General features: G+C 44.7%; 4 protein-coding genes across 5 annotated transcripts; 3 read left to right on the top strand and 1 right to left on the bottom strand.

The window, feature by feature from the left end:
* Positions 1–13,031: 13,031 nt before the first annotated feature.
* On the bottom strand, positions 13,032–18,508 carry LOC119292530. The gene is made up of 8 exons (XM_037571341.1): positions 18,498–18,508; positions 17,253–17,345; positions 16,644–17,135; positions 16,392–16,502; positions 15,755–15,916; positions 15,379–15,477; positions 14,424–15,239; positions 13,032–13,974 (listed from the first exon to the last, which is right to left on the bottom strand). The coding sequence occupies exons 3-7, from the start codon at positions 17,040–17,042 to the stop codon at positions 14,862–14,864; spliced, it is 1,149 nt and encodes a 382-aa protein (XP_037427238.1). The 5' UTR covers positions 17,043–17,135; positions 17,253–17,345; positions 18,498–18,508; the 3' UTR covers positions 13,032–13,974; positions 14,424–14,861.
* Positions 18,509–18,782: 274 nt separating this feature from the next.
* Positions 18,783–21,785, top strand: LOC119295129 (transcription termination factor MTERF15, mitochondrial-like). Its single transcript, XM_037573467.1, has 2 exons — positions 18,783–20,523; positions 20,777–21,785. Exon 1 carries the CDS (start codon positions 19,209–19,211, stop codon positions 20,178–20,180), a length of 972 nt encoding a protein of 323 aa, XP_037429364.1. The 5' UTR covers positions 18,783–19,208; the 3' UTR covers positions 20,181–20,523; positions 20,777–21,785.
* Positions 21,786–24,921: 3,136 nt separating this feature from the next.
* On the top strand, positions 24,922–29,249 carry LOC119295128 (probable N-acetyl-gamma-glutamyl-phosphate reductase, chloroplastic). Its single transcript, XM_037573466.1, has 15 exons — positions 24,922–25,081; positions 25,165–25,264; positions 25,694–25,756; positions 25,844–25,984; positions 26,282–26,389; positions 26,527–26,613; positions 26,765–26,815; positions 26,903–26,974; positions 27,236–27,355; positions 27,791–27,851; positions 27,943–28,023; positions 28,123–28,202; positions 28,328–28,417; positions 28,539–28,667; positions 28,766–29,249. Exons 2-15 carry the CDS (start codon positions 25,208–25,210, stop codon positions 28,871–28,873), a joined length of 1,248 nt encoding a protein of 415 aa, XP_037429363.1. The 5' UTR covers positions 24,922–25,081; positions 25,165–25,207; the 3' UTR covers positions 28,874–29,249.
* A 2,907-nt stretch (positions 29,250–32,156) lies between these two features.
* On the top strand, positions 32,157–35,767 carry LOC119295127 (transcription factor RSL3-like). Of its 2 annotated transcripts, XM_037573464.1 has the most exons (8): positions 32,157–32,346; positions 32,445–32,897; positions 32,979–33,065; positions 33,809–34,360; positions 34,452–34,673; positions 34,769–34,834; positions 34,934–34,999; positions 35,099–35,767. In XM_037573464.1, exons 2-8 carry the CDS (start codon positions 32,895–32,897, stop codon positions 35,186–35,188), a joined length of 1,086 nt encoding a protein of 361 aa, XP_037429361.1. In that variant the 5' UTR covers positions 32,157–32,346; positions 32,445–32,894; the 3' UTR covers positions 35,189–35,767. The 2 variants fall into 2 exon arrangements, with proteins under 2 accessions (XP_037429361.1, XP_037429362.1); XM_037573465.1 differs by lacking the exons at positions 32,157–32,346; positions 32,445–32,897; positions 32,979–33,065 and adding an exon at positions 33,072–33,710.
* Positions 35,768–71,350: the final 35,583 nt, after the last annotated feature.

Genomic DNA, 71,350 nt, shown 5'->3' with positions numbered 1-71,350 from the left:
TTATTATCCAATGATGTGTTGCCATCCTATGATGTCTGAGTAGATTTCTATTGTCCTACCGGTGATTGATGAATTGCTATGATTGGTTTGAGTTGCATGTTTTATTATTGGTGCTCTCCGTGTCGCGCAAGAGTGAGGGATTCCCGTTGTAGGGTTTGCAATATGTTTATGATTTGCTTATGGTGGGTAGCGTGAGTGACAGAAGCACAGACCCGACTAAGTAGGTTGTTTGCGTATGGGATAAAAGGGGACTTGATACTTTAATGCTATGGTTGGGTTCTACCTTAATGAATCTTTAGTAGTTGCGGATGCTTGCTAGAGTTCCAATCATAAGTGCATATGATCCAAGTAGAGAAAGTATGTTAGCTTATGCCTCTCCCTCAAATAGAATTGCAATAGTGATTACCGGTCTAGTAACATAGTCAGTTGCCTAGGAATAATTCCACAACTCCTACCACCACTTTTCCGCACTCGCTATATTTACTTTATTTGCATCTTTATCTAAACAACCCCTAGTTATTTTTACATGTTCTTTATTGTCTTGCAAACCTAGCCTTTCACACCTACAAAGTACTTCTAGTTTCATACTTGTTCTAGGTAAAGCGAACGTCAAGCGTGCGTAGAGTTGTATCGGTGGTCGATAGAACTTGAGGGAATATTTATTCTACCTTTAGCTCCTCGTTGGGTTCGACACTCTTACTTATTGAAAACTGTTGCGATCCCCTATACTTGTGGGTTATCAGCTTCCCACTCGAGCCGGACATAGTTCGGCCAAGAGTCTCCTGACAAAGAGAGAGATTTTAACGAGTTTAGCGTGTCACCAAAGGGCGAGTGCTGGAAGATATCCGCAGCGGTGAACTCCATTACCGGAGCCCAACCAGGTTCGGCAGGCTCGGAGGTGTGCGGACTGGAACCTATAGCCGGATACGAGTCCGGGGGTCCGGTGTCACAGGCTTCCTTGGGGGTGAAGTCTGTGTTCGGCTCTACCGCCGATGGGTGTGCGGCCTCCGGGGCGGGGTCCATCCACCCGTCCTCGGGCGATGCAAACTGCCCTGGATTTAGGTCTGGGGCTCCTGCAGGGGCGATATCCCGAGCGTTGTCCGTCAGCAGGTCTAAGCCATGCCCATCGTGACTGTCCGGCGCTCCTGGCATAGGCCCGAATTCGTTGAAGATCAAGTCTTTGCGGATATCGGACGTGTAGTTTAGGTTTCTGAACCTGACCTGATGGATAGGGGCGTAGCTGTCGATCTGCTCCAGATGGCCAAGCGAATTGGCCCGCAGTGCGAAGCCGCCAAACATGAAGATCTGTCTGGGGGAAAAAGTCTCACCCTGGACCACATTATTGTTGATGATTGAAGGAGCCATCAAGCCTTGCATCGACGACACAGAGGAACTCTCAATGAAAGCACCAATGTCGGTGTCAAAACCGGCGGATCTCGGGTAGGGGGTCCCGATCTGTGCGTCTAAGGCTAATGGTAACAGGAGGCAAGGGACACAATGTTTACCCAGGTTCGGGCCCTCTCGATGGAGGTAAAACCCTACTTCCTGCTTGATTGATATTGATTATATGAGTGTTACAAGAGTTGATCTACCATGAGATCGTAGAGGCTAAACCCTAGAAGCTAGCCTATGATGATTATGAATGTTGTGATCATCCTCACACGGACTAAACTCTCCGGTTTATATAGACACCGGAGAGAGCTAGGGTTTGCATGGAGTCGGTTACAAGGAAGGAAATATAATATCCGAATCGCCAAGCTTGTCTTCCACGCAAAGGAGAGTCTCATCCGGACACGGGACGAAGTCTTGAGTCTTGTATCTTCACGGTCCAACAGTTCGGCCAAAGTATATAGTCTGGCTGTCCGGATACCCCCTAATCTAGGACTCCCTCACCTGCCTTGTGGCGGATGAATGTGCTAGGGATGTAATATTTGAATGAATGTACTCATGTCATCTTGTAATATGAAAAACAAGTTCATGTGCGCTATATAACGCATGTTGATTTAAAATATTACCTTCTGTGCGGTCGTTTACAAAATCTGAGAGTTGGCCAGTCGTCAGCTTTTGCCCCCATGTAGCTAGTACCGGGGTATTCGGGATAAATCTAAACACTCTTTATCCAAATTTTTGGTCCTTTAAGGAGGTGTTTAGCGCAGCGAACAAGGCAATCAGACTATACAGCTTTATCACTCTCACTTAGCCATAGAAGTCTACAATTTTAAATTTTGGTGAAGCCCCTAGTATTCGGAAGGCTGAACTTGGGGCGCTATGCACGCCTAAATCGGACAAGGCCGATTCCTCGCCCGAAGCAGAAAAAATCTTTAAGGATTTGAGACCTCTCGAACAGCAACCAGCTCTCGCCGCATCATGACAGTCAGTTTTCGGCTTTCTCTACTGAGGTGCTCGTCCGGAAGAATCGGGACACAATCGCAGTACTTCTCCCTGCGCTACCTTAGCCGATATAGCGGAATGTAAGGCACCAAAACATGGGAGCCGGGCAAACCCAACTATTGAACCAAGACATGATTCGGAGCTGATGCATATAATGCTATAAGATCGGGGTGCTGCACTGTCGAAAGTGTTCGGAGTTTTCTTGCCGTGTTATGGGGTACACTGAAGCCCCTGGCTAACTGAACGTACCAAAGTGTACAGGTGCAATTTGTAGTAAATAAGCAGTCAAGGAAAAAGATGAAGAAAATGTAATAATAAGCTGACGTTGTATATTTTTCCATTGTTATTTAAATAATATGTCAAAGCGTATGTATACAAGTAGTGCAATGAGCAAAATAGGACTATTTAACATGTCCTAGCCAAGGGTAAGCTGCGTGTGGGTATATAAAACAGGTATAACGATCGTTATCAGAGACCACCTGGGTATTCCCTTATACGTCAAAGCTTCTTACCTCCTTGGTTTTTCCCTCCCATGATGAGTCTGATAATTTGGCTATCTGAAAGGGCTTCCAGAAAGTTGGGTCCTGAAAGAAAGAAAATGATGAAGGAATACGGGTCCTGGGGCGGTTGAGCCGTATTGCGGACTGCGTCGTAACCGTGCCTCCGCCTATGCCCATGGTATTTTTAGTGCGTAATTATGTACGCGTGGCACAAATTTCGCCGCTTGACTGGGACTAGGAGGGAGGCCGAATTGCTAGTCGAGCTCTAGACGTGCCGGATGATCCTGTTGTGGGGTACTCCGAACTCGCTTGATGGTGTCTAGGTTCTTCATCGCCGAATTGGTTGTTTGCCTAAGAAGGTTGTTTTGTACTTCTGCCGCGAGGGCCGCAGTGTGCTCCTTCATACGGAGCGAGCGCTCTGTGTTTCCATTAACTGTTATAACCCCGCGAGGTCCTGGCATTTTGAGCTTGAGGTATGCATAATGTGGTACCGCATTGAATCTGGCGAATGCGGTTCGTCCGAGCAGTGCATGATAGCCACTGCGGAAGGGGACGATGTCGAAGATTAACTCCTACTTCGGAAATTGTCCGGAGATCTGAAGACCACTTCCAGTGTGATTGAGCCCGTGCAACAGGCCTCCACACCTGGTATGACACCTTTGAAGGTGGTTTTTGTGTGCTTGATACTTGAGGGGTCGATGCCCATTTTACGCACTGTATCCTGATAGAGCAGGTTCAGGCTGCTGTCACCGTCCATAAGGACTCGCGTGAGATGGAAACCGTCGATGATGGGGTCGAGGACCAATGCGGCCGAACCTCCATGACGGATACTGGTAGGATGGTCCCTGTGATCGAAAGTGATCGGACAAGAGGACCATGGGTTGAACTTTGGGGCGACTGGCTCCATCGCATAGACGTCCCTTAGTGCACGCTTCCATTCCTGCTTGGGAATATGGGTTGCGTATATCATATTCACCGTTCTTACCTGGGGAGGGAATTTCTTCTGTCCTCCTGTGTTCAGCGGTCGGGGCTCCTCGTCGTCATCGCTATGCAGCCCCTTTTCCTTATTTTTAGCATTCAACTTGCCGGCCTATTTAAACACGTGATGTCTACTACACAACCTTCTTATTGTAGACGTTGTTGGGCCTGCAAGTGCACAGGTTTGTAGGACAGTAGCAAATTTCCCTCAAGTGGATGACCTAAGGTTTATCAATCCGTGGGAGGCGTAGGATGAATATGGTCTCTCTCAAGCAACCCTACAACTAAATAACAAAGAGTCTCTTGTGTCCCCAACACACCCAATACAATGGTAAATTGTATAGGTGCACTAGTTCGGCGAAGAGATGGTGATACAAGTGCAATATGGATGGTAGATAAAGGTATTTGTAATCTGAAATTATAAAACAGCAAGGTAACTAATGATAAAAGTGAGCGTAAACGGTATTGCAATGGTAGGAAACAAGGCCTAGGGTTCATACTTTCACTAGTGTAAGTTCTCTCAACAATAATAACATAGATAGATCATATAACAATCCATCAACATGCAACAAAGAGTCACTCCAAGGCCACTAATAGCGGAGAACAAACGAAGAGATTATGGTAGGGTACGAAACCACCTCAAAGTTATTCTTTCGGATCAATCTATTCAAGAGTTGGTACTAGAATAACACCTTAAGACACAAATCAACCAAAACCCTAATATCACCTAGATACTCCATTGTCACCTCAAGTATCCGTGGGCATGATTATACGATATGCATCACACAATCTCAGATTCATCAATTCAACCAACACAAAGTACTTCAAAGAGTGCCCAAAGTTTCTACCGGAGAGTCAAGACGAAAATGTGTGACAACCCCTATGCATAGATTCCCAAGGTCACGGAACCCGCAAGTTGATCACCAAAACATACATCAAGTGGATCACGTTAATATCCCATTGTCACCACAGATAAGCAAGGAAAGACATACATCAAGTGTTCTCAAATCCTTAAAGACTCAATCCGATAAGATAACTTCAAAGGGAAAACTCAATTCATCACAAGAGAGTAGAGGGGGGAGAAACATCATAAGATCCAACTATAATAGCAAAGCTCGAGATACATCAAGATCGTGCCATAGAGAGAACACAAGAGAGAGAGAGAGAGATCAAATACATAGCTACTGGTACATACCCTCAACCCCGAGGGTGAACTACTCCCTCCTCGTCATGGATAGCATCGGGATGATGAAGCTGGCCACCGGTGATGGGTTCCCCCTCCGGTAGGGCGCCCGAACGGGCTCCCGAGAGGTTTTTGGTGGCTACAGAGGCTTGCGGTGGTGGAACTCCTGATCTATATTCATATTCGATGTTTTTAGGGTACGTAGGCTTATATAGGCGAAAGAAGTCGGTCGGGGGAGCCTCGAGGGGCCCACGAGAGGGTAGGGCACGCCTAGGGGGGTGGGCGCGCCCCCCTATCTTCTGGCTTCCTCGATGCTCTTCTGACGTGAACTCCAAGTCTCCCGGATCATATTCTTCCTAAAAATCACGCTCCCGAAGGTTTCATTCCGTTTGGACTCCGTTTGATATTCCTTTTCTTTGAAATACTGAAACATGCAATAAAACAGCAATATTGGCTGGGCCTCCGGTTAATAGGTTAGTCCAATAAGTAATATAAAAGTGTATAATAAAGCCCATAATCATTCAAAATAGATAATAAAATAGCATGAATGCTTCATAAATTATAGATACGTTGGAGACGTATCAGCATTCCCAAGCTTAATTCCTGCTCGTCCTCGAGTAGGTAAATGATAAAGAAAGAATTTATGAAGTGAGAATGCTAGAAGGTGCACAAGTTTGATCAATGATAATTTCAATCACCTTTTCTAGCATGATTATATGTCATAACAGTAGTTCATCTCATAAAACTTGTCAAGATCAAGTAACAAGCAATTCACATGTTAAAGCATAGACCAGAAACTTTCTTGAAAACTAGCAAACTTCATTCTTAGTCATCAAACAATTACAATTCATCTTATTTTCAGGAATAGCAAACTCCACATACTCAACTATTATATAGTCTTCTACAATTGCTAACACTCACGCAATACTACTGGTTTATGGAGTTTTAATCGGACATTGAGAAAGATAGGGGCTTATAGTGTTGCCTCCCAACGTATTCACCTTTGGGTGATGTCAACAATAATAGTTCATGCTAACTTACATCCAATTGGATATATATATCAGGATCACCCCAACACAAAGTGCTTGCCAAAGGATAAAATGAAAAAGGGAAAGGTGAAGATCACCTTGACTCTTGCATAAAGTAAAAGACATAAGGTAAAAGATAGGCCCTTCACAGAGGGAAGCAGAGGTTGTCATGCGCTTTTAGGGTTGGATACACAAAATCTTAATGCGATAGAATGTCACTTTATATTGCCACTTGTATATGGACCTTTATTATGCAGTTCGTCGCTTTTATTGCTTCCATAACAAGATCATACAAAGCTTATTTTCTCCGCACTAATAAGTCATGCATATTTAGAGAGCAATTTTTATTGCTTGCACCGATGACAACTTACTTGAAGGATCTTACTCAATCCATAGGTAGGTATGGTGGACTCTCATAGCAAAAACTGGGTTTAAGGATATTTGGAAGCACAAGTAGTATCTCTACTTGGTGCAAGGAATTTGGCTAGAATGAGGTGGAAAGGCAAGCTCAACATGTTTGAATGATCCATGACAATATACTTTAACTGAGATGTGAAAAAACATAACCCATTACGTTGTCTTCCTTGTCCAACATCAACTCTTTAGCATGTCATACTTAATGAGTTCTCACAATTATAAAAGATGTCTAGGATAGTATATTTATATGTGGAATCTCTCTTCCTTCAATATTATTTCATGAATTGTTCAAATGACCAATACAATGCTTGCTAACCTTCAGTAAAATTTCCAACCTCTACTTCTTAGATGTGAAGTCATTACTCCCCATGGGATAAGCAAATGAGACATATATAATTTCAGATTTATGACATTCAACTCATTCAACAATTTACTCATAGGATATAAGTGAAGCACACGAGTAAATGACAAACTACTCCAACAAGATATAAGTAAAGATCAATGAGTAGCTAAATAATTACGTAACTATGCAAAGACTCTCTCTCATTTAAGAATTTAAGATCTTGGTATTTTATTCAAACAGCAAGCAAAGCCAAATAAAATGACATTGCAAGGATAGCATAACTCATGTGAAGAAGCAAAAACTTAGGCTCAACCGATACTAACCGATAGTTGTTGAAGAAAAAAGGTGGGATGCCTATCGGGGCATCCCCAAGCTTAGATGCTTGAGACTTCTTGAAATATTATCTTGGGGTGCCTTGGGCATCCCCAAGCTTGAACTTTTGTGTCTCCTTAATTCCTCTCATATCATGGTTTCTCTTTTTATCAAAAGCTTCATCCACACCAAACTCAACAAGAACTCGTGAGATAGGTTAGTATAAACCAATGCAAAACCTTATCAATTTCTACTGTAACAAATCACTAAAATTATTATTCAACATTGCATACAAAATGTCCTTGCATATTTAACACTCCTCTCCTCAAATAGAATCATTAAACAAGCAAACATATGCAAATAATGCAACCATAACAGCAATCTGCAGTATACTAGCAAAATAAGCATGGTAAAGGCTATCCTTGAAATTTTTATTGAAAATAGAGATGCAAAACATTATTCTAAATAGCACCAAGCAAATACTAACAAAATAAATTGACACTCCAAGCAAAACACATATCATGTGGTAAATAAAAATATAGCTCCATGTAAAGTTACCGATGAACGAAGACGAAAGAGGGAATGCCTTCCGGGGAATCCCCAAGCTTAGGCTCTTGGTTGTCCTTGAATATTACCTTGGGGTGCCTTGGTAATCCCCAAGCTTAGGCTCTTTCCACTCCTTATTCCATAGTCCATCGAATCCTTACCCAAAACTTGAAAACTTCAACCACACAAAACTCAACACAAAACTCGTAAGCTCCGTTAGTATAGGAAAAATAAAACCACCACTTAGGTACTGTAATTAACTCATTATAAATGCATATTGGTGTTATACCTACTGTACTCTAACTTATCTATGGTTCATACCCTCCGATACTACTCATAGATTCATCAAAATAAGTAAACAACACATAGAAAACAGAATCTATCAAAAACAGAACAGTCTGTAGTAATCTGTATCAAACATATACTTCTGGAACTCAAAAAATTCTGAAATAAATTGGTGGACCTGAGGAATTTGTCTATTAATCATCTGCAAAAAGAATCAACCTAAAATCACTCTTCAGTACAAAAATGGCAGCTAATCTCGTGAGCTCTAAAGTTTATGTTTTTTACAGCAAGATCACATAAACTTCACCCAAGTCTTCCCAAAGGTTCTACTTGGCACAAACACTAATTAAAACATGAAACCACATCTAACCAGAGGCTAGATAAATTATTTATTACTAAACACGAACAAAAAGCAAGGAACAAAAATAAATTGGGTTGCCTCCCAACAAGCGCTATCGTTTAAAGCCCCTAGCTAGGCATGATGATGGCAATGATGCTCACATAAAAGATAAGAATTGAAACATAACGGGAGCATCATGAAGCATATGACTAGCACATTTAAGCCTAACCCACTTCCTATGCATAGGGATTTTGTGAGCAAACAACTTATGGGAACAATAATCAACTAGCATGGGAAGGTAAAACAAGCATAACTTCAAGATTTTAAGCACATAGAGAAGAAACTTGATATTATTGCAATTCCTACAAGCATATATTCCTCCTTCATAATAATTTTCAGTAGCAGAATGAATGAATTCAACAATATAACCAGCACCTAAAGCATTCTTTTCATGATCTACAAGCATAGAAAATTTACTACTTTCCACATAAGTAAAATTCTCCTCATTCAGAATAGTGGGAGTATCATAAGAGACTTGAACACTAAAAATTGTTTCCACATTAAAAGAGTAATGTTTAGAAAAAGGGTAATCATAATCATGACAAATTTTATAAATATAATCATCACTACTTTTTATAGCATAAGTTTCATCAGAATAATCATCATAAGTAGCAACTTTGTTCTCATCATAATCGATGGAAACCTCTTCCAAGATAGTGGAATCATCACTAAATAAAGTTGACACACTTCCAAATCCACTTTCATATTCATCACAATAAGATTCAACATCCTCCAAAATAGTGGGATAACTACTTCCTAAAGTTGACACTCTTCCAAACCCACTTTCATCAATATAATCATCATAGGTAAGAGGCATGCTATCATCATAACAACTTTGCATATCAAAACTTAGGATGCTAAAAATATCATCTTCATTAAACATAGCATCCCCAAGCTTGGGACAAATATTAATTTCAGCAAATATATTCTCAAATATTTCATCCTCATCAAACATAGCTTCCCCAAGCTTGGGCCCTTTCATATCATAAGCATAATCACTCTCATCATTGAAAATATGGATAGCACCAATAGTATAGCAATTATTATCATCACAATGAGTAATAGGAGCAACATCATTTGGGAGGGATACCTTTCTACCTTTGTTGCTCCTTATTTTCCTTTTCTTCTTCACATTATGTGTGGGTTCAACCTTCCTCTTTGAGCTCCTTATTGACGAGATTGGTTGAATAGAAAGCTCCTCCTCGTTACCTCCCCGGCAACGGCGCCAGAAAAGAGCTTGATGTCTACTACACAACCTTCTTCTTGTAGACGTTGTTGGGCCTGCAAGTGCATAGGTTTGTAGGACAGTAGCAAATTTCCCTCAAGTGGATGACCTAAGGTTTATCAATCCGTGGGAGGCGTAGGATGAAGATGGTCTCTCTCAAGCAACCCTGCAACCAAATAACAAAGAGTCTCTTGTGTCCCCAACACACCCAATACAATGGTAAATTGTATAGGTGCACTAGTTCGGCGAAGAGATGGTGATACAAGTGCAATATGGATGGTAGATATGGGGTTTTTGTAATCTAAAAATATAAAAACAGCAAGGTAACTAATGATAAAAGTGAGCGTAAACAATATTGCAATGGTAGGAAACAAGGCCTAGGGTTCATACTTTCACTAGTGCAAGTTCTCTCAACAATAATAACATAGATAGATCATATAACAATCCCTCAACATGCAACAAAGAGTCACTCCAAAGCCACTAATAGCGGAGAACAAACGAAGAGATTATGGTAGGGTACGAAACCACCTCAAAATTATCTTTTCTGTTCTATCTATTCAAGAGTTCGTAGTAAAATAACATGAAGCTATTCTATCCGCTCAATCTATCATAGAGTTCATACTAGAATAACACCTTAAGACACAAATCAACCAAAACCCTAATGTCACCTAGATACTCCATTGTAACCTCAAGTATCCGTGGGCATGATTATACGATAAGCATCACACAATCTCAGATTCATCCAACCAACACAAAGTACTTCAAAGAGTGGCCCAAAGTTTCTACCGGAGAGTCAAGAAAACGTGTGCCAACCCCTATGCATTGGTTCATGGGAGGAACCCGCAAGTTGGTCACCAAAACATACATCAAGTGGCACGTGATATCCCATTGTCACCACAAATAAACACGACAAGACATACATCAAGTGTTCTCAAATCAAAGGCTCAATCCGATAAGATAACTTCAAAGGGGAAACTCAATCCATTATAAGAGAGCAGAGGGGGAGAAACATCATAAGATCCAACTATAATAGCAAAGCTCGCGATACATCAAGATCGTGCCATAGAGAGAACACGAGAGAGAGAGAGATCAAACACATAGCTACTGGTACATACCCTCAGCCCCGAGGGTGAACTACTCCCTCCTCATCATGGATAGCACCGGGATGATGAAGATGGCCACCGGTGATAGGTTCCCCCTCCGGCAGGGTGCCGGAACGGGCTCCCGAGAGGTTTTTTGTGGCTACAGAGGCTTGCGGCGGCGGAACTCCCGATCTATCTTGATATCTGATGTTTTTAGGGTACGTAGGCTTATATAGGCGAAAGAAGTCAGTCGGGAGGTGCTTGAGGGGCCCACGAGACGGGGGGCGCGCCTAGTAGGGGGGAGTGCACCCTCCTATATCCTGGCCTCCTCGAGGGTTTTCTGACATGAACTCCAAGTCTCATGGGTGATATTCTTCCAAAAAATCACGTTGCCGAAGGTTTCATTCCGTTTGGACTCTGTTTGATATTCCTTTTCTTCGAAATACTGAAACAGGCAATAAAACTGCAATATGGGCTGGGCCTCCAGTTAATAGGTTAGTCCCAGAAGTAATATAAAAGTGTATAATAAAGCCCATAATCATTCAAAACAGATAATAAAATAGCATGAATGCTTCATAAATTATAGATACGTTGGAGATTTATCATGTAGTAAGGTCTGCATCAGCTTCTGAACGCATTGAATCAAGCACCTCAAATCGTTGGTTCTTCAGGTCAAGGCAAATCGCGTAGTGGTGAACACACTTGTCATGTGGGTCATGTGGTGCAAGCTCCTAGAACATGGGAAACAGTACCTGCAAGTAAAATAAAGGAAAAGAAAAAGCAGAGTTCACATCAAAAACAGCAATGATGTAGTTGGCAAAATGATATGTAAAGATATTGCCGGATGCAGTAAGAGGTACATGAATGACAAAGCAGCAAGTGTCCAAAAATATGCCCACGGAGAATTTTTTTGCCATGTGTAATTAAAAGAAGTTTCCATCCATGTATGAACAAAGTTGCCCAGTATTTTAATTGAAGTTGCCACATAAGTTGCATTAAAATCAGTCAAACTTATTTTACATGGCAGCTGTTGCCACATGAAACATGTGTCACAAAACAGTGTGTAGCCCACATGTGAAGCATAGCTACTGACAAAACATACTATGTGAGAAAAAATGTGCAAACAAGAAGGAACACTCACACATTTCTTCATTGTGAGCTTGAATTCACCATGCGCAGCAAAATGCTTCCTCGTGATTTTATGGTGGAAGTCACCATCCCATATTTTGCAGGTCACACTGTACTGCATGATCGTTTCGTCGGGACAAATATCCATATGCTTGTTGATAAAGTCAATCCCACACACAACTATATTCTTCGACATTTTACCAAGTGGCCTCACAGACTCGGCAAGATCACCCAGGTCGATGTACGTCGCGTCACATTGTATGATTTTGGTTCTGTCAAAACATGAGCTGTATGAAAATGATATAACATGAAAGAATCATGTCTACTAATTAAAATAAAAAATAAAACATAAATAAAAGCATGGCTGGAATAGCAAAGGAAAAAAATAAAAGAAAAGCCAGTGAGGGGTTATGTGGTGTGGACGTTACGCTTTCAGCACCGCGCGTTTCCAAAACGCTTGACAATATCATAAAGATGGTTCTGCTCCTTTGTGGCCTTGACTTCGGGCTCATAGTCATCCGCGGGGGGTGCGTGAACTACCCTATGCTGCCTCACAGATCCAGGGGTGGCACTTCTAATGGTATCCTCGGATACCGACTCAGCAGGCACGTTAAAAAAGGATGCAGAATATGAAATGTAGGTGCAAAAATAGTGAGTTGCCATGTGGAGACAACTCTAGTTGCCTTGTATAGTGCATTGTAGTTGCCATGTGGCAACAACTGCAGTTGCCAAGTACATTTAACTGAAGTTGCCATGTTGCAACAACTCCAGTTGCCATGTGCTTGGCGAATGGAATTGCAACGTGGCAACAACTGTAGGTGCCATGTTGCAGCAACTCCAGTTGCCATGTACATCAGATGAGATTTGCCATCACCAGTGACAAACCAAAAAAAGCTTGTGACAAACGTCAGACTAAAAAAATGTAGAAAAAATAATGATAAACACACAAAAAAATGTACCTTGCACTATCGGCTCTACAAACTTCACAGCCTTCCTGCCACCAGCCATTGGCTGCGCCATCATTGGGGCCATGCCTGCCGGGAAAGCAAAGGCAACTGGTGGAGGATCTTGCACCACTGGTTCATCTTGACTGCGATCAATGCCAAGGCTACAGCTCGGTGGGGTGAAGGCCATTGGGTGCCTCTCCTCCCTACCAGCCGAATCCCGAACAAGTTGCTTGGCAGAATCCAGGGGTGACAGATCAACAAACATTGCTGCCTCATCTGTTGCAGTATCATCAGGCTTATTAGCAGGGTGGGGCGTGCTGCCACCGGTATCATTCACAACATTCTTGCCAATCTTCTTGTTTGGGTTGTACGGGACACCAATGTTGACTAGGAGCTTCGAAGTGTGCAGATTTAAGCTGGGGTTCTCCACGACGGTGAAAGACGCGGTCTGCTCCGGACGTTCACCTCCGTCAGTCGTGCCTGGCTTGCTACGTGCGTCAGTTGTACTCCGGACTTCTGTTTTCTCCATAACATTGCTTTTGGCAGGTGGTGGGAACAGTGTGGAAGCAGGCACATAATCAGAGTCATCTCTGCTGCTCCTAGCTACATCTGGTGCATTGGGTATGTCTACGGGTTGCTTGCGGGGGCTACGACGCCTAGGTGGAAGACCAGCTCGCGCAACGGTCGTCGTAGTAACCTCTGGACCACCAGAAGCTGAAGATGTTGTGCCATGAGTCTCACCTGTGGATGGCATATCATTCTGAATTGTCACCACGGCCCCTTCTTTTGTGGACGCATAAGTACCAGCAGCCATGCGCTTGGAATCCGTATCAGATGAGCGGGGATCTTCCTTGCTTAGGTTGATCTCGGGAGCGTCCACTTCAACACTTGCTTATCGAGTGGCATGGGTCACAGCAGCATCCCTCATTGCTAGCAGAGTGGGCAATATCTCAGCAGTCCTGGCAGATACTGACTCATCACTCCCAGATGTACAGATGCCTGTTGTTGTAGCCTGCACATCTGCAACCGCGTGGAGATGGTCGACCGCTTGCATCAGAGCTAGTGGGAACAGTGGACGGTGCAGCAACAGTTTTCTCGACTAGCGCCTCATGAACATTTGAGTTGCCACTTGTCGACAGCTTTGAATGAATGCGTTCGAGTGGGTCTCTAGGGTTCTGCTTGGTCACGCGTGTAGTAGTCTTCTTCACCCTGCAAGAAAGCACATGAAGAGTATAAAACTTTGAACAAAATAGTTGCCATGGTAGTCATCTTAAAAAATGAAAAAATGTGTGATGTGCTAGAGCTGCCATTTGAGAACAAGATATGGATGAGCACACAAGACAAATGTAGGGGGTGGAAGCCAGTGGAGAGCTGCTAGTTGCCATATGAGTGGAATAAGAATTGCCATGTGGCCTAGTTAGCAATTGCCATGCAGAACAAACAGGAGTTGCCATGCGGCAAAAAATAAATCATGAGAAAAAAAAGTAGTTGCCATGTGGGACTGATGGCAGTAGCCCATGTGGCAAGCTGAACAGCTGCATTGAAAAGCAGACGGGTAGTTGCCGCATAAATGTATCAACTAAAAAAGTTGTGTATGATCTAGAATGCATCAAGCAAAAAAATAGCACTATGATAATAAAAAAACAGGGAGAACCTACTTCTTGATTGTCTTCCTCAAGTCTTCCAACACGACAGGATCCCCGGTGTTGGACGTCAATGTACGAGGAGACGACCTAGTGGAAGTGGTGTCACCAGCAGTGGGAGCACCCTTGTTCAATCGAGCAGAAACACGGGTTGGCGTTGGTGCTTGTTTCTTGTTAACTACTCGTCCACCAGCTGTCGCCTCGCTGTAGTGGAAAAAATGGCAAAAAGGGGTACAAAGTGTGAGACACAAAAATCATGCCGCGCTTAGCAAACAATGAAAAGAGGGTCGGTCTGTTAAAAAGAAGAGACAAACAAAACACTAAATAGATGTCGAACCTCCTCCTAGCAACTATGGGATCGGTCCTAGACCTCTTGCCAACAGAGCCCTGTCCAACATCCTCTGGAACCCTGCCCCTCTTTGAGGGCGACACCCCCTTGTCTCTCGCAACTGTCTATTCAATGACTTTCTCCGGTGGGGGGACATCTGGTGCAGCCTTGTCCTTCTTACCACCTACACGAACTTCAACATGTTCATCGTCATCGGTTTCATGTTTCACATTCTCCATGTCGTCATCATCGCCCTTGTCGAGACCATCATCTCCATCTAGTTCATCTTGCGTGTCAGGGAGCTCCTGGGAGCTGTTGTAGTCGTACCGGTCATGGCAACCAGTTGGCCGATGTGTTCGTTCTCCAACAAATGGTGTGAACTGCCTCGCAACCGCTTCGCTGTCAGAGCCATTAAGTGTCGTCCAACCCTCAACCAACTTCCCGAGCAAGTTGGTCATGCCGGAAGCAAACCGCCCAACTAGATGCTCAACTGGTGCCCTCGCCTGAGCACGAAACAAAAAGTAACAGTAACCAAAACATATTAGAGTCACGTGCGTAAGAACAAATAAACCAAAACAACCATAGAGATATATCAAAAAAAAGAAAAAAAATCAAAAAACAAAAATAAACATCCTTGATTACCTTAACAGGACAAGATGGAGCTGAATGCACATCCATCCACTTGCCAAAGTTTTGAGGCCCATCAAACACACTGTAGTCTATAGCATGCTTGGCCATCAACTGGAAATCAGCAAAAACAACTAAGATGTGTGAGAGAAAATAAGGAACAATGACTAACAATGCATGTATTGCAAAAAAGAGGGGAAAAGAAGAAGTTTTGACACGGATGGCGGAGTTCCCATGTGGGGTCAGACATGGGTGCCATGTGCAGACGGCCATGGCTAACAAGGTATTTATCTCTTGTTAGCCACAGATGGTTGCCGTATGGGGATTTTTTTTATATGTTATGCAGCATCGAAATTGAAGAATGTCGTGCAAGAAAGGAGGCAGAACTAACCTGCAGTTTCCCATATTTCGTATCAGTTATCTTGTCTGCGGCAAGCACAACCTTGATAGCATTATACGTCCACGCAGAGACAGCAAACTTCTGTGGAGGCGGCGGGCCTCCTATCCCAGTAAAGTCAATGGTGGACAGATCAAGACAATCGACATACATGAGCTGGTATACGTAATAAAAAAGAAAAATATGTCAGTTGCCATCATGCTATGTTGAAAAAGAAGCTAATGTAGATTCCTTCAGTCATCAAGTTTAAGGGGATGAAGGAAAAAGATTTGCCATCTATCTGTGTTAGTTGCCATCATGATGTGTTGGCAGTTGCCATCTTGTTATGCTGGTAGCTGCCACAAGCTCAACATCATGGTTGCCATGCAAATTGTACAGCAGAGAGTAGATGTATGAAATGAATACTTTTTTTGTGTTGTTGAAAAATGTTATTGCCTTGTAGGCAGCAACTACAAATGCCATGGATCAAACAAAAGTCACTTTCACATGTAAACAATTCACATAAACAATGAAAACAAAGGGTTGCCATGCACGATCTTGTACGGTTCACACTTATCAAACAACTGCCATGTTGATTTGGAAAAACATTGAACCGTGGTAAGCGTATTTGCAAAAGAGTATGGGAAAATACCATTAAGTGCAAGCGACAACCCTTCTGGTACATCTTGTTTGAGAATGCATCATGCAGGAAGTCAGCGATGAATTTACACCAATTTATTTTCTTCACATCTTTCAGCTTCGCCTGCACAACACAAATTTCAGGATAAAAAGTTGCTCCATCAGCATTCAAATGAAAGCATAAAAAAACTGGAAGTGACTAGCTTCCAGATGACATCAAAATCAAAAGATTGAAGGAAGAAAGAAGTAGAGATAGAGCATTCACCAGGATGGGGAAGCACTTGTTGCTTGGGCGAAGAGATGTGGCAGGCACAAAAACAGTTGAGATCATGTACATGAGGAGCTTCATCTTAAAAATCTCGCCATGGGTTTTCATGCCCTCCAGCAAAGTTGCCAGCATAGTCGTATTCGGCATGGATGCCATCCCAGGAAACAAACGGGCGAATAAGGCTTCCTCGATCTTATTATTCACCTCATACGGGACTTTGATTTCTCCACGGGGCACACCCAAAGTGCAGAACACGGATTCCTCATACAAAGGCAGTCTTCCACGTCCTGGAATCACAAATTCCCTGGAGGCAGGATCATAAATCTCACTGAGCCAGTCGCATACAGGGTTCACTAGGTTCTTGCACCGAACATCCATCAAAGCCTGCATCCCCATCTCACCGGCAGCTCCCTTTTGCTCATCAGTGAATCCGTCGGTCAATATAGTCAGGCGTTCTTGCGAAGCCCTATTGCGATAACTTTTCTTCTTCTGCATAACAGAAAAAGGATCATTTGTTGGCATCTTTCAGTGTCGTGAAAATTTAGTTTCTAACGGAAGATTGAAAACTCAATCTGACATTAAAACATATGGGGGTGGAAAAGTGACCTCATCGTCATCTTTTGTCCGACCAGTCGGGCGATTCTGTTGCAGTAAATCAATGAAGTCCTCATATCTTGATGGTCGTCGCGAGCCATTGTGCTAAGGTAAGAACAAAACACACGTTAGGGTGAAATGAAAACACATCCGACGGATATAGAAAGAAATGCATAAAGTAACTTCACTCGATATCTTCGATGAACAAAAAATGAAAACTCAAATGGTTGGCCCGAAGTTTAAGCATTTGAAGAGGATAGTAATTGCCATGTGATGAACATGCACAAAAAGGCAGAAAAATAATCAAAATGGAAAAACAATTACAGAAACATGGCAACTGGACGTGTATGTGCTTCTGAAGGAAGTAGTTGCCAGCTAGTAGAATCTTCTTGCTATATTGGCTCGTTTGAAAGTGGCAAATGAGGCAGATCATAGGAATACCCACCCCCTAGGACTGTCCAACATGAAATGTGGCAACTAAACACATTGGCTTCATAAAAAATGTGCAGATCGTAAGGCAATTTAAAAATGTTCAAGTTACCATGTTAGCACAAGGCACTCCAAAAAAGGGCAGACATCTTTCACTGCACAAAACATATAATGTGGCAACTCACACCCTGGCCTCATATGTTGCCATGTATTCACAAACAGCAAATGTACTAGGTTCAAGTTGCCATGTTAAACATAATGCACTCCAAGAAAAGGGCGGACAACTTCTACTGCACAATATGTAATGTGGCAACTCACACCCTGTCCTCATATAAAAATGATTGCCATGTATTCACAAGCAGCAAATGTACTAGGTTCAAGTTGCCATGTTAAACACAAGGCACTTGAAAAAAGGGCAGACAACTTCCACTGCACAACATGTAATGTGGCAACTCACACACTAACCTCACATAAAAATGAGTTGCCATGTAATACAGTCAAAATATGTTCAGATATCACAAGCCAGCATGGCAAACGCAAACTGAGTCTATTGTACAGTGAATGTGCCATTGTCCTGCATATGGCATGGCAACAGCCATAGTGTGTTCACAAAATTAGTTGCCACATGGAAAGCATATTTGTGACACCGCGACGGCGACAAAACTGCGCAATGCCACCCTAAATGGCAAGCACGCGACTCCACCGCCGACGGGGACGCCGGAGCACCGCGAATCGGCCGGAATCTCGAGGAAACTCGAGCAAAAATTGACCACGGAGGGAGGGGGCGGAAATCGCAGGCAGGAATGTGAGCACGGGAGGGAGCCTTACCTTCAATATGTGGCTCTCCGGCGACGATGCTCCGGTTCGGCGAGCCCCACCAACGGCCGCGAATGCGGTCGACTCTTCCGCCGCCGCCGTCGTCGCCTTCTCCTCTCAGTTTCCCCTCAATCGAATGCAACTGGTGTGGATGGGTGGGTTGGGGAGTAATGAATGGGGAGGGGAGTAACTGAACCGCGAGGGAAGAGCGAAGTGGCGAGACGTGGGAGACGGCAACCGAAGTCGGGCGTGGCGTGCGGGCGCAACGGCAGTTCCGCCGCACGCCCCGACTCGCAATCGCTGATTTCAGAGGAAAAACAGCGTGCGGACAAACTTCCTTACACGTCACACACGCGATTTGTCCTACATGACCCACAGAATCAAACTTTTCCTGCAAGATTCCGCGTGGGCGATAGCGTTTCCGAAAAAGAAACGCGTGCGATCCGGATCCCCTCCTCCCTGGTTCGTCAGAGGAACCCAGTCTAAACGCGGCGGCGCCCTCCTCGTTGCCGGAGCAGGGCGAGGCGGCGCTCGACCTCCGCCTCCTACCCCCACCTCCACTGCTGGGCTCCGTCCCGGGGCTCCTCTTCTGCGTCCCGAGCCCTGACCAGTGCCATACAGGCCACTCAACCAAAACGAGGTCAGATTTCTCAATTTCCACTCGGAAATCCGAACCGTGGTCATCTCCGTCGCCGCCGCCTGCCGCCTGCCGCCGCCATCGCCATGGCTTCCGCTCTACGGGCCCTTCACCACCGCCTCCCCCGCTCTCTCCACCACTCCAATCCCCTTTCCACCTCCGCCTCACCTCACGACCTCCGCGAGCTCCTCCGCATCCAACGCATCCTCGGTGACCCCGCAGCAACCACCCAGCCCACGCAAACGCAACAACGCCCACGAGCCGCCGCCACCGCAGACCTGCACCGACTTCTCCACCGCGCGGCCGGCCTCACCACCGCCGAGGCCACCTCCCTGCTCGGCCGCATCCCTAACACCCACCGTCTGGAACACCTTCTCCAAGAACTTCGTGGCCTGCGCCTCCCGGCGGGCGAGATCAGGAAAGCTCTCGGGTCCGACCCCGACGGACTCCTCTCCATGGAGCCGGGCGAGCCGTCCCGCCTTGTCGAGCTCCTAGACGAGCTCCGCTGCCGGGCGCCCATCAAGGACCAGGTCCTCTCTCACGGCGTGCTCAGCGCCGCAATAGCCGCGAGGCGGCGGGTAGAGCTCCTGCACGAGCGCGGGCTGAGCCGGCGTGACGCGCTGAGGGTGATCTCCGTTGAGCCTCGGGCAATTTTATATAGCCTGGACGATGTGGAGAGGAAGGTGGAGTTCTTGGTGGGCAGGATGGGGTTTGAGATTGGTTGGCTGGTGGAGTACCCAGAGTTCTTGGGGATAAATCTCGACAGGTCGATCATCCCACGGCACAATGTAGTGGAGTATTTGGCGTCGGTGGGTGGGCTTGGGGACCCCATTGAGATGAAGCATTATGTGAGATTCAGCCGCCTCAAGTTCTACAATCTGTTCGTGAAGCCATACCCGGAGTGCGAGAGGATTTTCGGGGGCCTAGTCAGGGAGAAAAAGGATGAGGTGAGGTGGCAGCATCCGGTGGGGTTGTGGAAGCTGTTTAAACCGGCGAAGTATGAGATCACTGAGGAGAATGTGAAGGACATGAAGTTGGTTGTTGAATCACTTCATTAGCTCTGTTCAGAACACCAACTGCTACCGATTTTGAATTGGGCTGCTCATGATTCTGGGGATATTTGTGGTGGTAACAATGTGGTTCGTATTGTGAAAGCGTATGTTTGAATTGCAGTGCATTCTGCCAGCAAAATGTCATCTGTGCTGATCAAACATGGAACCGATTGGAATCTGCAAGATAAGTAAATCGAGCCCTAGGCTCCTAGCTTAAGGTTGAGGTCAATTATAATGACCCCATCATGATATGGTGATCAGAGCTGGTCTCATCAGGAAGCAAACAAGATAATTGTTTGATGAAATCTGGCAACTTATGGAAGGCTCATCTCAAGTTACCAACAAATAGGTAACAGAGGCAGTCATTCTTTCTATATTTTGAGTAATCAATGATCATCAGGGAAAAAAATACTCGATAGGTTGCCAAAATGATTATTAATGTTGGAAGACTTGTGAACTTGTGTGGTCTTCTTGGATAAAGGTTATTGTGATACAAATTAGATAGGCGGCTAATTTTTCACCTGAAGTTTTCGCAAAATCAAACTGAATGAATAAGCAGATGACATAATGTGTGTTGTTTTGCTTGGAATTTGTGTACGAAGATGGCAGATGATAGCAAAAGGTGATGGATCTGGAAGAAGAGAACAGCAGCGAGGCTAATACACAGTTTTAATATTGTCATTAGAAGTGAGGGAAAAAATCACAGGTACTCAGGTAGTATGATTTTGTTGCTGGTTCTTGCATTATCTGTTTAGCACAGAGGATGTAGGATTTGTAAAATGGTCATGCTTCCTAACTTGTATCTGTGACACTCTCTCCACCTAATCTGCTATAGATCCTAACTCTTTCTCTATTAGATTATTTATTTCATAGGAAATGCCAAGCTGATTGTTGCCATTCCCCGTAGATATAAATAGAGGAGATATGACTCTTGGTTATTTTGAATCGCAAAAGCTGACCTCTGGTTCTATCTGTCGTAGTGCTCATTGTCCTCAATGCACAATATCAATAATAGTGTACTCATTTAATACTTTTTTTGTCCGTGGAAATTTTCAGTTTTGCGTTTAGAAGTTGATCTTTTTGTGATCTATGACATAAAGTATATTATTTATTTAATTTTGTATTTCTGGTTATTACATTGGCAATGTCCTGTTGTATGAAGACTCTGGTTTGGGTACAGTTTTACCCTTCGAAGAATATTAGCTTGCTGAAAGCTTATTGTTGAACCCATTGGCACATTGAAAGATGTCCTTACTTCACATTCAAGGAAAGATAGTTTGTTGATGCGTTGCTGCTTTAAGGAAACACTAGGGGGATTCGAACTTCTGATTGGTGAGCTACACAACATGCCATCGTGGTCAATTTTTCACCATAAATGTTTTGTTCTGTGATAAGCTGCTATAAAAGCGAAATAATTCATTATCTTCGTAAGTCATCATAGCATTTAGAGAGTAGTCATATCTGCGCTTCTGCAGAAGTAAAGGTGGAGGGATGAGGAAGCTTTCTGTACTGTTTATAGCCATGGTGATTTTTGCATTATGCTGTTTTATGCGTGTATCAAGTACGGAATCTGTCCGATGTAAAGTTCTCAAGCTATAACCTCATGTGCAATGAACATGGATCTTCTTCTTTTGTCAAGTGTGGAGGTTTTCCTTTTTACCGCGCAATAATTAATGAAACAAAATGGAGCTGCCGGAAAGTAAGCCTCCTTTGATTTGGAGGAATTTTGTAGGAATTCTACAAGATATGATTCTATAGGAAAAATCCTTTAGGTCTCCTTTGCTTTGTAGGTTTGTAGAACCTTTATAGGAATTCTATAGGATATGATTTTCAAAGGGAAAAAAAAATCCTTCGAATCCCTTTTGTTTGTAGAAATGGATTTCTATTCCTACGTAGATAGGAACCAGTCTTTCATATTTTGAAGGAAAATAACATTACTACTCTATGGATCAAATGGCATTTTTTTATAGGAATTGAGATACATGTCATCTCACTTCTTATGATTTTCTATTCGTATAATATTCCTATCTTTTTTTTTGAGGAAGGTATAATATTCCTATCTTGAAGGGGAGCCTTGGCGTAGCGGTAAAGTTGTTGCCCTGCGACCATGAGGTCATGGGTTGAGTATTGAAAATAGCCTCTTGCAAAAATATATGATAAAACTGTGTACTATAAACCCAAAATGGTTGGACCATGTGCAAACAGAAGCTATGTGCGCCGGGCTGCCTTTTTTTTATTTCTATCATATATGAACCAAAGAAGACATGAAGTTGATGGTGATGACGTCCTCCATTGGACCCTGGGTTTGAACTGCGTTCACTCCTCATTCCATCTCAATCTTCCTCATCCATCGAAACCTCATAGGTCAATTTGGTTTACAAAAATTAGAGACAAAAATAATGTCGTTGGGGAGCCTTGAACCGCACTCTGCACCAGCTCAATGAAACCAACAAGTGATCACCTCATTCATATTTTTAATGAGAAAGTATTTATGAGTAAGCTTGCAAAATGATCTTATGTTATGGAATGGAGAGAGTACATGCTAGTGCTTCCATAGCCGTGCATTTACGTAGGTGCAGTTTTTCCAACATTGGAAGTCCGTTGGTTGTAGCATACTAGTACATTTTTCGGAAACGACCCAGATCTTCTAAAAGCACCCCTCTCCACGTCTCTCCAGGTTGTTGATGCAGATCACATAGTTTCGGGATTTTGTTGACGGCGGCATTCTCATGGTGGACCTATTTTCTCGGGCTTCATCGTTGCGACGACGTTTGCTCCAACGCTAGCGCGGAGCTTGGAATGTAGTTCAGGAGCGGATGCAGATTGTGGTATGTATTGGCGGCATATGAAAGATGGTGGATCTTGTGCTAGGTTCGTGGCAGGCACGCCTGGTTTCCTCCTCCGACGTTTTAGTCTTGCGGGGGAGCCAAATCTGGAGTTCGATGACGTGTCCAGGATGTTGCCCCGGTTTAATTGTTCAACGGCAATAATTTCGGCTAATATATTTCGCCTCTATTAACGAGCCACCTTGAAGGTCCGCAAAGTTGCATGTCAGCGTTGAAGCCGTGTCAAGCTCGAGCATGAAGGTGAGTCATTTTATTGTAATTTTTTATGGCTGTTGTGGTGTTGTCAGAAAGACAGAGACATGTGACGGCGTTAGAGCAACTCCAACGGGCCGACCCAAACGGACGGCGCATTTGTCCGCTTTTTGTCCGTTTGGGTCGGCCGTCCGCCCGTCGTCCGCCCTCTTTTAGATTTGGGTCGGCAGCGCGCCCAACGCGCCGACCCATTTCATGACCGCGCGCGTTTTAGATCATGCCAGCGGCCATGCCAGCGCGCGGGAAAGGTTGGCGCGCGCGGGGGAAGTTTGGCCTAGCGCGCTGGCTTTGGCGCTCCAGAGCGTGGGAAATGTTCGCGCGCGTATTTTGGCGCGCCACGGCCGGCGCTCGTTATAAAGGTGGCGCTCCCTCCGCAGTCAGTCCGCCACCGCCGCCCACTCGTCTTGCCCCTTCTCACTAGCCTCGCCGCCTGTGCGCCACCATGTCGATGCGCATACTTGACGCTTCGGATTTCCGCGGAGTCCGCGAGCGCCCCTCCGTCACCTTCTCCGCTGAGATCTTGTTTGACGAGAAACGGCTCATCCTCGGCACCTTCGACACCGCTGAGCAGGCGGCCCGCACGTACGACGCGGCGGCGTGCCGCCTCCGGCGGCCGAGACGGGAAATGAATTTTCCCGACGTGTCGAGCCAGCGGGCGCAGGATCTGACGCCTCTCCCGCGGCTTTTCACCGACGAGGATCCCCACAGGACGTGCAAGCCTTGCTGGTGTGGCGCGAACGCTTCCCGCAGGACATCGTCGACGAACGTCAGTTCTATGAGCAGAGGAGGACGGAGCGAGCCGCCTATCGGGAGGGCAAGCGTACGCGAAAGCTGACCGCTCAAATAAGACTGAGGCTGCGAGAAACATCGGGGTAGGACTTCGCGGACGAGCACGCTGATGACGCCTATATTCAGACGTCGGAGGAGGACATTACCGAGTCAGAATCGAAAAGCGACGAGTAGTTGATCTTTTCTTTTATCTGTGTACGCAAGAACTATCTATATATCCTTTTTTATCGGAAAAAATGGCCGGCGGCGTTGGTCACGAAGCCGGCGGTGAAGGTTGTGCACGCGCGGAGAGGAGAGAGGGCGCGCGCGCATCCGTTTTGTGTCCGCGCCGACGCAAATCCGGCTAAAAAATGGGCCGAGAATGGGTCGGCAGACGGACGAAAGCGGACGCGCATCCGTTTGGGTCGGCGCGTTGGGCCGTCTTTTATGTCCACACCAATCTAAATAGACGCGGGCGAATGAAATGGATCGCCCCATTGAAGTTGCTCTTAGCGTCCGTCCGGACGTTCAAGGTGTGTGTGCGGAGCCAGACTTTGGGTTTAGTCAGGCATACGTGCGTGACACATACGCCGCAGCACGCTTCCAGCATAGCCGCGCCGCCGCACTCCAGCCCCGCCTCTCGTCTCCTCCGGCCGGGCGCGCCACGCGCCGTCCCCCACCGCGATTGCTCCGTCACCCGACTCCCCCGGCTAGGAACCCTCCCCCGTTGCTGCAGCTGGGCGAGGAGGGCGCTCGACCTCCGCTTCCCCTACCCGCACTGCTGGGCTCGGCCCCGGTGCTGCCCAAACAATGCCATACAGGTCACTCCAGGAACAAACAGTTCCGTTCCCACGAGGCTAGTAGAAAGGTACGTGCCCTCAGCCCCGCCCCCTCCGGCCCACCAGACCCCCCAGGTCCACCTACCCAATCCACGACCGCGAGGAACGGCGCCGCGACCACCAACCAAGCCCGTAGCCGCCGCCGCCGTCGCCGTCCCCAGCGCACCCACAGCGACCGGCCCCCCTTCCCTTTCTCCACGAGGTGCATTTATACGCTCCCACAGCTTCCTCACACTTCCTGTAACTCTCGCTCTCAGCTGACTCCCGTCAATCTCGATTTGCCAGCCCTCCGCGACGCCGGCGAGCCCGACTGCACCCCGTAGCGGACATGGGATCGACGGCACTCGGTGGTGCGGCTCCGGCGCGCGCCGGATTGGCCCCCAAGGTGACGCCCGCTCCTTTTTTTCCCCTTACTTTCTATCCCGTGCAAGCTCTGATTGCTTGGGAATTGAATGGGGCCATGTATTGGCTCTCACCTGTAGTTGAACCCGATTAGCTGTACTGTATAATAAACATATGCTGATATGCCCGAACTCCATGGAAATTACATCGAACTAACGTTTTAGCAAAAATGGTTGCTTCGGTAGGCGGTAGTGGTAAGCAATTTTGAATTTGCTAACTGAAGTGTCTGAGAATGGTATGATGACATCTCTTAAATGGGAACATGAACTGTACCTTAGAGTGGGTGAATTAGTCATAACGGGTGGTCCTTTGACCCAACTGTTGCATTGTTCCAGCAATTGCATCCTGTTTCGTCATGAAATTGCTTATTTTTTAACTTAAGCGCTGAGGTGATTTCTTATTTCACGTGTAGAATGGAGTCCTTGGATCTACTTTCAAGCCATGCGGTGTGGTCAAGCTCAAAACAACTCCTAAGGTGAGTTTTATTCCCTCTTATTTTCCTAATAAAGATTTCTTTGTTTACTGTCGTACTCCACATACTAAAAAAATGTCTACATTAAAGGTTGGACGCTCTTCAGTCTGTGTGAGGGCATCCATTGCTTCTTCACCACAAAAACAGTACTCTCCCAAGACACCAGCAGTTCAATCAGGGGAGGAAGTACGCATTGCAGTGCTAGGAGCCAGCGGTTATACTGGGGCTGAGGTTGTTCTTTTTTCCCTGTCATTTTCCATTTGTGTTGACTGCTTATCATCCAGGTCTAGTGGTAGATTGTTTCACCCGGCAAACATGTAAACAAGGGGCACATTCTTGGCCATTATTACCAAAAATCTGGCAGGGTGGGATTAGTTTAGTCGCAAACCCAACAAGCCAATCCACCTTTACTCCTATGCACTTATCTTTTTTTGCTTTTCCGATGCAACATTCCGTTGCTAGTATTCCGATATTTTGATCCTTTTTCGGTTCAGTTACTAATGTGGCATGGTACATTTTTGCCAACAGATTGTGCGGCTTCTAGCAAACCACCCTCAGTTCCGCATCACAGTGATGACCGCAGATAGGAAAGCCGGTGAACAGTTTGGATCTGTATTTCCTCACTTGATAACACAGGTAAGAACTTCTCTTCACTTCCTCCACATTTGATGCGTCATTCTTGTGCATCAAGAATTAGCTGAACCTTTCAGCAGTAGCACATTTCTGTATATGCATTTGTGTTGCCATATGTTGATCCTCTTTTAATATTGCAGGACCTGCCAAATTTAGTTGCAATTAAAGATGCAGATTTTTCAGATGTTGATGCTGTTTTTTGTTGCTTGCCGCATGGAACAACACAGGTTGGTATCTTCATCATACTTTTTCTGAGATATTTTCTATCAATTGCTGAACTTATGAAGGAATCCAGTTATATGCTCTGCTGTCAATTGGGAGATCAGATTTTGTACTGGACACACTTAGAGCAATGTCTGATTGCAAGTTTTTTATCAGGAAATTATTAAAGGTTTACCCAAGCAACTGAAGATTGTTGATCTCTCTGCGGTATGCTCTACACAAACTCATGCTTTATCTGCATAGGTCCTCGGTTGCTATTGAACATCCAATCATTCTGACTTACCATGCTTGCAGGATTTCCGATTGCGTGACATCAATGAGTATGCTGAGTGGTATGGCCATGCTCATAGGGCACCAGAACTTCAGGTTTTCTTGACTACTATACCCTACAGATTTTTAATATACCAGCCATTGGTCACACAAATTTTGAAGCTACCAAGTTCTGAAGTTCCAGTTTCGACATTTAATTACCAACTTGGATTCCTATTGACATGTTCCATCGATTTCTTTGTATATTACATTTGGGGCTTCAGTTAGATTCCTTTGTAGCCTATGATGTTTTTTACTCCTCTCTGTGTGTTTGTTATGAACTCATTTCCTTTGTGTTCTGTGTATCTTTATATTCAGGAAGAGGCTGTTTATGGTTTGACGGAGGTTCTTCGAGATGAAATAAGAAATGCACGGCTTGTTGCCAACCCGGGATGTTATCCCACGTCTATTCAGCTCCCTCTTGTTCCTCTAATAAAGGTTAGAATCAATAAAAGTTCTTAGTCCTCCCATTCTTTGATCAAAGCAACACAAGTTTAGACTCAATAGCCCCCACTCGTGTGATATATTTACAAATGTACAAAGAATCTCCATTTTCTGTAGCAAAGGAAGTAGATTTGTCAAAATATTCTGCCTCTAAGGCACGCTCCTTTATGTAAATTTAAAAATGTCATCAGTTTAATATTACCTCCATTCCAAATTGTAAAATGTTTTGGATATTTCAATATGGACTACATATGGATTGAAATGAGTGAGCAAACACACAAATATACATTCAGAAAAAAGTTAGAACATCTTATAATTTGGAACGGAGGTAGTAGTCTTCTTAGTATCTAGGTTATGGACATACCTTGTCTCAACATGGGATTCAGAACAGGATCAGAGGTTCTAACCATATTTTATTTTACCTTGCAGGCAAAACTGATCAAGCTGAGCAATATAATAATTGATGCAAAATCTGGGGTTACCGGGGCAGGTATTTTTTGAAGATACGATGACTTCAAAATATAAGCTTGTAATGACTGGATCAATAACCGAAATGCTCCCCATGACATGTATTTCTTTAGGACGTGGAGCTAAGGAAGCAAATCTTTACACCGAGATAGCTGAAGGCATTCATGCTTATGGAATAAAAGGCCACCGTCATGGTAACCCTTTTTTCCAAACATCTCAAGTCTGACATTTGTTCTCCTTTGGTAAAGTGGCTTTAGTATGGCCTTACTGACAATGAGATAAAACCATTTCAGTTCCTGAGGTTGAACAAGGATTGTCAGAGGCTGCAGAATCCAAAGTTACTATCAGCTTCACTCCAAATCTTATCTGCATGGTAAGCACATACTCAAAGACAACTCCAGGTTCTGCAGTTTGTTCTGTGCTGCACCTGCACTAAAGGCATAAGAAATGTGTGGAGTTCAGTTGTTAAATCAAATCATTTATCTGTATGATGAACAGAAACGTGGGATGCAATCTACTATGTTTGTTGAAATGGCACCTGGAGTGACTGTCAGTGATTTGTATCAGCATCTCAAGTCTACTTATGAGGTTTGTTTGTTTGACCATGTGGAGTAAATTATCTATCTGCAGAGAGCTCTCCTATTTTACAGTTTTACCACATAAATGCTTTTTCTTTTGTTAGCATCATTCTGCGTGTGCATCTTTTCAGGGTGAAGAATTTGTCAAGCTGTTAAATGGCAGCAATGTTCCTCACACACGCCATGTTGTTGGATCAAATTACTGTTTCATGAATGTCTTCGAGGACAGAATTCCTGGAAGGGCCATCATCATCTCTGTCGTAAGTGTTGCATCAATCTATAAGTTGCTCAAAGTTAGCGAAATGTTGCAGACTTAAAGATGCAAAATCCTTATTTTTCTTGTTCTTCAACACTGCAGATAGACAATCTTGTGAAAGGAGCATCTGGCCAGGCCGTGCAGAACCTCAATCTGATGATGGGACTGCCTGAGAATATGGGGCTGCAATATCAGCCCCTATTTCCTTGATATGTTGTGCCTTTGTTGTGCTCTTTCTTGATGATGCTTTGGAGTTAAGCACCCATCTCTGTTTTCCGTTGAGAAGCAAAGAGCTGAATGTCGGAGTGTAACCAAACTCGCTCAACAGCAAAACTTGGTTTGTGCTGGTGTAGTATTTAGAGATGTGCAACAATTAGCAGTTGAATAAGAGAGTGAACTGAGTGGCTTGGTGTAATGAAAGTCCTAAGGCTATTATATCCTATAGTGGATTGTTGTCATGAGATCAATAAAGCAGTGTAAAACCCGATTCAGAGACATCAACCATTGCTGTCAGCATTGGATATAGTTAGAAGTGTGTTACTTTTAAATATTAAAGGATAAATTAGTTTTCAAGTTCTTTGTCAAATTTTATCTTGTGTAATGTGACCAGATCCTAAACTTTACCACAATAATGCAACTGACTGGTCAATTGTGTTTCTGTCCTTTCTAGCCTATCAAAATACCATGATTTATTTCTGAGTTAACTTTGAATCTATTTAATTAGTTACCATCTGTTGTTTGGAATGCCATGGTAAAGCTCCAGCAGTTAGTTCTGTTGATGTAAATGGGCTTGCTATAAGGTTGACTTTGTGTGGCCCGTACCGTATGCAGTAGTGACTCAAGAGGAGCCTATTTGAGAATTGCTTGTGTTCATTTGATTTCATATTTACATGATAAATGTGTGTAGATGCATCGAAAGAGGAGCCCAGAGATTATTATTTTTATTTCCCATTGTTCTTCTATGTCTGGGTGATTCTTTCGTTATGCTGTTGGGTGCTATCCACACAATAGATCTTTGTTATTTTGACATATGTAATATGTTAGGGGCTGCAAGCCTGTCATGAACTCTGAACTTCTAAATTGGTTTTAGAAATGTATGGTCAGGTTTCAGTAGTTCTTCAACCAGAAGTTTTAATTACTTTCTTCATTTTCTGGAGTGATGATAAAAAAAATATAGCTCCAAATATTATAATTTTGTCATTTTTTTACTGGTCAATCTGATGTTAATGTTGCAAAATCTAAGAAAAACATAATAATTTGATGCGACTGTACAAACTTGTCAAAGATATAGGTACATATATCGATCTTTACAAAATATCAATTGGTAAATATATGACTATGAGGGAGGCTGCAATGATAAGTCCAAGTTGTTCATTGCATTAAGGTGGGTTAGCCTAATGGTGAAATAGGAATATTAAGTTGTCATTTTGAGTATTGTTCTTCAAGGGCTCTTAACTCTTCAGTTCTTCAGTACCACTTATTCTTAAATTTTCTTGCTACTGGGTCTTGTTAGGAGATGTATCTAGGCCCTCCTAGCAAAATTTTGAGTTAAAAATTAATTGTTGATGCTTTCTTTTTTGGTTGTGCTAATCGAAGATGCTATGTTCTGTTTGACTTGAAATGGTTGTAGGCTTGGAAACACTTCTGCACTACTTTATTAACCTTTGACCTTCAGGCTTCAGGTCTTTATGCATATTCTCTGACTTCTGGTTCGTTCTCTGGTTTATTAATGTATTTTTGTTTTGTTTGACTTCTCAGTTTTTTGCATTCACAATGCATATGAAATATGGAAGTATGATACATGTTCTTCTGTTTTAAAATTTTAATCAACTTGTTTAGGAGTATTTTAGGGAATGGTAAAATGCAGATGGGCTTTGGGTTAGCCAAGATCATTGTAAGTCTTTATAGTCTGCATTTCACACTTATTTGATATACCTACAAGATAAAATGAAACCAGCCTTCATGTTTTTCTGTTGCTTTATTTTCATGATAATATCATAGCTGTGGAAATATCAAAATGTATTTTCCCCACTTGAGCTTGAATAGGTAAAGAATGTTTTATGGCAGTTATTTTAGTGTATATTTATTGAGAATATTCATATTATCTAAGGGCGATAGATAGGTTTCAAATGCTTGCTGCAGCACGAGAACCTACTGGAACTTTTATGACTCAGGGTAGTATGCATGTTCCTCTTACCTTTTCCTTTCACCTCAGTTTCATCTTAGTTATGTTACTGTACTAGCTAGTTAACTTTTCTGTAGCATGGCTGCAGCAAACTTTTTTTGTAGCACCGACTTTGCAGGTAAGGTCTTTGTTTTGGATGCTATTTCACGTGTTCAATATACTTTTCTTCACCATTACTTGTTTACGTAAATGTATATACAGTTCAGTAAATTAGTATTTATAAGTAAAAACTTTCCATGTATAAATCTTACTCCCTCCATTCTGAATTATAAGATGTTCTAACTTTTTTCTGAATCAGATGTATATAGACGCGTTTTAGTGTGTTTGTTCACTCATTTCAGTCTGCATGTAGTCCATATTGAAATATCCAAAACGTCTTCTAATTTGGAACAGAGGTGATACTCCCTCCGTTCCAAATTATAAGATGTTCTAACTTTTTTCTGAATCAGATGTATACAGACGCATTTTAATGTGTTTGTTCACTCATTTCAGTCTGTATGTAGTCCATATTGAAATATCCAAAACGTCTTATAATTTGGAACAGAGGTGATACTCCCTCCGTTCCGAATTATAAGATGTTCTCACTTTTTTCTGAATCAGATGTATATAGACGCGTTTTAGTGTGTTTGTTCACTCATTTCCGTCCGTATGTAGTGCATATTGAAATATCCAAAACGTCTTATAATTCGGAACAGAGGGAATACATGTTATTGTTTGACTAGTTAATTAGCAAGTTGTTCACAATGAGAACCATTGATTGAATACTTATGAAATATATTGTATCGGAGATTTGTATTCCTGGGTATTTATCATATTGACATCTGTATGCAAGCAATCAGTAATATTCCATCATTTGGTTCGACTTGCCATTATCCTTTTTTCTCAGTTGAAAGTGACACCATTGTACAAGTATAAACTGAAAGTCACAATGAAAAATATATTGTGTAAACATTTGAGCAAAGAATCAGGATTTCGTGCCAAGTGAAGCTGCCATCCATAAATTTCCATGATACGGTGTTCCAAAAAAAATTCCATTATTATAGTGCACATAAAATTATCCAAGTTAACATGGCAAAAAAAAACATGAAATTCGTCCTTGATATGTACTCCCTCCGTTCGGAATTACTTGTCGCGAAAATGGATGTATCTAGAACTAAAATACGTCTAGATACATCAATTTCTGCGACAAGTAATTCCGAACGGAGGGAGTAGAACCAAGAAGGGGATAGTAATGTTTGTGCAGATGAGCAGTATTCTTACTGAAGCTCAATACATAAGTAGCTTTATTAGTGTTATTTAATATTAATAAGACGACAACAATGTTATTTCTCCATACATATTTTATTAGTGGTAGTCCTATGCTTGATATGTGGGCTAAGGAGAATTTTATGTTTGTCCCTTCAGATTTGAATGGGTTCAAAGGAAACAATTTTGTAATTTCGCTTCCTCACGATGCAATTGGACCTTCTACAAGTCGGAAAGTTCCTTTGTATTTTTGGTATGTTCTAAGGCCCCATATTCTTCATTTCTATGCCTATCAGAGACAGAAGATTACTATGTAGGTATTTCACAAATCATTCTGCAATTTGGCTGCAGAATGTTTGGAAGTTCCTGATTCTTTCATGCAGCTAAAAGGGCAACAACAAACAGGTCTATAAACAAAGCACATTATCTTGCTCCTTCCAATTCATTTCCCTTTGCCAGCATCTTAGATATCATTGTTTATTCCCTCCTTGATCCTCTGTGTGGAACAAAGAGGCAAGAAGAATAGGTCCTTTTTTGGTGGCGAAGGGGCAGTGCAAAAGTACAGCTCATTCCTTGCACGACCGGTAGATTCGAGTCATGTGCAGCCCCTAATTCCCTGAATATACGGAAATCAGTTCCAATTGATGAGGATATCGGCATCAGATCACCCAATGACTCAGATTTGTCGGGTCATTGAAGACCGATGTTGTGCAGAGTCATTTGGTTCACATGCTCTCTGATTTTGAAGATATGCCATAATCTGAAAAGAAGATTGGAAGTGCCCACATGTGAATCTGTGATATGGTAATCTTGGCTGAAACTGTCACTTGGTTGACCACCAGACAAATGTCATATTATACTGATGATAGTTATAACTATGTACAGGTTTTCTCAGTCCTCAGTTTGTATAGATCTATATTGCACTGTTTGGGTGCTCGGAGCTTCTTTCTTCTATACACACCTTCACGGAAGGTAAATGATTGGTGCAATTTTTGTGTATCAGTGGCTTTGTTTCAATTTGATGATGTAGTATCATAAGCATGAAACAGACACGAAGGTTGCGGGCAGATGCTGTTGAAATAGGTGATGGAAAGCTGTACATTTTGAGTATAAGATGGCAAGCAATCGGGATACACGGAGGACTGGAGGCATTGTCCAATCCCTTTTAAGCATTTAAGAATGTCCAGATTCCCTCCATCATGGTCGTGCAAGCCTCTCCTTGCAGCTCTCTAGTTTATTGGGAGTGGATTATTCCATTCCAACAACATTCTCCACAATCATAATGCCTGATCCTGTATTAATTGCTAAGATAAGCCCATGTTTGTCCTGGCTTTGATTTGAGCCTCAGAGGCATGTTTTTTTTCCTTGTCCTGTTGGTGCATCGATGCTGCGGGAGAATTCTCTGCAATCATTGAAACCGGCCTTGAGACACTTGCCACTCGAGCTCTGATTGGCTTGACTTCTGAAGATGTGTGATCTTGGATAATTCACTATCTTGTTGTGTACCAACTAGCAGTTGAAGTTTTCTAAACTCATTATTTGCCCATCCCCAGGCCATACTTGGAAGGGTCGTTGTCAGCACAGGTCATACCCAGCCGTGGGTGTCCATTTCTCTAGGCATGATCCTGCATTTCTTAATCCTGCAGCTGCTCTGTTTTCCTTCAGCATTCTCATCAGTATAAATGCACCTGTCCTAACCTGCATTTTTGCTTCAGGAAGCACAAGTGTATCAAACAGCCAAGTCCTCTCTCACACCCTACACTTATATCAGGATGGAGTCTGGAGGAGTGATTGCTGAAGCGGGCTGGGACTCGCTTGGCCTGACGTCGCAGGCTGAGGAGTCGGAGATGATGGAGCAGCTGCTTGGCACCTTCCCCTCCAACGGCGAGGAAGAACACCAGGAGCTACCTTGGTCTGTTCAGGCCACACATGCATACTATGCCCACTGTAACGGTAGCTCTAATGCATACAGTTCCGCTAGTAGCAACAGTGTTGGTAGTCTCATCCTTGATGTGCCGTCGGATTATGGGGGCTTTTATTTGGGCGACTCAAATGGGATCGGCTCCTGCACCGCCGCACTTGACCTGAACATGGTTCATGAGCAAGGTGCGGCTCAGTTTATGGATGCCATCTTCAACCCTTCATATGGGAATGGCGATTCAAGCTGCGACAATCTTGGAGACTCGAGCATGAACTTGCTTGACTCCATTGACACGTCCAACAAGAGAAAGCACCAGGATCAAGGGAAAATAGCTGACCAAACAAGTGTGAGTGTTCAATGCTTTGTTCTTTTTTGTACAAGGGTCGTTTTAGTTGCCCGGTGCGAATGCTTACTGCTTGAATCTTTTTGAAATGCAGGGTCGGAAATACTCAAGGAAGGCGGACTCGAAGCGGACAAAGAAGGCCATGCAATGTGAAGGCGACGATGGCACCACTGCTGACACAAGCAAGCAAAGCTTGAGCTGCTGCACGTCTGAAATTGACTCTAATGCTTTTCAAGAGCCTCCTGTTGCCTCTAAGCCGAAGGGCAAGGCTCAGGCTGGCCGCCAGACAACCGATCCCCAGAGCCTCTATGCAAGGGTATGCTACACATCATCCTCTCAGTTTTCTGCTGAGGAATGTTTTACTGTTAATTAAAATTAACAGTTACTCATGCTCTTGTTGGTTGGATACAGAAAAGAAGAGAAAAGATCAATGAGAGGCTGAAGGTACTACAGAACCTTGTTCCGAATGGAACCAAAGTAAGCATCTCAGCAACATGTCCTTCATAGTTTTTTGGGGGAAATTACTGTAAAATGAAGGGCAACAACTCAAAGATCAACACTTGTGCTATCTTGCAGGTAGATATCAGCACTATGCTTGAAGAGGCAGTGGAGTATGTGAAGTTCTTGCAGCTTCAAATCAAGGTGAGACTTTTCCACAGTTCTGTTCAGAACTTCATCCATTTCGAATGCATGTGTTAAGACTTCAGAGTTACTTAATGGTTTATTTACTACCATGTGCAGCTCCTCAGCTCCGATGAAATGTGGATGTATGCGCCAATTGCGTACAACGGGATGAACATTGGAATCGACTTGAACCTCTCTCAGCACTGATAGCACTTCTAACAGTCTAAAAAGCAGCAACTATATACTTAAAAACGCAATTTGGGTTAATTGGCTCAAAAGTGTTTGTTACTAACGCGCAAGCGGTTTCTGATCAATAAGCTATTCCTGGCAGTTGTATCTCTCTCAGGCGTAAATAAGGCCGAATACAATGTTCTCCACAAGCGTTTTTTGTAGCTCCGGTTACTAAAAGGAGTGGCATTGTTTGGCCCGAAAAATACGTGAAGAAGACAGATACTGAATGTTGGAACTTGGAAGAGGCTCTGCAACTTGTGAAGACAAGGAAGGGCAACCTGTTCTTTTTCTCCTTACTTCAGATGCGACTTCGCATGAGAAGGCTGTGTCGTTTTTCTTCTTCTTTTTTCAGGTTTGCTCTAGTAGCAAATTTGTGTCTTCACTGAAATACAGTATTTATAGGGTAATATAATGTGGTTAGCTGGAACTTGGCGGTTGTCAGACAGCTAATAATGCAAGATCGTGGCATGATGTGGCAGTTGTCATATAACATGTTTTGTAATGATTACTGTGATCACATCATTTTCTGCTATACAGTTTGTGTTGAAACCTCAATTCTTGCTGTTGTCGTGACAAAGCGTGGTGCCTTCCTCATATTCTTTTCATCGTTGGATGTTAGTGGAATACTTGTATACTGTTGTATTGCTGGTGTCATCGAATCATTGGCCCGGCATTATTTGGTACACCTGTTGGTTCATGTTTCTTTAATCGGTTAAATTTTCCGGTCCCTTTTACCCTGTTTCCATAGGCATTACAGCCCATGATGCTTTCTTGTACTCGATCTGTTCACAAATATAACAAAGATATTTCAATATAAACTACATACAGACTGAACAAACACACTATATACATCCGATTCAGAAAAGAGTTACACCCGAGTTAACAAACATTCCACTGTGGTGATTTTTGGATACCTAGTTCTGAGTGCCACCTGCAATATAGAGCCCCGAATCTGAGATTTTGGATTTGCAAAAATCAAAAACCAGCTTTTTAAGTTTAAAAAATCACACATTTACATAAGGATCAAAGGATGTATACTTGATGTCTCTAAATTTTCCTGATGAAATATGTTTTGATGTGAGCTACATAAAAAAATTCATGAAATTCATGATTTTTAGCACGTCAAAACATATTTCATCATGAAACTTTACAAACATGGAGTATATATTCCTACAAACAAAAGGGCTCCAAAGAATTCATGGGCCAAATAACTACTCCCTCCGTTCCTAAATATTTGTCTCTCTAGAGAGTTCAACAAGTGACTACATACGGAGCAAAATGGGCGAATCTACACTCTAAAATATGTCTATATACATCCGTATGTGGTAGTACATTTGAAATCTCTAAAAAGACAAATACTCCCTCTGTAAACTAATATAAGAGCGTTTAGATCACTACTTTAGTGTTCTAAACGCTCTTATATTAGTTTACGGAGGGAGTATTTAGGAACGGAGGGAGTATGTTTCTGCATGGGAAGACCGGGCCACTGCCCATTATGGTCCCCACGAGGCTTTGCTTGGTATAGGTGTGTTCTTTGGGATGGAGTGGACGCAAAAGTTGATAGCATTTCTCTTTTTTTTGAGGACTAGGCCATCGCCCATTATAGTCCACATCCCTCTTTTTTGAAGAGAAGGTTTCCATCTAGTTCATGCGGTGTTGCAAAAATGGTTGTGCAACTTTTAAGAAATATTGGTCGCATTAAAATATATTCATGATATTTTCAAAATAGTTCATGCATTTCAAAATATTGTTCGTGATATTTTAAAAATAATGTTTACACAATGCAAAGATTTTTTGAAAAAGGTAGAGATGTGTTTAAAAAGACAGAGAAAATACACACAAAAAACAAAGAAAACCAAGACAGAAACCGTAGAGAAGGAAAAAGCAAAGAAAAAAAGAAATAAGAAAACCAATGCAAAATTGGAAACGGAGAAAACCAATGCTACAGTACTGGGCCGACACACGACCCGCGCCAGAGACGAGCCTATCTTAGAGCTCGCATTAAGCAAGGAATAGCTCTCACGATGTTCTTCCGGTGCTGCAGCTAGCGGTATTTCATAGAGAAGCGGTGGTGATGGATCCCCGGAGGGTTTGAGTCCGTAGCTCCAAGCATGACGACATGGCACAAGGCAATAAGCCCAAACAGACAATTTGATTTCTGCCAGAATAATGTGATTATGATTAACGTACGCAGTATTGCTTACTCGATAGCACACTGGGTTTCAATAATTGTTCAAACGTCACCGTGCGTCCTTTTGAACTGGTCACATCCATGATCCATCGGTCGTAGCATTGTCGACTCTGTTTCTTTCCTGACATCTTTGAGACCCATTCTTGTGATGAACGGGCGGGAATCCATGCACGATCAGTGCAAACTGCTACGTACGTACGTGTGTTGCCTGATATCATTGCACACTTCTGGACCTCTCTTTTTTTGGCAGACATTCTCTGCGCTAGAATTCAATATTCGTCACTAATCTCTCTGTAAAAAAATATAAAAGCATTTAGACATTACTGTACTTTATTGAGGGAGTACATCAGTGGAGTACTTTTTTTTAGGGTTAATTTGGCAGTGCTTGCGTTGTGTGTGTCCATCGAGAGTTTCCCGGAGAGCTTGAATCAGGACGAGACGCGAGAGAGTCCTCGTTGCTGAATTCAGGTCAAACGTTGGGAACCCAACCTCATCCGAACCACTATGATCGCATCGGCATGTTCAGTCAGCACATGCCTGACGACGTAAAATCTGCCGGCAGGCGGAGGGGCTGGCTGCCTCTGCTGCGTGGTGCATGCGGTCTTCGGTCACCCAAGCGTACGGGCGTGTCCTTGACTTGAGCAAACTGTTCAGCAACCAGCAACGACGTAAAAGCAAAATGTGCAATCCAAACCAGCCTAGCCATCGTTGTCTTGTCAGGCATCTCGATTCCTAGAGCCATGGTATGATAACCTTCACCCACATATATTTAAGCAATATATCTAACATCACCGTCTTCATAACCAAAACTTATTATTTTAAAATGTTTGCAAAAATCTAAAAAAAACTAGCAACGACACAACATCAATGCATCACAAATTTGCATAGCATTGCTTGAGATACAAAAATGACAAATTTGACATCATTGCAATAATGGACCAAATCTAAAGACCAACTTATTTCATGTACTATTCAATGGTGAATTTGTCATTTTTGGTTTCTAGCTATGTTTCAAATTTGGACTTGAAATTCTTGGACAACGTACATTGATGTTGTGTGAATGTGCTAATCGATTTTTTTTTTCAGTTTTTTCTCTGAAATTAAAAATGTGCTATGGGAGTTCAGTGCACCACAGTCACCACAGTCACCTCTCTTTTTTTGGCAGACATTCTCTGCGCTAGAATTTAATATTGAGATGTCGAGGGTCGTTCCCGAGCTCCATATTTAGTTATTGGATGCTCATATACCAAGGCGCGCTCCCGATCTGTAGTTATTTCTTCATCACCACAGGATGTTTGTTGTTTATTCTTCTTACCCGTGTCGGTATTCTTTTTTTCCTTTATACTCGAAAGATATATATAACAAAATACATATATAACATTTTGGACTGTACCCATTGTTTGAATCGAATCTGTAATTTGTTCTTGTAGTGCATCCCTACACTGCTGCCTTTTTCTATTTCATTTTTTCTTGTAGGCTTTGGTTTTCTTTCAGTTTGTTGGTATGGGTTACAAAAGCATGAAGATAATGAGAGTAAAGAAAATCTGAATCTTTGGATTATATGACTAGACTAAATTTTCCTGTGTGTTTATGGACTGATAACATACTGATGCACTGCTTAAACGGTATTTGTTCAAGCTACTGATGTTGTATTCGACTATTCTTATAGATATATAGCCAGACTCTGTTTGCAACAAGCTTGGTTCGAAGTGTGCTTCTGTTCCAGTTGCCGAGCTGAAGGATCACCTGGATTTATGTGAAGATCTTCTGAGGCGCGAATGCTCTATTTCTACAGACTGCAGGTGCAATCTTGTATTGTTAGTGGTAAATCAGGCTGGTTTTTCTTTTTGTGCCCTGATGTTTCCTTTTAATAGGCATATCACAATCTCAGAAGCCTTGCATGACAAATATAGCCATCGGTATATTTTGCTTCTATCGGTATATTTTTTTATGTCCATGCCTCTGATTAAAAAAAAGGGGGGCAACCGGGTGCATGTAGCTCACGCTTGCGCGGGATCCGGAGAAGGGTCCGACCGCTTTGGGTCTATTATACGCAGCCTTTTCCTACATTTCTGTAAGAGGCCATGCCTCTAATTGTCAGTATATTTTGCTTCTGTCAATATACTCTGCATAATATGTTTTGGATGGCTGTTCTAACATGAAACTGTTGTGGTAAGTAGTTAAATCACTCCTACGGAGTGTACATCTGGGTTGACATGGTTTAAAAAATGACCAACCGGATGGCTTTTGCAACTTTTGGTTCAATTCATGGGTACCTATCTATGTCTGTCATCCTTCCCTTACTAAGTTTGCTGTATTTCAACATGCTCTGCTTCTGGATGGGGACTATATGAGGATAGTGTTGTTATAAAGGTGAGATGTCACCATCATGTTTCAGTGGCTCGCATCTGTCTGTACTCATTAGACAGAACTTGTGTTGCAGTTTTTGTTCTGTGCTTCTCCAAATTCTCTCCTGGCCATCGTGTATCTCTCCTACATAACTAGCCCGGTGCCATGTCAGTAGCTAAATCAAAACTTTTAAGATGCTTGTGTAGCAAAATGCGTTTGGAGAAGCTCATTTATCTTTCAGTTACTCTGTATAAAGTGTAATATTCTATTGGTTTTGGTTACCGGTGATGTCTAATTCTCCAGGCTTTTAAAAATGATGGCTATGCTCAACCTGCTCATACTAACCAACAATAACAACTCAGTAGTATCCAACATTTCCTATTCATTGGTTATAACAATTGGCTTGTGTTTAGGATTTGTCCAGTATATATTAGGGGATAAACGATGGTTTGGCGATGCTATTAGTTCTTCGTGAAAAGTTCAAGGAGAATTCTCGATTATTTTATTGTTAACGAGTCATGCCAGTAAGCTTTCTGTGTTTGTTTGCCATGAGGAGCAATGGGGCATTGCACACTTACCTATGTATACTGCTACCTGGTTATCGTTGGTCTTTGTATAAAGGCCTTGTTATCATTATGTATGGTCCTTCTTTCCTAATGTGTATTATAAATGGTATTTTGACCTGTGGAATGTATTCCTAATCTTGGTCTATAGAACTGCCTTTCTGAACTTATTGTCTCAGTTGTACTGGACCAAGAGCGCACTGAGGGAGCTCTTCTACGCTATGCCGGCGACAGGAACAGGGAAAATTCACTCCACACTGCCATCAATGAACAAGGTAAACGTGAGCTGTCAGTCACTTATAAATTATGTACTTTTGTAGTGTCGATCTAGGGTTCTTGTGAGTAAATCTTACTATTCTTTGGGCCGTGTATAAAAATACTCTCGGTTTTCAGTAGTAGTTGCAGTTCTATTGTTGTGAAAGTCTCATGGCCCATTAGAACACCCTCTTCAGAGAGCATACTCCAGATCTATTGAATGATTTAGTTGTGGCATTGATTTTTATTTAGTACGAATACTCACCTAATAAATCTATTAAACATCTAAATATAACCGACTCACAGATTAGCTTGTGCCACTGTTGATTTTTTATTTATCGTGTTATTCTTATTCAGGCCTGGCACATACTGTTTCCAAATATATTATATACCTAACTAATCATTTGGCTTATCTGGAGCAAGAGCTTGAGGTGTTTGCACCAATTGCTTTCTTCACACAAGTCCATGGCTTTGATCATCGATGGACGTCACCGACCACCTATTCTAACTCTGGCAAGTACCCGATGATACATGATCCCACCAGCTCTTGTGATGTACCATGTAAACTACCGTGTGATCTGCCTTTTTTTTTGTGAACACGGCCTCTTTGGCATGTCTATCCATCCTTTTGTTCTCAATATCTACCTTGTACAAATATTGCATCCTTTATTTTATCATGTATGAACATTTACATCCTTTAAATGTGTTTACTATCGTTCTGGTCGCTATGGAGATCTGTTGTTACTATCGTTCTGTATCCATTGATGATGTCTTGAATGTTCTTTTCTTTTGGTTATCATGTTTGAATACATACGCTAAATCTGGCTTCCTACTAAATTGAGTATTATTTGTTTGGCTAGATCGTTGGGACCGGCACCCTCGCGCCAAAGCGCGTTGCCGATCTAGTTCTTGCGATGAACGGCGGGAATCCATGCACGATAAGTGCAAACTGCTACGCACGTGTGTTGCCTGATATCATTGCACGGTTCTGGACCTCTTTTTTTTGGCAAAGTTTTCTGCGCTAGAATCCAATATAAGAACGTTTAGACATTACTGTACTTTACGGAGGAAGTACATCAGTTGAGTACTAATATAAAAAATGCTCTCATATTATGAAACGGAGGGAGTAATTAATGCTTGCGTTGTGTGTGTCCATCGAGAGTTTCCCGGAGAGCTTGAATCAGGACGAGACGTGAGAGAGTCCTCGTTGCTGAATTCAGGTCAAACGTTGGGAACCCAACCTCATCCGAACCACTATGATCGCATCGGCATTTTCAGGCAGCACGCATGCCTGACGACGCAAAATCTGCCGGCAGGCGGAGGGGCTGGCTGCCTCTGCTGCGTGGTGCGTGCGGTCTTCGGTCACCCAAGCGTACGGGCGTGTCCTTGACTTGAGCAAATTATTCAGCAACCAGCAACGACGTAAGCAAAATGTGCAATCCAAACCAGCCTAGCCATCGTTGTTGTCGCGAACCAACATGTGGTTGGATGGATAGACGGACTATAGTATCTTTCCGTCAATGACGAGGTGTCTACGATGACTTCGTAAATCATGATATGCCGGCTCAGTCTTTCGGAGGTGCATCTCGATTTCTAGAGCCATGATATGATAACCTTCACCTCACATATATTTAAGCAATATATCTAACATCATCGTCTTCATAACCGAAACTTATTATTTTAAAATGTTTGCAAAAAACTAAAAAATAACTAGCAACGACACAACATCAATGCATCACAAATTTTCATAACATTGCTTGAAGATACAAAAATAACAAATTTGACATCATTGCGATAATGGACCAAATATTCATGTACTATTCAATGTTGAATTTGTCATTTTTGTTTTCTAGCTATGTTTCAAATTTGGACTTGAAATTCTTGGACAACATACATTGATGTTGTGTGAATGTGCTAATCGATTTTTTCAGTTTTTATCTGAAATTAAAAATGTGCTATGGGAGTTCAGTGCACCACAGTCACCGGTGCGTCAAATATTTTCCTATAAATTGCATCCCGGTTGGTAGGCCTGCGCGTTCGGTTAATTCGATTAATATAGATTGGTAAATACTCCCTCCGTCCCATAACGTATGACTTTTTTAACACTCCACTAGTGTCAAAAAATGTTCTACATTATGGGACAGAGCCTACGGTGGCAAATCCAGTGGTATTATGCAACAGCACTATGTGTATGGCAAATCTTCATCGTCATGGTCTTGCAAAATCAATTTAAACAATTGATTCTGATCATTAAACCGTGGCCCAACCATGTCCAGATTATGAGCAGCTTGACCCACTGTGCAAGACTTTGGTGGGGCATTCAAAGTCCCTCTGAAAACAAGTACACTTATCTCGCTGCAGCACTAGAGGGTGACCAGCAGCGTAGAGTGAGGGCACTAGCTTAGCATGTGCCTTGGATGTTGGAAACAAGGAGGCGGATGGTCTCCATCGGAAATTCAAAGCTGCACCTCCTAGCAAAAACTAACTTGATTTGATGCATCATTCATTCAACCCCCTCTCTCTCTCTCTCTCTCTCTACGGCATGGCGTGCATTGCATTGCTTGCAAGCTACGACTAACCACTTGATTGGTGACCCATGTATATTTGTATCTCTTGTAGCCTAGCTATCAATGTCCTTGCTCGTACGTGGAGGAAGAACACAGGCAAAACAAAACAGGGGAGGTGGAGGTGGATGTCGATGGGAGACAGCTTGCGAGCGAGCCTCTGTCCTGCGGCCATGAATGCGGTTCGTGGTCAGCCACAGTCCACAGTGCATCGACGTGACCGCTCGCACGTCTCGGCTCGGCAAGATTTCCTCCCCGGGTGAAAGGATGGAAGAGAGCCCTGCCCGCCTGCCCGCCCGATGATTCATCTCCATCGGTGCCTGCTTTGCTTGCCTAGCGGCAGAGTACGTAAAGCTTCCTGAGACTGAAGTTATTGCGCCTGAATGCATTGCATTGCATGCAATGCAAAAGCACATCTTGAGGGCCGAGATCTCGATCCCTCCCAAGTCTGAACTCCCGCGACCAACCATGGCCGCAAACAGGAGGATTATTTCAAAATTCTTCTGCAAATTTTTGAACCGCTCAAGGAGAAGTCGGTAGGCAGAGATATGACCACTGTTGGCGATCTCATCGGCTCATCGCACTCTGTCTTTCTTCTTCTTGTATGTCCCTCCACGTTTCCGCTAGCTTGTCCAAGCAAAGCAACAAAGATGGATGGATATGTTTTTCGGGCGGGCGCGACTAGTACCCAGATCTGTCTTTTTGTTTTGATCGGGCCGGCGTGGAGCGGAGTGGTCACATATCCAAACCCTAGGTAGGGTAGCACGTACTAGTACCCGGCTACGAGAGAGATCACAGGGATCACAGCCGGTGGTCCTTTGGCGATCCTGACTGAATTCCTCATGCGTGCTGCATGCAGCTGGCTATACCTATACATGGCGCTTGCTCGTGGTGTGGCCACCGGCCGACATTGCATCGCACCGGCCCGGTTCCTCCCTTGAGGAGCAGCAAAGGTATTTGCCACTGCTCCGTATTTTGTCCCCACGAAATGTGCGCCCTGTTCCCTCGCAAAATAAGGGAAATGTGCACCCTGTTCATTACAGTGCCCAATATTATGTACTGTGTGTGTATATGCATGCATGAGGTGCAGATCAGTCCATGCTCCGGTTGATATATCGCGTCGCCTGTTCTGTAGCGCCTGATTGACTTCGATACGACGTCATACTACCAAAATACTTGTCATTTGTGTTTTGTGAGAGAAGAAGTATGAGTTGTCTCCATTTTAGTATTAAAAGTAATATCTAGATTAAGATGTGGAAATAATTGGGAAGCGTTAAACCCTTTGCTCGGGCCGCACTTGTATTTATAGAATTAATGCCGTGGCTTACAAGATGAGATCGAGAGAGATCGCTAGAGAGAACGATCGTTTACAGGAGGATAACAAAAGAGGAGATAGAGAGGGATACAAGGTTTAAACAAGACATCTATCCCTATACAACTCTATCTCAAACTAGCTATTCCAACACTCCCCCTCAATCTGAACCTTTTGAAACTTTGCTAAGGTTGACATTGTACTTGAACTCATCCAACCTTCTCATGGTGAGAGGTTTTGTAAAGCCATCAGCAAGTTGATCTCCAGTAGGTATAAATCGAATGTCCAGTAGCTTTCGAGACTCTTTCTCTGACAAAATGAAAATCAATTTCAATGTGTTTAGTGCGTGCATGAAAGACTGGATTGGCTGAGAGATAGGTTGCACCAATATTGTCACACCATAACCTTGCAGCCTGTGGAGCTTTAATTCCAAGCTCATAGAGTAATGTCTGTATCCACATTAGTTCAGTTGTAGTATTTGCTAAGGCCTTGTATTCTGCTTCTGTACTTGACCTAGAGACTGTTGCTTGCTTTCTTGCACTCAAAGACACAAGATTTGTTTCCAGAAAGACAGCAAAGCCACTTGTGGACCTTCTGTCATCAGCACACCCTGCCCAGTCTGCATCACAACATGCAGTAACAAGCATAGACAAAGACTTGGTAATTTGAAGTCCAAGACCTTCTGAATATTTAAGGTACCTCAAAATCCTTTTTACTACAGTCCAGTGAGTTGTTCTAGGTGCATGCAAATATTGACATACCTTATTCACAGAGTAAGAAATATCAGGACGGGTAAGAGTCAAAAATTGTAAAGCACCAACAACACTTCAGTATTTTGTTGCATCTTCTCGTCCAAGTGCCTCTCCACTTTCAATTGTAAGTTTTTTTGAAGTTGAAATTGGTGTACTCACAGGTTTACAATTTTCCAATCCCACTCTCCTGAGTATGTCAGTGGTGTATTTTTCCTGTGTAAGAAGTATACCATCCTTTATCTGATTAACTTCTATGCCAAGAAAATAATGAAGATCACCTAAATCCTTGAGAGCAAACTCCAACTTCAGATCTTTAAGCAAACAAGTAGTAGCATGTGCACTTGAACTAGCCACAATTATATCATCAACGTAGACAGGAACAAATATGGTGATATTATCTCTATGATAAAAGAACAAAGAAGTATCTGCTTTAGATGGTGTAAACCCAAGATGTTGTAGTTGCATATTCAATCTTGAGTACCAAGCTCTCGGGGCTTGTTTCAAACCATACAAAGCTTTATCCAACTTACAAACATAGTGTGGTGCACTTTGGTCCTCATATCCTGGTGGTTGCCGCATGAACACTTCTTCCTCAAGAACACCATGAAGAAACGCGTTCTGAACATCTAGCTGTCGTAAACTCCACCCTCTGGAAACAACAATAGATAGTACAAGTCGAATAGTAGATGACTTAACAACAGGACTAAAAGTATCTTCATAGTCAATACCAATCCTCTGTTTGAAACCTTTGGCAAGTAGTCTAGCCTTGTATCTGTCTATGCTTCCATCAGATTTTCTCTTTATTTTGTATACCCATTTACAATTAATGACATTGTGACCCTGCCTTGGTGGTACTAGATGCCATGTTTTATTTTTTATGAGTGCATCATATTCATGATCCATAGCTTCTTTCCAATCTTTATGTGCAAGAGCATCATGCAAATGTGCAGGTTCACCAATACTACTGAGAAAAGGACGTTTAACTTTGTCATACCTGACTGTACCATCAGTGTATTCTTTGGCTTTGACAATACCGGACTGTGACCGAGTGTGCCGCCGAGGAGGTTGATGAGCTACTGAAGCTGTAGGCGCAGAAGATCCAGGCTCCGGATCCGAGAGAGATTCACGCGCAGAATTTGCACAGGAGTCCAGCGCGCGATCCGAGGGCGATCCTGGTCCCGCAGGTCCCGCAGGCACCCCGCTGTCGGCAGCTGGCTCGGTCCGCGGGTCCGCAGCGCGCTGCACACCGCGTGGGGACGCGGTTTCTCCCGCGCGTGGGCTGGCGCGTGGACTGGCGGGGTTCACTAGGTAGAGGCTGTCGGCCACAGCCGCATCAGGAGGAGACGAGCCCGCGCTGGTGTGCACCTGATTGGTTGCATGCCGATCCGCATCGGATTGCGTGACGCCAGAGGCAGGCCTAACGCGCGTATTAGCGCCGGATCGCGCGCCGCCGCTGCCAGGTAAATCAGCTCCGTTTTCTACGCCTTTGTCCTCTTCTGTACACATAAAATGACGCCCCAAGCTGGCACAAACATTATCAGAATCATTATTTTCAACGGAATTTTGCACATAGTCAGTTTACTTAATTCACCCCCGCGATCTGGAAGAAGTGCTATCTCAGCATGAAGAAGAGCTCCGGAGTTTGGATGAAGTTTGGCAAACGGAAAAAGAGTTTCATCAAAAACAACATCTCGAGAAATATAAATCCGTCCAGTTGCAACTTCTAGACATTTGTATCCTTTATGAAGATTGCTATAGGCAATAAAGACACATTGAGTGGATCGAAGCTCAAATTTATGGCATTGTATGGACGTAAATTGGGATAGCAAGCGCACCCAAATATTTTGAGAGAATTGTAGTCGGGTTTTTGATGATATAACCGTTCCAAAGGAGTGATATTACCAATAACTTTACTAGGGAGACGATTTATAAGATAGGTGGCAGTAATGAATGCTTCATCCCAATACTTGAGAGGCATAGACGCATGAGCAAGAAGAGATAGGCCAACCTCAACAATGTGGCGGTGTTTCCGCTCAGCAGAGCCGTTTTGTTGGTGAGCATGAGGACAAGACACATGATGTTCAATGCCTATGCTACGGAAAAAAGAGTTGAGTTTTTCATACTCCCCTCCCCAGTCACTTTGAACTGTTAAGATTTTTCTATCAAAGTGTCATTCAACAAGTTTTTGAAACTCTTGAAACACGGAGAAAACTTCAGATTTGTACTTGAGCAAATAAATCCATGTAAACTCGTTGAAGTCATCAATGAAACTAACATAATATTTTTTTCTGCCAAAGGAATCTCTTGCATGACCTCATACATCACTGAAAATAAGTTCTAAAGGAGCATGAGAAACACTATTTGACTTGGGATAAGGGAATTGGTGACTCTTGGCACATTGACAAGCTTCACAAATAGACTCACTAATGGGACTATGTGACAATGAGAGATTGCCTTTATTGACTACTTGTTTACAATGATCGAAGATGGATGTCCTAATCTTTGATGCCACCTTGCCAAAGAGGGCTTGATGACGGAGTAGACTTGACGATGCTTGCGACTAAGTGCTCCGGATGTGATGGGGTAGAGACCTCCAATGCATCTACCATGATGGAGGAGTTCCCTCGTTGCCCGATCCTTTATAAAAAAAGTAACGAGGGTGAGTTTCAAAGAAGACGTTATTGTCATGAGCTAAACGAGACATGGATGCAAGACTTTTGTTGGCTTGAGGGACATGAAGCACATCTTTTAACACTAGATCACGTTTAAGGGTAGGGAATGAATAAAAGCTTGACCAATGTGCTGGATATCCATACCTCCACCGCTTGCGGTGTGAATTTGATCGCCGCCATGGCACTGTTCATGAAGAGCAAGTTGCTCTAGCTCGCTTGTGACATGATCCGTGGCACCAGTGTCCACGTACCACACCCCTTCTCCTCCTTGTTCACGCATGGCCGCAGCAACATGTTTAACATTAGGGACAAAGTTTTCATCATAGCGATGCCAGCAGTCCAAGACTTCATGGCCCGGCTTCTTGCAGAGGGAAGAAGGCGGGCGGCGGCCGTTGTTGTTGTTGAAGCCACCACCCCCGACCCTGTTGTTGTAGTTGCTGCCGCTGCCGCCGCCGGTGTTGGTGTAGCCCGCGTTGCCGTTGTTGGAGTAGTCGGCGTTGCCGCGGCAACGGCCGCCGCCGTGTTGCCCCTGGTGACCGCGCCCACGGCCGCGGCCACGAGAGACGGAGTTGGCGGAGGACTGCCGCATGTTGACGCCACGGAGAAGGCTGAGATGAGCGTCGAAGCTCAGGAGCTGACTGTACAGCTCCTGAACGGTGATTGGCTCCAGCCGAGCGGAGACCACAGGATTGTAGTCCATGTCGAGGCCGACAAGGATCTTGGACATGATCTCCGGATCGGAGAGCGCGGCGGCGGTGCAGGCGACTTCATCAGTGAGACTTTTATTTTTTCCAAGGTATTCTGCCATAGACATGTTACCTTTTTGAAGATTCATGAGCTCAATGCGCGTGTTGATTGCTTGAGCTTGGCTTTGAGCAGCAAACATGGCGTGGATAGCACTCCATACTACAGTCGGCGTCGAGAGCGTCGCGACCTATGCGAGGATCTCGCGAGATAAGGATCCCATCAAGAATCCTTGGAGCTGCTGCTGTTGTGCATACCAGAGGGATCGTGCGAAGTTGACTACATGTTCGTCCTTGCCGTCCTTGGTGATGGTGAGCGTGACCGGCGGTGGCGGGCTCTACGCGTTGAGGTGATGTTCCATCTGGCCCCCCTTGATCTGGGGCAGCACAATGGCTTTCCAGAGCAGGAAGTTGCCCCATGTGAGCTTCTCTTGGGGTGGTGATCCGAGCATGGAGGTGTTGGTGGAGGTGGAGGAAGAGGAGGCAAAAGCGGATGATGATGATGTGGTGAGCGGGCCCATGGTGTCGGCCGTCATGGCGGCGGCGGCGGTGGACATGTTGCTTGGTCACCGCGGTAGCTAGATGCGATCTATTCCTGATATATTGAGAAAGAGGCTCTGATACCATGTGGAAAGAATTGGGAAGCGTTAAACCCTTTGCTCGGGCCGCACTTGTATTTATAGAATCATTACCATGGCTTACATGATGAGATCGAGAGAGATCGTTAGAGAGAACGACCGTTTATAGGAGGATAACAGAAGAGGAGATAGAGAGGGATACAAGGTTTAAACAAGACAGCTATCCCTATACAACTCTATCTCAAACTAGCTATTCCAACATAAGATATGATAACTCTCTCTCTCTCTCTCTTTCTCTACTTATTAAACAGGGTGACACGTCATTTTTTTTGCATAGAGCATCTACAATCAAAGTTGCCAAATATGACTCTATATCTGTGGAAGCGTACGCGGGCACAAGTTCTGATTTATCGCCATTGCAACCACACTTTTCATTTGCAAACCCTCATTTTCATACTCTTCCATGCAACGTTCATTCCATCTACATACTACATAACACATGGAACAAACAAGCTACATTCAAAAACAAAACCGTTTGTCGTCATTCGAGATATTGATGACCCCCATGTCGGAGCCGTCAGCCTCGTGGTCATTGGAAGTAATGCGAAGCTCCGACGCCTCCGCCTCGTCATCCTCGTCCGTCAAGAGTCGCTCTGTTATGACCGGGCAGACTTATGCCCGTAGGAGGCCCACCGGGCAGGCTTAGTTAGGGGCTTAGCCCACAAGTTATCTTAATTTTATTTCACATCGTGCTTAGATAAACAAGTTGTAAGACTCTTTCAGGAATTAAGCAATAAGACAATTCTATTGCCCGGCTCCTCGAGGAGCCGGAAACCCTAAGCCCTAGCAGTCTCCTGTGTCCGTCGTCGCCGCACCAGCCGGAAGGACGGCGCCCAGCCACCGGCCGCCTCGCACTCATCGTCTCCCTCCTCCCTCCTTCCCCTACAGGCTATGCCCTAGACCGGGTAGAACCCTAGCTCCTACCACCTTGGTATCAGGTAGCTCGGTTTCGAAAGTGTCTGTAACACCACCAATCCTGCTGCTGCCCACCACCACCGCGCCGCCGCCGATCCTCTCCACCGTGCCGCTGGCCCTCCCCACCGCGCCTCTGGGCTCCACCGCCGGCGCCTCCACCGGCCAGTTGCCGCCCCCTTCCACGGGTTTGCCGCCACCACCCTTGACCATGCCGCTGGTCTACTCCTCGGCGGAGATGACCGGCGTCCTCAACGAACTCGTCACCGTTGTCTAGGGCATCCGAATGTTCCTGGCCAGCCCATACGGGTCACCGCCACCTCTGCCACCGGCCGCCTCCTCCGGACCGCCCGCCCTGCCCTGGTACTCTGTACCCGCGGCGCTCGCCAGGGCCCAGCCTCCACTCAAGCAGCCGCCCGCCACCGCGCCACAATGGCTGAAGTGGCCGGCGCCGGCCCTTGCTGCGCCACCCGTGCCGGTCCAGCTGCAGCCTCCGCTGCCGGCGGCTCCGCCGCCCAGCTCTGGTCCCGGGCAGTCCGTGCCGGGAGGCCTCCTGATACAGCATGTTTGTTTTCTGCCGTCGTCGTCCCCAATTCCGGCCTGGCTGACCGGGACATCACCACCGCCAGTCTACACGGAGGCCGGGGAACCGCCGGTACCCACGCGGCAGTACGGTGACCCGTCCGGCTCCACGACCCCCTACGCCGGCCACCCCACGGTCGACCGGGCGCTGCCGCCATCGCTGCTCCGGACTGCCGAGTCAGTCGGCCATGGCGCTCCGACCCAGACGCCGCCACGGTTCGCCAAGATTGACTTCGCCACTTATGACGGCACGGAGGACCCCCTTGTCGGCGTCAAAACCGGCGGATCTCGGGTAGGGGGTCCCAATCTGTGCGTCTTAGGCTGATGGTAACACGAAGCAAGGGACACAATGTTTACCCAGGTTCGGGCCCTCTCGATGGAGGTAAAATCCTACTTCCTGCTTGATTAATATTGAAGATATGAGTAGTACAAGAGTAGATCTACCACGAGATCGTAGAGGCTAAACCCTAAGAGCTAGCCTATGATGGTATGATTGTAATTGTGATCGGCCTTCTAAGGACCATCCTCTCCGGTTTATATAGACATCGAAGAGCTAGGGTTTACATGGAGTCAGTTACAAGGAAGGAAACATAATATCCGGATCACCAAGCTTGTCTTCCACGCAAAGGAGAGTCCCATCCGGACACGGGCCAAAGTCTTGAGTCTTGTATCTTCACGCTTCAATAGTCCGGACGATGTATACTGTCTGGCTGTCTGGATACCCCCTAATCCAGGACTCCCTCAATAGCCCCTGAACCAGGCTTCAATGACGATGAGTCCGGCGTGCAGTCTTGTCTTCGGCATTGTAAGGAGGGTTCCTCCTTTCGAATACTCCAAGGTTATCATCGAACACGTAGACCGTGTCCGGTTCCGCAAGATGATTTTCACACACCATTGTAGGGAACATAGCATAAATCCGTTCCGCGGGCAATCTTTGTACGTCGTGCCCTTGCATTGTGGCTTGGTCCAACACGAACCGACGTTTCCTGCTCCACCTCGACTCGCGTTGCGAGGTGGTTTTATTGGCATGTCCTACCAAAGCAGAGATCGTGTTCCCCTTAATACGGGATCTTTCATCAATATGGGCATATGTGACCCCACGGCGACCGTTGGTATGATTCCGTGTATTTTAGATAAGTCTCAAGCGCTCATGCTGAGGACTCTTGGTATTCATCCCTTTTATAAAGGGGTCAAGGCCTACGCCTCCTTTCCACCTCGACTGCTCCTTCTCGCACCTCGAGGTCCAGCACTCAAAATGTAAGCTCCAACACCCCAGATCCTCCAGTATGTCCGGATCCGATGCAACAGGCCGGTGGGTGGCCTCCTCGATTCAAGAGGAGGACATTGCGAAGCTTAGGGAGGTCGGATACCTGACTGCCGATATCCAGCACAGGCTTCCTGCTCCGCGGCAAGTCATCCCCACGCCAGAGCCCAATGAGAGCGTTGTGTTCGTTCCTCACTTCCTCCGAGGCCTGGGCCTCACCCTCGACCCCTTTGTGAGGGGGCTCATGTTCTACTATGGGTTGGATTTTCATGATCTGGCTCCAGACGCCATCCTCCATATCTCGTCGTTCATTATTGTGTGTGAGGCTTTTCTCCACGTCTCCCCACACTTTGGCTTATGGCTCAAGACCTTCAATGTGAAGCCGAAGATGATCGAGGGGCGCCATGCGGAGTGCGGAGGTGCTATAATAAGCAGGAACGCTGATGCCCCATGGCCAGAGGGTTCGTTCCCGGAAGTATCCGATGTATGGCAATGGAGGTGGTTTTATGCTACAGCTCCCAGAGGCACAAAGTGGGTAGCCGCCCCTGAATTTCGCTTGGGCCCTCCGTCACAGTTAGCGTCTTGGACCGACGTGGGACGGAGTTATGGGCCTGCTGGCGATGTATCAGAACTGCAGAATCGCATCCGGGGGCTTATTGAGAGGGACATAAATCTTGTCAGCATAATGCAAGTGATGCTAATCCGACGGATGTTGCCGTGTAAATGTCGGCCTCTCCGGATGTGGGAGTTTAATCCAGAGGGTCCGCGAACTATTAAGCACTTCTTCGGCCTGAAGCTCGAAGGAATGTGTAAATTATTCTTCGGACCACAAGTAAAGTGTCTGGACACCACCGAGGATGCGGGCCTAAGCTGCAATCGCCTAGATGCCCAAGTAAGTAACCTTAAAGCCGGATACTTCATTTATATTTATCATAATTATTATTCTAAAAATCCCTCCGTGGCCAGGAATGGCTCAACAAGGCAGAGAGAATCAGGTGTCCGATGCCACTTCCTGAAGGCTCGCCTGGTCCAACCATTGCCAAGATGCTTGGCCGAGTGCTCAGCAAAATCCCCTCAGGGAAGGCGAAGGAAAGGGTGGTGAAGCCGAACTTCACACACTACGCATCCAGACCGGGGGAATCGCTACCTCTCCTATGGAGGATAGTTAGGAGGGGGAGGTTAAAGTCTCCTCCCCACGCGGGAAGAAGAGGGCAGCCTCCGAAGACTTGGAGGCGGAGACGCCCAAACAAGGGAAGAAGGTATCACCAGGGGGCTCTGCCGCGACGGGCACCCTCACCACGTCGTGCCCACGAGCGGACTAGCCCTCCATCGAGTCGTAAGTTATTCATTAATTCGAAGGTATGGTGTTACTCCGAGATCCGTAACCGGAACTTCGTCTTTTGTAGTCCGGCGAGCAGCTCTTCTCAACAGAGTTCGTCTTCGGGGGAACTTCGTTCGGAGTTGATGGAGTGTGAGACTCCACCCACCTCTCCGCCTCATGAAGCAGGCGACACGGAGGTGTCGTCACGGAGGAGTCCGGATCTACCGAAGCCAGAAGCGAACACGTCAGTCACCCTGAGCCCGGAGCATTTGGCTCCGACGGGGGGTGATGAGAAGGGTCCGACACAGTTCGATGTCCGGCCGGACGTACTGACAGGCTTTCTGGAGCGAGCCGTGCTCTCAGAGGAGCACCGCTCTTTAATGAGCATGGTTCTCATGAAGATTTCATCCGCTACCAGCGGTTTGAATGAGGCATTTACAAGCCAGCTCAAAGGCTTTGAGGTATGTAGTGAAAAATGCACTATTTTTTGGTTATGAAGCATGCGCTAGGTGTGCTCCCTATGGATAGTAGCCCCTGAGACTCTGGTTGCCCGCCATAGGCGGCAAACGGGGGATCATATAGTAATGGCTGCGCTGTATATGTGCGCTGTGTATAAGGATCCGACAGCCGACCAATCTGTTGAAGTTGCCGAACTGAGAAGGCAGATCGGATCTATTGATGCCTATATCACGCTGGTGAACAAATGGCTGGAAGAATCCCAGGGTATGTGCTCTGCTTCCCTTATTATATTGTAGAGGAAAATGAGAGAATGGCATAATGTTAATGCCCTGTGTATGCACTGCAGATGGTGCTGCTGCTGGGGAGGCCCTAAGGGCAGAGCTTGCTCAGGCCAAGGAACAAACTCGGGCTAGCAATGCGGCTGCCCTAAAGGCGGCCGAAGAGTTGAGAGCCGAACAGGCTGCTCATCACTGAGGCGAGGAAAAGATAGCCGAAATGGCTGAAGAGTTGAAAAATGCCGCCGACCGGTATTTGCTCCTTGAAAAGGAGAAGAAGGCTAGTTCGGCCGAGCTGAACAAGGCACTTAATGCCGCCAAGGAGATGCGGACCGAGATCCGGGGCATGCGGGAGGAGCTCCAACAGGCCGACAAAATTGTGGCTGGGGGCTCCTACCTACTGCGGACGAAGTTTTTGGATCCAAAGTATGCTCCCCTAGCTGGGCGTTGGAGTCCTGCAGACGCATATGCGGACTTGACGAATAGTATAGCTGACGCTGCCAAGTTCTTCGAGGATCAAGGTGATAAGGAAGTGGAGAAGCTTTTCTGGTTGCAATTCAATGCTCCCACTCGCCCGCTACCGTTGAATGAGAAGGTGGCTGCTGTGGCAGAGCTTCATAGGCTGTCCGGGCTTGCAATACGGTCTGTAATAGACCATCTTTGGCCGAAAGGGCCCAAGCCGGACAATTATTTTGGTTTGGTGCAACAATTCCTTGGGGTCGTGTCTCGGATCGACACCATGAGGAGGTCGGCATGCATAGAGGGTGCATGGATGGCTCTTGCCCGCGTGAAAGCCTATTGGACGGATATGGAGGCCACCATTATAGCGACCCAGGATCCGGTGGACGGCCAATATCCGACCAAGCACTACTTGGTGCAGGTCACAGAAGGTGCCCGCCTAATAGAGGCGCAGTGCTCAAAGAATGTCCTCTTCGACTGATAAGTCGAATCATTGTAAAAAACAATGTTTATTTTGATTATAAGGCTATATTTATACTTTTTGCCTGAAAGTATGACTGTGTCCCCTGTACGGTCGTATTTATAGGTATAAGTAGTCCGAAAGATAGCAGTCGTTGGCTTCATCCCCCACGCATACAATGCGGGAGTGTTCGCGAAAAATATGCATAATCACACTTGATCCAACGTCTTGGTCCGTTAAGGAGGTGATCGCACGTCGAACTAGGCAACCGGACTATATAGCTGTAACACTTTCGCTTAGCCATGGGAGTCTAACGGTGGGGCTACTATGTAGCCCCTGGTACATTTGCGTGCGTCCGAATACGGCGCGTGTGTACATGGCCGGGAAACGACCCTTCTTAATTTGAAGGAATCCTTAGAGATTCCGGTGAGTCTTCGAGTGGTTGAGCAGTCTCTCGCTGTATCATGACAATCAGTTTTCGGCTTTCTCTACTGAGGCGCTCATCCGGAATAACCAGGGCACAATCGCAGTAGTTCTCCTTTGGCCTACCTTAGCCGATAATAACGGAACATAAGGCGGCAAACCCAGGAGCCGGGCAAACCCAACATTTGACCAAAGACATGATTCGGAGCTGATGCATATAAGGCCAAACTCGTGACGCCGAACACTCCCGAAGGTGTTCGGGCTTTATAATAGAAGATGGGCTCAAGAATGCCCATTCATTATGAACCCTGTATTTCCAGGTACGTGCGGTACTCTGTCGTGGCGAAATGCTAATAACGACAGTATCCTCTGTGGGTATGGAACCCATGGGATGGTTGAAACAACAAGAGGCAATAGAAAAGGTTTACACAGGGGCTTAATCTAAAAAGAAACATGTTGAACGGGGCCCTGCTGCACGTCTGCACCTTTGTCTCCGTTGTGCCGTATCCTGGAAGGGTATCGCGCGAACGTTGTGTGTGGAAAAAAGGAAAACTCATAGGAGAGTATAACGTAAGTATGCGATGGATAGTAAAGGTGTAAGATGTTGGCCTGCCAATAAGGTTGAGCCAAGTGTGGGGATGTATTAAATATTTATAGCCCCTGGTTTCCGCTATGGGATTGCATATATGGTGCCTGGTTGAATTTTATCCGGGCTACCGGACTCGTCTAACCGTGTATGTGGTCTTAATGACCAGTCATGTTTTCTGATATTAGAGGCCGCTTATAGTCCGGCCGCCAGGGCCGTCGCGTGTTCCTCTGCGCGTGAAGAGCGCTCTGTGATTCCACTAACGGCAATGACGCCACGGGGACCGGGCATCTTGAGTGTAAGGTAGCCATAGTGCGGCAATGCGTTGAAGCGGGCGAAGGCCGTTCTTCCTAGCAATGCGTGATAGCTGCTTTGGGAGGGTGCGATGGTGAAGAGCAGTTCTTCGCTTCTGGAGTTGCCTGGGGAGCCGAATGTTACTTCCAGCACGACGGAGCCCCTGCCGTAGGCTTCAACGCCTGGTATCACCCCTTCAAAGGCGGTGTTGCTTTGGCTAATTCTGGATGGGTTTATCCCCATTCTGCGAACATTGTCCTCGTATATTAAATTGAGACTACTGCCGCCGTCCATGAGGACACGGGTGAGACAGTATCCGTCGATTATTGGGTCAAGCACCAAGGCCTGTGATCCTCCGCGTCGAATACTAGTTCGGCCATCCATGTGATCGAAAGTGATTGGACGGGACATCCAGTAGTCAGATGTGGGTATGATGGGCTCTACACCGTGCGCGTCTCTGAGCGCCCGTTCTTGCCTTCTCGTGAATGTGCGAGTCGCGTGGATCATGTTTACTGTTTTGATCTCTGGCGGGAATTTTTTCTGTCACCCAGTGTTCGGCCGGCGAGGTTCGTCCTCGTCTTCACTTGGTGTCTCCCTCCCTTTGTGTTCGGCATTTAATTTGCCGGCCTGCTTGAAGACCCAGCACTCTCTATGGGTGTGGTTCGCAGGTTTCTCCGGGGTGCCATGAATTTGGCATAGTCTGTCCAGAACTCTGTTCAGACCAGACAGTCCCTCTTTACTGCCTTTAAATGTCTTCTTTTGCTGATCAGGTGGAGAGCCCCTGAATCCAGTGTTGACCATCGTGTTATCCGGACTCTCTTCCTTGTTTTGGCGTTTGTTTTTATTACGCCGTGGCTTCCCGCCATCCCTTATTTCGGATGTGCTGGGGTCGCTGGTGCCTTTACGGGCCAGCCAGCTATCTTCACCCGCGCAAAAGCGGGTCATAAGGCTTGTTAAGGCTGCCATTGTCCTTGGCTTTTCTTGGCCGAGGTGTCGGGCGAGCCATTCGTCACGGATGCTGTGTTTGAATGCCACTAAGGCTTCGGCATCCGGACAATCGACAATTTGATTCTTCTTAGTGAGGAATCTGTTCCAAAGCTTGTGGGCGGACTCTCCGGGCTGTTGGATTATGTGACTTAGGTCGTCTGCATCCGGAGGCCAGACATAAGTCCCTTGAAAATTGGCCCTGAAAGCGCCTTCGAGTTCCTCCCAACTCCCAATTGAGTTTTCGGGGAGGCTTTTCAACCAGTGTCGAGCTGGTCCCTTCAACTTTAGGGGAAGGTATTTGATGGCGTGAAGGTCATCCCCACGAGCCATGTGAATATGCAGGATAAAATCCTCAATCCAGACCCCTGGGTCTGTCGTGCCGTCGTATGCTTCCATGTTCACAGGTTTAAAGCCTTGTGGGAATTCATGGTCCAGTACTTCTTCGATGAAGCACAGGGGGTGAGCAGCCCCTCTATATCTGGACGCGCTGTGGCATGCAGTTGGTTGTTGCTGTGTCCGGAGTTTATTCCGAACTGGTATTTGGCTTGTATGAGCATTTGGGTGACCATAGTCCCTCGCCGGGGTGTGTCCTTTAGATCCATAGATGGACCTGGCTGCACCAGATTTCTTATCCAGATGCTCACGTAGATCGTGCGCGACATCAGTGGCCGTTCTGTTGCGGTTGTGGAGCGGTACGTCTGGTCTCCTGGTCGTATTATTCTTTGGTGGAATGGCCTCGTTGTCGAATTCTGGCAGTAGCTTGCGCTTCGGATAGCTTTTCGTATGGCGATCGTCGCCATATCTTTCTTCAGTGTCTAGCACTTTATTCCATCTGCGACTGAGCTTTTCCTATGTGGCTTTGAGCCATTGCTTCTGCTTCTTTAGACTTCTTGCTGTGGACATAAGCTTTCGGTGGAGGTTGTCTTGTTCCACTTGTTCGTCCGGAATGATGAATGCATCGTCGTCCGGACTGTGTTCCTGTTCTGGGGCGGTTTCATGAGCTCATCACTTCGGATCATTGTGATCGGGTATTTGCTCCGAACTCGGTTTGGCGTGACCTGGCTCGTCCTGCTCCATCGCTGGGTCCATGTGGTCGTTAGTGCCTTCGGTGCTTACTGGTATGCCGACCCTTCCTGCGCTCTTGTCGCTATTTTTGCTGTTGCTGGACTTTGAGCGGCGTCTGCGCCGCCGTTTTGGCTTTTGCCCGGGTGTTTTATCTTCCGGATTATCGCTGTCGTCCATCTTGGGTGTATCTACCATGTATATATCGTGTGACAAGGTAGTAGTCCCGCGTCCCAGAGATTCTGAAGCTTCTCCTGCATCGTCGTCCATACCGTCGATGTCTTCAGAGGTGAAGTTAAGAACGTCGGTTAAATCATCGATCGTGGCAATGAAGTTGGTGGTGGGTGGGCAATGAATTCCTTCGTCGCCTGCTTCCCACTCAGGCCGGACATGGTTCGGCCCAGAGCCTCCTGACAAAGAGAGAGATTTTAATGAGTTCAGCATGTCGCCAAAGGGCGAGTACTAGAAGATGTCCGCAGCGGTAAACTCCATTACCGGAGCCCAACCTGGCCAGACTAGCTCGGGGGTATGCGGACCGAAACCAACAACCGGACACGAGTCTGGGGGCCCGGGGTTACAGGCTTCCACAGAGGTGGGACCTATGTTCGGCTCCACTGCCGATGAGTGTGCGGCCTGCGGGGCGGGGTCTACCCCTCCGTCCTTGGGCGACGAGGTCTGCTCCGGATTTAGATCCGAGGCTGCTGCAGGGATGATATCCCGAGCATTGTCCAACAGCAAGTCTAGGCCGTGCTCGTCGTGACTGTCCGGCGGTCCTGGCACATGCCCGAATTCGTCGAAGATCAAGTCTCCGCGAATGTCCGCCGTGTAGTTCAAGTTTCCGAACCTGACCTGGTGGCCAGGGGCGTAGCTGTCGATCTGCTCCAGATGGCCGAGCGAATTGGCCCGCAGTGCGAAGCCGCCGAACACAAAGATCTGTCCGGGGAGAAAAGTCTCCCCCTAGACCGTGTTGTTGACGATTGAAGACGCCATCAAGCCTCGAAGCGACGACACAGAGGAACTCTCAATGAAAGCACCAATGTCGGTGTCAAAACCGTCGGATCTCGGGTAGGGGGTCCCGCTCTGTGCGTCTTAGGCTGATGGTAACAGGAAGCAAGGGACACAATGTTTACCCAGGTTCGGGCCCTCTCGATGGAGGTAAAACCCTACTTCCTGCTTGATTAATATTGAAGATATGAGTAGTACAAGAGTAGATCTACCACGAGATCGTAGAGGCTAAACCCTAAGAGCTAGCCTATAATGGTATGATTGTAATTATGATCGGCCTTCTAAGGACCATCCTCTCCGGTTTATATAGACACCGGAGAGCTAGGGTTTACATGGAGTCGGTTACAAGGAATGAAACATAATATCCGGATCGCCAAGCTTGTATTCCATGCAAAGGAGAGTCCCATCCGGACACGGGCCAAAGTCTTGAGTCTTGTATCTTCACGCTTCAATAGTCCGGACGATGTATACTGTCCGGCTGTCCGGATACCCCCTAATACAGGACTCCCTCACCCCTCAACTGGCTCAACCAGTGCGAGTAGTTCTTCCACGGGCAGCGCACACTCAAGTCAGATCGCACCTGACTCGCCTCTTAGCACCTCCGTGGAGCGGCATAGACATGGTACTATGCCCTCGAGCAGGACGAGGGAGGCATGTCCCCATGAGAGCGCTTTTGCGAGCTGTGGCTCCTTTGTTTTGGGCCACCGATCTGCAGGAGCCGCATGGTGGAGTTGGGCCCCCTACCCTTCACTCCACGGTGCAGGACTTGACCGACCGCTTCCAGGCCCTAGCGTGTCACGCGCCGGGTGTGACGGTACTACAGCGGGCCGAGCTCTTCATCGGCGGCCTTCCAGACCACATCCGCGTGGGCGTTGAGCTGTGAGGGCCCCAGGACCTCCATACGGCCATGTACTATGCTCGGGCCTTCGAGCGCCGCGCCCAGGCCTTGCAGCAGGCGACACCGACTCGAGGGGGCCGGCAGCCCCCCGACCGCCCCCGACAGCACCTGCACCTCCGGCCGCTCCACGAGCAGCTGCCCCGGCCGCGACGCGGCCTTTTCATTGGCTCTCTTAGGTGGAGCAGCTCGAGCGCCAATGCCCGGGGCTTTGCTTTAACTACAATGCACCCTACGCGCGCGGACCATGTCTGCCCGCACCTCTTCTACTTGGAGACGGCCGACTATGTCGAGGAGGACACACCCGTCGACGGGCTCGGTCACTCCGCCATGAAGGAGCCTGCGCCTGCGCCCGCTCCGGCGACGTCACTCATCATCTCGCTCCATGCGTTGGCCGACATCTACGATGACATGACTATGCTCTTACAGGTGACGATTAACGGCGAGCGCCTGGTGGCCCTCCTGGATACGGGCTCCACGTATAACTTCCTGCCTGAGGCTACCATGCGGCGCTTAGCGCTTCAGCCGAAAGGAGGGGAGCAACTTTGGGTCACCGTGGCTAACAGCGACCACCTCCGGTGCCATGTGCTTGCACGGGACGTGCCCATCACTATCGGCGACGAGCACTTCACCATCAGGTGCGCCGTCATCGAGTTGGGCTGCTTTGACTTCATCCTCGGTGTCAACTTTTTGCGGACTCTCAGCCCCATTCTCTGGGACTTCAACGCCCTGATGATGACCTTCTAGTGTCTCGGCCGCCACGTTCGGTGGGAGGGTGTTGGAGGCACCTCGCTAGCGACACTCCAGCTCCAGCTGGCCACGGCCACCTCCGAGGCCGAGCATCCTTTGTTGGATCACCTCCTGCAGTAGCACAACGACCTCTTCGATGAGCCTTAGGGCCTTCCGCCGGCCCGGGTCTATGACCAATGTATTCATCTTCTACCGGGCTCGGCACCGGTGGCAGTACGACCCTACCGGCATCATCAGCTGCAGAAGGACGAGCTGGAGCGGCAGTGCGCACTCATGCAAGCCTTGGGCATCATCCGGATCTCCACATCACCGTTCTATGCACCGGTCCTCCTCGTCCGCAAGTCGGATGACATGTGGCGCTTCTGCATCGACTACCGCGCCCTTAATGCCCTGACTCTTAAGGACAAGTTTCCTATCCCGGTGGTCAATGAGCTCCTGGACGAGCTACATGGGGCGCACTTCTTCACCAAGCTCGATCTCCGGTTGGGCTACCACCAGGTGCGCATGCACCCAGATGATATCGCCAAGACGGCATTTCGTACTCACCATGGCCACTTCGAGTTCTTGGTCATGCCATTCGGTCTCTCCAATGGCCCAGCGATGTTTCAGGCTCTGATGAACGACGTCCTCCGCCCCTACTTGCGTCGGTTTGTGCTTGTTTTCTTTGATGATATTCTTATCTACAGCGCCTTGTGGGCGGAGCATCTTCAGCACGTCTGATGACCCACAAGTGTAGGGGATCTATCCTTGTCCTTTCGATAAGTAAGAGTGTCGAACCCAACGAGGAGCAGAAAGAAATGACAAGCCGTTTTCAGTAGGGTATTCTCTACAAGCACTGAAATTGTAGGTAACATATAGTTTTGTGATAAGATAATTTGTAACGGGTAACAAGCAATGAAAGTAAATAAGGTGCAGCAAGGTGGTCCAATCCTTTTTGTAGCAAAGGACAAGCCTGTACAAGTTCTTATATAGAGAAAAGCGCTCCCGAGGACACATGGGAATTATCGTCAAGCTAGTTTTCATCGCGCTCATATGATTCACGTTCGTTACTTTGATAATTTGATATGTGGGTGGACCGGTGCTTGGGTATTGCCCTTTCTTGGACAAGCATCCCACTTATGATTAACCCCTATTGCAAGCATTAGCAACTACAAAAGAAGTATTAAGGTAAACCTAACCATAGCATGAAACATATGGATCCAAATCAGCCCCTTACGAAGCAACTCATAAACTAGGGTTTAAGCTTCTGTCACTCTAACAACCCATCATCTACTTATTACTTCCCAATGCCTTCCTCTAGGCCCAAATAATGGTGAAGTGTCATGTAGTCGACGTTTGCATAACACCACTAGAGGAGAGACAACATACATCTCATCAAAATATCGAACAAAAACCAAATTCACATGACTACTAATAGCAAGACTTCACCCATGTCCTCAGGAACAAACGTAACTACTCACAAAGCATATTCATGTTCATAATCAGAGGAGTAATAATGTGCATTAAGGATCTGAATATATGATCTTCCACCAAATAAACCAACTAGCATCAACTACAAGGAGTAATCAACACTACTAGCAACCCGCAGGTACCAATCTAAGGTTTTGGTACAAAGATTGGATACAAGAGATGAACTAGGGTTTGAGAGGAGATGGTGCTGGTGAAGATGTTGATGGACATTGACCCCCTCCCGATGAGAGGATCGTTGGTAATTACGATGGTGATGATTTCCCCCTCCCGGAGGGATGTTTCTCCGACAGAACAGCTCCGCCGGAGCCCTAGATTGGTTCCGCCAAGGTTCCGCCTTGTGGCGGCGGAGTTTCATCCCGTGAGCTTGCTTATGATTTTTTCCAGGGTAAGAGACTTCATATAGTAGAAGATGGGCACCGGAGGGCTGCCAGGTGGCCCAGGAGGCACGGGGCGCGCCCAGGGGGGTAGGGCGCGCCCCCACCCTCGTGGGTGGTGGGTGGCCCCCCTCAGGTATTTCTTCCGCTGATTATTTTTTATTAATTCCCAAAATGACTTTCGTGGAGTTTCAGGACTTTTGGAGCTATGCAGAATAGCTCTTCAATATTTGCTCCTTTTCCAGCCTAGAATCCCAGCTGCCGGCATTCTCCCTCTTCATGTAAACCTTGTAAAATAAGAGAGAATAGCCATAAGTTTTGTGACATAACGTGTAATAACAGCCCATAATGCAATAAATATCGATATAAAAGCATGATGCAAAATGGACGTATCAACTCCCCCAAGCTTAGACCTCGCTTGTCCTCAAGCGAAAGCCGATATCGAAGAATATGTCCACATGTTTAGAGATAGAGGTGTCGATAAAAATAATATACGGACATGAGGGCATCATGATTATTCTTATAACAGCAACATATATATATATATATATATATATATATATATATATATATATGATTTCTTATGCTCAAGTAACAATCTATTCACAATGTCAAGTATGATTCAGAGACTTCATTGAGAACTAACAAACTATAATCTCAGTCATTGAAGCAATTGCAATTTATCATAACATCAGAAGGAGTCAATAATAGAGCTTTTCAACAAGTCCACATACTCAACTATCATTTAGTCTTTCACAATTGCTAACACTCACGCAATACTTATGGTTATGGAGTTTTAATCGGACACAGAGAAAGATAGGGGCTTATAGTGTTGCCTCCCAACCTTTTACCTCAAGGGTAATGTCAACAATAATAGTTCATGCTAACTTACATCCAATTGGATATATATATCAGGATCTTTCCAACACGAGGTGCTTGCCAAAGGATAAAATTATAAAAAAGAAAGGTGAAGATCACCTTGACTCTTGCATAATGTAAAAGATAGGCCCTTCACAGAGGGAAGCAGAGGTTGTCATGTGCTTTTAGGGTTGGATGCACAAAATCTTAATGCAAAAGAACGTCACTTTATATTGCCACTTGTGATATGAACCTTTATTATATAGTCCATCACTTTTATTACTTCCATATCACAAGATCGTATAAAGCTTATTTTCTCCACACTAATAAGTCATACATATTTAGAGAGCAATTTTTATTGCATGCAACATGACAACTTACTTGAAGGATCTTACTCAATCCATAGGTAGGTATGGTGGACTCTCATGGCAAAACTGGGTTTAAGGATATTTGGAAGCACAAGTAGTATCTCTACTTGGTGCAAGGAATTTGGCTAGCATGAGGGGGAAAGGCAAGCTCAACATGTTGGACGATCCATGACAATATACTTTAACTAAGATGTGAGAAAACATAACCCATTACGTTGTCTTCCTTGTCCAACGTCAACTCTTTAGCATGTCATACTTTAATGAGTTCTCACAATCATAAAAGATGTCCAAGATACTGTATTTATATGTGAGAACCTCTCTTTCTTTATTACTTCCTATTAATTGCAACGATGACCAAAACCACATTTGCCAACTCTAAACAACTTTTAATCATCATACTCTCTATATGTGAAGTCATTACTATCCATAAGATCAATATGATCTCTTTTATTTCTTTTATTCTATTATTCCCTCGAGATCATAGCAAAAAAGCAAAGCCCTTGACTCAACACTAATCTTTATTATATATAGCTCATGGACTCGATTACATAGAGGGATCACAAAGCAAAAAATGAAAACTAATTCATACCAAAACTTTATTCTAGTAGATCAAGATATTACCAAAAGGATCGTACTAAGTAAAATGGTAAAGATAGGAGTGTGATGATGATACGATACCGAGGCACCTCCCCCAAGCTTGGCAGTTGCCAAGGGGAGTGCCCATACCCATGTGATTAGTTCCTCGGAGGTGGTGAAGAAGGTGGTGATGATGATGGATAGTCGCACATCGAGCGTAAGAGCTCTTCTAATTTGCCGATAATGCCCTTAAGTGCGACGATATGATCCTTTAACAAAATATTTTCCTGTGTGAGATACTTGTTTTGTATGCGAGCTAACTCAATCATCTTGAAAGCTTCAATCTCAGTTGGGGTAAAGATGTTAGGAAGAGGTTGAGGGATGTTTTCTTCTTCTGCAGCCGGAGCTTGATCCTCCGTGGCCTTCTTGATCCCATCGTCCTTGTTGATCTCCCCAGGTTCTTCTCTCTTTAGCTCTATCTTCAATAGCCAAACATCCTTGTCTTCATTGTTGGAGGAGGGTGACGTCATGATGCCTGGCCTTGACAAATCTGAGAGAAAACAGCTCGAAACAAAGGCAAAAGATTTTTGCATGATACGGTGGTCAAAACCTTCGGGAGATTATATAATGATTTTTTACCGACCGAAAGAAGTATCGTGCAAGAAAATGGAGTCTAGAGAGCACACGAGGTGCCCACGAGGCAAGGGGCGCGCCCTCCACCCTCGTGGATGCCTTGTGTCCTTCCCGGAATACTTCTTATTTTCATATTTTCTAAAATATTCCAAAACGGAGAAAAAATGCTATTAGAACTGTTTTGGAGTCGGTTTACTTACCGTACCACATACCTATTCCTTTTCGGAGTCTGAAACGTTCTGGAAAGTGTCCCTTATGTATTCCTCCGGGGTTACGGTTTCAATAACATTAGTTTCAAACATTTATAAGATTACCTGAGATATAATGTTTGATTCTTTGACTGTTCACCACCTTCGGATTTGTGCCTTCGAAGATGTTGATTTTTATGGCACCGGAACGATAGACCTCCTAGATAACATAAGGGCCTTCCCATTTAGAGAGAAGTTTTCCTGCAAAAAAATTTAAACGAGAGTTGAATAACAACACGTAATCACCTACGTTAAACTCACGCTTTTGTATCCTTTTGTCATGCCATCTTTTAACTTTTTCTTTAAATAGTTTGGCATTCTCGTAGGCCTGGGTTCTCCATTCATCAAGTGAGCTAATGTCAAATAACTTCTTCTCACCAGCAAGTTTGAAATCATAATTGACCTCTTTAATGGCCCAATATGCCTTATGTTCAAGTTCGAGAGGTAAGTGACATGCTTTTCCATAAACCATTTTATATGGAGACATACCCATAGGATTTTTATATGCAGTTCTATAAGCCCATAATGCATCATCAAGTTTATTGGACCAATTCTTTCTAGATCTATTAACATTCTTTTGCAAAATTAATTTGAGTTCTCTGTTACTCAATTCTACTTGACCAATAGACTGTGGGTGATATGGAGATGCAATTCTATGATTAACATCATACTTAGCAAGCATTTTACGAAAAGCACCATGAATAAAATGTGAACCACCATCAGTCATTAAGTATCTAGGGACTCCAAACCTTGGAAAAATAACTTCTTTAAGCATCTTAATAGAGGTGTTATGATTAGCACTAGTAGTTGGAATAGCTTCTACCCACTTAGTAACGTAATCAACAACAACTAAAAAATGTGTGTATCCATTAGAGGCAGGAAACGGTCCCATATAATCAAAGCCCCAAACATCAAATGGTTCAATAACAAGATAATAATTCATAGGCATTTCTTGACGTCTACTAATATTACCAATTCTTTGACATTCATCAAAAGACAAGACAAACTTACGAGCATCTTTGAAGAGAGTAGACCAATAAAAACCAGATTGCAATACCTTATGTGTAGTTCTATCTCCAGCGTGGTGTCCTCCATATGCCTCGGAGTGACACTTGCGTAGGATCTGTTCCTGTTCATGCTCAGGTACACAACGTCTAATAACACCATCTACTCCTTCTTTATAAAGGTGTGGGTCATCCCAGAAGTAATGCCTTAAATCATAGAAGAACTTTTTCTTTTGCTGGTATGTGAAACTAGGTGGTATTAATTTAGCAACAATGTAATTAGCATCATCAACATACCATGGAGCAGTACAAGAAGCATTTATGACAACTAATTGTTCATCAGGAAAGCTATCATTAATAGGTAGTGGGTCATCAAGAACATTCTCTAACCTAGACAAGTTGTCTGCAACGGGGTTCTTAGCTCCCGTTCTATCAATAATATGCAAATCAAATTCTTGTAGTAGGAGAACCCATCTAATAAGTCTAGGTTTAGCATCTTTCTTTTCCATAAGATATTTAATAGCAGCATGATCAGTGTGATCAGTTACTTTAGAATAAACAATATAAGGTCTGAACTTATCACAAGCAAATACAACCGCTAAGAATTCTTTTTCAGTAGTAGCATAATTTCTCTGAGCACTATCTAGAGTTTTACTAGCATATTGAATAACATTTAGTTTCTTATCAACTCTTTGTCCTAGAACAACACCTACAACATAATCGCTAGCATCACACATAATTTCAAAGGGTAAATTCCAATCAGGTGGCAGAACAATAGGTGCAGAAATCAAAGCTTTCTTAAGTATTTCAAATGCTTCTACACAATCATCATCAAAGACAAAAAGAATATCTTTTTGTAATAGATTAGTAAGAGGCCTAGAAATTTTAGAGAAGTCCTTAATGAACCTCCTATAAAAAATGGCATGACCAAGGAAACTTCTTATACCTTTAATGTCCTTGGGACATGACATCTTCTCAATAGCATCAACCTTAGCTTTGTCAACTTCAATACCTCTTTCAAAAAATTTATGCCCCAAGGCAATGCCATAAAGTGGCACTTCTCCTTATTCAAAACAAGACTAGTATCTTCACATCTCTGCAAAACTCGATCAAGGTTGCTCAAGCAATCATCAAAAGAGGATCCATAAATGGAGATATCATCCATGTATACCTCACAAATCTTTTCACAAAAGTCAGAGAATATAGCCATCATGCATCTTTGAAAGGTAGCAGGTGCATTACATAAACCAAAAGGCATACGTCTATAAGAAAAGGTACCGAAAGGGCAAGTAAAAGTGGTCTTTTCTTGATCCTCTGCTGACACAGGTATTTGAGAGAAACCAGAGTAACCATCTAGAAAGCAAAAATGCGTATGTTTGGATAATCTTTCTAGCATTTGTTCTATAAAAGGTAAAGGGTAATGATCTTTTTTAGTAGCTTTATTTAGTTTGCGGAAATCAATTACCATCCTATAACCTGTAATAATTCTTTCCGCGATCAATTCATCTTTATCATTAGGAACGACAATAATACCTCCCTTCTTAGGGACACAATGGACAAGACTTACCCACTGACTATCAGCAACGGGATAAATTATACCTGCCTCAAGGAGCTTTAGTATTTCCTTTCTTACCACTTCTTTCATCTTAGGATTTAATCGTCGTTGGTGATCGATAACTGGTTTATCGTCTTCCTCCAATTTTATTTTGTGTTGGCATAAAGTGGGACTAATGCCCTTAGATCATCAAGAGTATATCCAATAGAAGCGCGGTGCTTCTTCAGAATTTTCAATAATCTTTCCTCTTCCTACTCTGAAAGGTTAGCACTAATAATAACATGATATATCTTCTTTTCATCAAGATAAGCATATTTAAGAGTATCAGGTAATGGTTTAAGCTCAAACACGGGATCACCCTTGGGTGGTGGAGGATCCCCTAAGATTTCAACAGGCAAGTTGTGTTTCAAAATAGGTCCCTGTTTAAAGAATACTTCATCTATTTCCCTTCTTTCATTCATATACATATCATTTTCATGGTCTAGCAAATATTGTTCTAAAGGATCAGTAGGAGGCACGCCAATAGAAGCAAGACCAATAATTTCATCCTTACTAGGTAATTCTTTATCATGGAGTTGTCTACGAAATTTAGCAAAATTAAACTCATGAGACATATCCCCTAACCCAATAGTAACAACATCCTTTTTGCAATCAATCTTAGCATTAACAGTATTCAAGAAGGGTCTACCAAATATGATGGGACAAAAGTCATCTTGTGGGGAACCAAGAACAAGAAAATCAGCAGGATATTTAACTTTCCCGCACAAGACTTCAACATCTCTAACAATCCCAATTGGTGAAATAGTATCCCTATTTGCAAGCTTAATTGTAACATCAATTTCTTCTACCTCAGCAGGTGCAATATCATGCATAATTTCTTCATATAAGGAATAAGGTATTGCACTGGCACTAGCACCCATATCACATAAGCCATGATAACAATGATCTCCTGTTTTAACAGAAATAACAGGCATGCCTACAAAAGGTCTATGTTTCTTAGCATCGGGTCTAGCAATTCTAACAGCTTCATCACATAAATAAATAACATGCCCACCAATATTATCAGCCAAGAGATCCTTAACCATAGCAATACTAGGTTCAACTTTAATTTGCTCAGGTGGTGTATATGTTCTAGTATTATTCTTACTTACCACTGTTGAAGCTTTAGCACGATCCTTTATCCTAATAGGGAAAGGTGGTTTCTCGATATAAGTAGTAGGAACAATAGGATCATTATAAGTGATAGTCTTTTCTTCAACTGTAATAGGTGCAACTACTTTTACTTCAGTGGGAGGATTATATTTAAACCACTTCTCCTTAGGGAGATCAACATGAGTAGCAAATGATTCACAGAAAGAAGCTACTATCTTAGAGTCAAGTCCATATTTAGTGCTAAATCCACGAAAAGCATCGGTATCCATAAAAGATTTAACACAATCAAACTTAGGTGTCATACCTGACTCCTTACCATCGTCGGAATCCCAATCTTCAAAGTTGCTCTTAATTCTTTCCAATAAATCCCATTTGAATTCAATAGTCTTCATCATAAAAGACCCATCACAAGAAGTATCGATCATGGTGCGATTGTTGAGAGAAAGCCGAGCATAAAATTTTTGAATAATCATTTCTCTTGAGAGCTCATGATTGGGGCAAGAATATAACATTGACTTAAGCCTCCCCCAAGCTTGAGCGATGCTTTCTCCTTCGCAAGGCCAAAAATTATATATATAATTGCGATCACGATGAATAAGATGCATAGGATAAAACTTCTGGTGAAATTCCAATTTCAATCGTTTATAGTCCCAGGATCCCATATCATCATATAGCCTATACCATGTCAATGCGTCTCCCTTCAAAGATAAAGGGAAAATCTTCTTCTTAATAACATCATCGGGCATACCTGCAAGCTTAAATAATCCACAGACTTCATCCACATAGATAAGGTGTAAATCGGGATGCAATGTTCCATCTCATGCAAAGGGGTTAGCTAGAAGTTTGTCTACCATACCCAAAGGAATTTCAAAGTAAACATTTTCAGTAGGTTCAGTAGGTTGAGGAGCAACTCTTTGCTCTACTGGTCGGGGTGAAGATACCCCAAACAAGCCCCTCAAAGGATTAGCTTCCATAGTAACAAGTGACAGTAAATTTCAGCACACTATATAAATGTTTCCTTACCAAGTTCCACTTACCAAAGGTGCTTCACTCCCCGGCAACGGCGCGAAAAGAGTCTTGATGACCCACAACTGTATGTGATCTATCTAGTCCTTTCGATAAGTAAGAGTGTCGAACCCAACGAGGAGAAAAAGGAAATGACAAGCGGTTTTCAGTAAGGTATTCTCTGCAAGCACTGAAATTATAGGTAACAGATAGTTTTGTGATAAGATAATTTGTAACGGGTAACAAGCAATGAAAGTAAATAAGGTGCAGCAAGGTGGCCCAATCCTTTTTGTAGCAAAGGACAAGCCTGGAAAAGTTCTTATATAGAGAAAAGCGCTCCCGAGGACACATGGGAATTATCGTCACGCTAGTTTTCATCATGCTCATATGATTCACGTTCGTTACTTTGATAATTTGATATGTGGGTGGACCGGTGCTTGGGTACTGCCCTTTCTTGGACAAGCATCCCACTTATGATTAACCCCTGTTGCGAGCATCCGCAACTACAAAAGAAGTATTAAGGTAAACCTAACCATATCATGAAACATATGGATCCAAATTAGCCCCTTACGAAGCAACTCATAAACTAGGGTTTAAGCTTCTGTCACTCTAGCAACCCATCATCTACTTATTACTTCCCAATGCCTTCCTCCAGGCCCAAATAATGGTGAAATGTCATGTAGTCGATGTTCACATAACACCACTAGAGGAGAGACAACATACATCTCATCAAAATATTGAACGAATACCAAATTCACATGACTACTAATAGCAAGACTTCAACCATGTCCTCAGGAACAAATGTAACTACTCACAAAGCATATTCATGTTCATAATCAAAGGAGTATTAATATGCATTAAGGATCTGAACATATGATCTTCCACCAAATAAACCAACTACCATCAACTACAAGGAGTAATCAACACTACTAGCAACCCACAGGTACCAATCTAAGGTTTTGGTACAAAGATTGGATACAAGAGATGAACTAGGGTTTGAGAGGAGATGGTGCTGGTGAAGATGTTGATGGAGATTGACCCTCTCCCGGTGAGAGGATCGTTGGTGATGACGATGGTGATGATTTCCCCCTCCCGGAGGGATGTTTCCCCGGTAGAACAACT

The sequence above is a fragment of the Triticum dicoccoides genome, chromosome 4B (assembly GCF_002162155.2).
Source record: "Triticum dicoccoides isolate Atlit2015 ecotype Zavitan chromosome 4B, WEW_v2.0, whole genome shotgun sequence".
In the NCBI taxonomy this organism is placed as follows: domain Eukaryota; kingdom Viridiplantae; phylum Streptophyta; class Magnoliopsida; order Poales; family Poaceae; genus Triticum; species Triticum dicoccoides.
The sequence above is the reverse complement of the archived record's forward strand: the minus strand, read 5'-3'. Positions and strand labels throughout refer to the sequence as shown.

Coding starts and splice junctions, on each gene's coding strand:
- LOC119292530 (XM_037571341.1), bottom strand. CDS start 17,042: ATGGGGATGCAGGCTTTGATGGATGTTCGGTGCAAGAACCTAGTGAAC. Junction 15,478..15,754: donor CGAAATATGGGAAACTGCAG/GTTAGTTCTGCC, acceptor GCTGATTTCCAG/TTGATGGCCAAGCATGCTAT. Junction 15,240..15,378: donor CTCCATCTTGTCCTGTTAAG/GTAATCAAGGAT, acceptor TTTCGTGCTCAG/GCGAGGGCACCAGTTGAGCA.
- LOC119295128 (XM_037573466.1), top strand. CDS start 25,208: ATGGGATCGACGGCACTCGGTGGTGCGGCTCCGGCGCGCGCCGGATTG. Junction 26,614..26,764: donor TGCCGCATGGAACAACACAG/GTTGGTATCTTC, acceptor GTTTTTTATCAG/GAAATTATTAAAGGTTTACC. Junction 28,024..28,122: donor AATAAAAGGCCACCGTCATG/GTAACCCTTTTT, acceptor AAACCATTTCAG/TTCCTGAGGTTGAACAAGGA.
- LOC119295127 (XM_037573464.1), top strand. Junction 34,361..34,451: donor AAATAGCTGACCAAACAAGT/GTGAGTGTTCAA, acceptor TTTGAAATGCAG/GGTCGGAAATACTCAAGGAA. Junction 34,674..34,768: donor CCCAGAGCCTCTATGCAAGG/GTATGCTACACA, acceptor GGTTGGATACAG/AAAAGAAGAGAAAAGATCAA.
- LOC119295129 (XM_037573467.1), top strand. CDS start 19,209: ATGGCTTCCGCTCTACGGGCCCTTCACCACCGCCTCCCCCGCTCTCTC.